At 36.0% G+C, this 72,089-nt stretch overlaps 4 protein-coding genes across 4 annotated transcripts; all 4 read right to left on the reverse strand.

Annotated features, from left to right (window-relative positions):
• Positions 1–6,180: 6,180 nt before the first annotated feature.
• LOC149202047 (uncharacterized) lies at positions 6,181–10,871 on the reverse strand. The gene is made up of 2 exons (XM_089401455.1): positions 10,326–10,871; positions 6,181–9,975 (listed from the first exon to the last, which is right to left on the reverse strand). The coding sequence occupies exons 1-2, from the start codon at positions 10,869–10,871 to the stop codon at positions 6,181–6,183; spliced, it is 4,341 nt and encodes a 1,446-aa protein (XP_089257581.1).
• A 3,781-nt stretch (positions 10,872–14,652) lies between these two features.
• Positions 14,653–49,023, reverse strand: LOC149202048 (GDSL esterase/lipase At5g03980-like). Its single transcript, XM_089401456.1, has 5 exons — positions 48,924–49,023; positions 15,789–16,010; positions 15,553–15,701; positions 15,022–15,295; positions 14,653–14,930 (listed from the first exon to the last, which is right to left on the reverse strand). Exons 1-5 carry the CDS (start codon positions 49,021–49,023, stop codon positions 14,653–14,655), a joined length of 1,023 nt encoding a protein of 340 aa, XP_089257582.1.
• Positions 49,024–49,035: 12 nt separating this feature from the next.
• On the reverse strand, positions 49,036–50,900 carry LOC149202049 (acetylajmalan esterase 1-like). Its single transcript, XM_089401457.1, has 5 exons — positions 50,648–50,900; positions 50,174–50,395; positions 49,938–50,086; positions 49,405–49,678; positions 49,036–49,313 (listed from the first exon to the last, which is right to left on the reverse strand). Exons 1-5 carry the CDS (start codon positions 50,898–50,900, stop codon positions 49,036–49,038), a joined length of 1,176 nt encoding a protein of 391 aa, XP_089257583.1.
• A 16,381-nt stretch (positions 50,901–67,281) lies between these two features.
• Positions 67,282–69,170, reverse strand: LOC149202050 (acetylajmalan esterase 1-like). The gene is made up of 5 exons (XM_089401458.1): positions 68,894–69,170; positions 68,420–68,641; positions 68,184–68,332; positions 67,651–67,924; positions 67,282–67,559 (listed from the first exon to the last, which is right to left on the reverse strand). The coding sequence occupies exons 1-5, from the start codon at positions 69,168–69,170 to the stop codon at positions 67,282–67,284; spliced, it is 1,200 nt and encodes a 399-aa protein (XP_089257584.1).
• Between the last annotated feature and the right edge of the window lie 2,919 nt (positions 69,171–72,089).

The raw sequence follows: 72,089 nt of genomic DNA on the forward strand, positions 1-72,089 counted from the left end.
CGCCCTTCCTGTATTAAGATCGCCCCAATACCTGTCCCCGAAGCATCACATTCAATGACAAAAGATTTGGTGAAGTCAGGTAGTGCTAAGACTGGAGTGGAACACATGGCATTTTTGAGAGCTGTAAATGCCTGTTGGGCTTCCTCATTCCAGAAGAAGGAATTTTTCTTTAGGAGTTGAGTGAGGGGCTTCGCTATGCGGCCATAGTTGCGGACAAATTTACGATAATAGCCTGTGAGACCCAAAAATCCTCTCAAGCTCTTCAAGGTATTAGGTTGAGGCCATTCTTTCATTGCCTGGATCTTTTTAGGGTCCACCTTGACACCTTCATGCCCCACAATGTGGCCCAAATACTCAACTTCTTCCATGCCAAACGAACACTTGGACATATTGACAAATAATTTATGTTTGCGGAGCAGTTGCAAGAGTAGATCTACATGCTGAAGATGTGCAGCCCAAGTGCCACTATAGATGAGGATGTCATCGAAGAAGACCAGGACAAATTTCCTGAGATATGGTTTGAGAATGTGATTCATAAGGCTCTGAAAAGTAGAAGGGGCATTACAAAGACCAAATGGCATGACCAGGAACTCATAATGGCCTTCATGAGTTCAGAAAGTAGTCTTGGGAATGTCAACTTCCTTCATGCGAATTTGGTGGTAGCCTGAGCGAAGATCCAACTTGGTGAAGAATTAAGCCCCATTGAGTTCGTCCAGCAAATCGTCAACCACCGGGATGGGAAATTTATCTTTGACTGTCAACTTATTGAGGGCCCTGAAGTCGGGACATGTCCGCCACTCTCCGTCTTTCTTGAGCACCATGACCACTGGGGATGAATAAGGACTAATGCTGGGACGAATGACACCTTGATTATTTTTTCTATTTCATTCTTTTGGGTGAATGGATATTTGTAGGGCCGCACATTTGGGGGTTGGGCCCCTGGAACCAATGTGATGCTATGATCATGTTCCCCTCACGAGGGTGGAAGCTCGTTAGGCTTGTCAAAGACCTGCCGATGTTTATTTAAAATCTGTTGCATCTCAGGATGAATTTGCAGTGACTGGGTTTCAACGACCTGGATGGCATTAAATTGAGCTACCACTCCATGATTGTCCTTTTTTAACAATTTTTCCATCCGATGCGAGCTGATGATCGAGGGGGCTCCCGCCTGGAGTCCACGGAGGGTATGTGTGCAGTTGTTCTGCTTAAAACTCATATATAACTCATGGAAATCCATTGTGATTGGCCCAAGAGTGTGGAGCCATTCAGCGCCGAGGACAATGTCGCATCCCCCCATGTGGATGGAAAACATATGGGTTTTCAACTGATAATCCCCCATTTGAAGTTTGACATTTTCACAGCGGCCTTCACATTTCATTGTACCCCCATCCGCAATTTGGACTTGGAAGTTAGAAACTGCGCGTACAAAACAATGCACTACTTCTGCGACTTTTTGATGGATGAAATTATGGGTACTTCCACTATCAATCAAGACTACTACTGGGCGATGTTTAAGAAAAACCCTGATTTTGAGAGTTTGAGGGGAAGAAATTCCTGCCAACGCATGCAGTGAAATAACTGGTTCGTCAGATACAATCTCCTTTTAGTTGTCTTCTTCTATCGCCTCAGGTTCCTCAAGTGGTGGATCTTCCTCTGTTGAGCTGTAGTCAGTGGCATCTATTTGAAAAAACTTGGGCTCCTTGCATTTATGACCGGGGGGATATTTTTCATCACAGTAGTAACATAGTCCTTGCTTCCTTCTTTCGGCCATTTCCGCAGGTGACACCTTTTGGATCTTAAGTGTCTGAGTCGTGTTGTGAGCCTGTGGGGGACGACATTTAGTGGGGAAATTTGGGCAGCTGTATTGGGCTGCTAATGCACGTTCCACCTTACGAGCTACCTGGCAAGCCTCCGTCCACGTGGGAGGGTGGTGGAGTAGAACTTGAGCTTTGATGGCTTCTTTAAGACCACTGATAAAACATTCCGTGTAGAACTCATCTGTGAGACCCGTAGTGCGGAAGGCTAAGGCTTCAAAAGCGGTAATATATTCATCCACTGTACCAGTCTGTCGGAGCTTAGTGAGACGACCCAAAAAAGAGTCTTCCTGTTCAAAGCGATCTCGAAGAGCTTTGGTAAATTGGGTCCAATTCCTAAAAGATCCATTGCAACGCTGATGCCATTCCCCCCATTGCCACCGTTCATTGTCCAAGTACATGCTCCCCAACATAAGCTGATTCAATTTGAAATACTGCTCCATTTGTGCTAGCCATGCGGACGTGTGAGAACCATCAAATTTATGCATATCCAACTTGGGAGGTCGCTGACTGGGTGGTGGATGGGTGTGCCAGACGTGAGGAGAGTGGCTAGACTCACCCTCATTGTATTCATGGCCATTATACGCCTCCTCGTGGGCTTGCTCCTTGCCCTTCGGGAGTAATTGCTGTATCTGGATACTTATTCGCGAATCTCAGTTTGGATGGAGTGCACAGATTCTTCAAGTTTGTCCATCCTTTCATTGGCCATCGCTTGAGCTCTAGTTTCTACCATACACCAACCTGATGAAAAATTGGGACTGCCTAAAAATTTTTACTAATAAATTGAATGGTACCACCTTGCTGAGCTCGTCATCCTGATTCTGATGGGCTAGATCACCAATAAGCGCCCCGGAAGATCTCAGACTTTTTTTTTTTTTTGAAAACTCCTAACGGAGTTTTACTCCTTCTTGATCAATACTGCAGTCGCCAAATCCTCAAAATGTCAATGCTGCCAAAAGTCCTGCAAAAAGTATACCCCGGTATAGGAACCCTTCACAACAACTCCGATCTGGTGGATCTGAGAGATCTGAATGGCGGACAACTGCTACTGCGGATCTGATGGATCTGCGGGACTGATGTCTGCTATTGCTGCACTTCTTTGCACACACGGATCTGGAATAGATGATGTGTGATCCCCCGATAGAAAAGGGAACTATGGTCTTGAGGAGTGTCAGGTGCTACAAATCGCAATATACATAAGGGTCTGATAGTAGTACTTGGCCCAATGTTTCAGGGTTCTAACTAAAGAGGATCGACCGTACCCTTAGCCGTACAACCCGACTACCCTATCGTACGGGCGAGTAATCTCTCCGAGTGCTGTTCTCGGTGTACTGTAGCCACAAGACCGCTGATGGTTTATCTATGGCGAGGTTTCAAGGGAGCCTAGGGGGCTTCCGATATACCCAGAGGGTACGTGGAAGACAGTCTGTGCGCGGTTCTGTCTAATGCGCTACTACTCGAAGGGGTACCCACAGGGGTTACAAGGGAGTCCAACAGACGTGACCACCTCTTGTATTTCCTGCGTGCATGCCTCCCCAAATCCACAGGTTTATGCGCTCAATGACAAATCCCGTGGTTTAAAGACGTCGGAACATGTCTCTAGCCAAATTTTTTTTTTGCTAAGAATTGGAGATCCCACCGGCCCTGGAAAGTGCTCTGATACCACTTGTTATGCTCTTAACCTGCAAAATAATACCCAAATACAGAATATGCGAAGAAAAGATACCCAGAACACAGAATAGCAATGATTTTATTATTCAGAGAGCAATGTTCACATGCCTCTTCGAGGGGGCAACCTCCAATAGAGCAGAGCTCGATTACAAAATAAGACACGATGCTCCTCGCAGGGAGTCTCTATCCTTTATATATGACTCATACATGCAATACCATGAATCAATACCGTGGGTTTTATTAATACCATCTATCTAATACTACGGCTACGGCCCATTTGCAACTAACTGTGGTCCCGTCATTAATTTCGGGTTAACCACTTACAAATAATAATATGGGCTTTATTGACTCTTTGACTATGACATGATCCCATGACATAAATAAGGGGGTTAGGGTGGGACCCTAACATTTGGAAGGAGAATTCCTATGCTTTATGGTTAATTCCTAAAATAACCTCTTGATTGCCTCAAAAGAGAACTTAACAATGACATCAAAAAAATAAAGCATACCACTAATGCTTTCCGTCTTTATTTTGATTGACTATAAGCTATAACTAGATTCATTTTCCCTTTGGTTTTACTCATGTGGTATAGTATCCCATGAGCATGATGCTCTTAATCTATTTGAAATGACATATGCAATAAAGAAGTTAGTAGGTCCTCTTGTTGAGAATTTTCTAGTAGACATTAGGGGTCCAACTGATATGAGTTTATATAGAGAAGTGGTCAAAACTTATGACTTGATAATGGGCATGGATTGGTTGGAAACCCATAGGCTTCTTTTGAGTGTCACATAGTGAAGGATGGTAACGTTAATGGTTTAGAATAATCAATTGATATTTGTAGAACTAAATGAAAGGTTTCCGTGTGTTTATCCTATAAATGAAAGTGAACAAGTGTTTGCAGAAACATTGTAGGATTTATTCGATTGAACTAAACAATAACCCTTCCTTGGAACATCATAGTATGTTGTGTGGTTTGAAATGTTGATTTCCCCTTTCGTTACTTCAAATCCATTTGATGAAAAACATTGACTTAATGAATGAATGAACACTCCTAAGCATAATGAATTAAGCATACAATTAAAGGATATGCTTTATTTGAGGATGGTCATGCATGGTGTGTCTCCATAGAGAAAACTAGTGATCTTTGACAAAACGAAGGCTGATATCTTTTGATTTTGCAATGATTATTAATATATGAACAAAAGATTATACTCTCAAGGATATGCATACATGCTCGATTCCTTGGATTGATGACCTTTTCAATAAAATAAAATAAAAGGATATGGTAGTTTCTAAGATTGCTTGTGGTATTCATATCAACAACACAGGTTTAAAGTGGAAGACCACCCCAAAACTGTCTTCAAAACATGATATTAACACTATGAATTTTTGGGGGGCACCATGTACGTGGACTAATGCTCCCAGAACTTTAAAAAATATAATGAATGATATGTTTCAAATATGATTGATGGTAGGTTCAATTAATAATTTAAAATGTAGTTTTGTAAAATGTGGTGGTGCCGATAATAATAATTGTAGACTGAATTGAGTTATGTTTAATAAAATCTCTAAACATCATAATATCACTCCACTACTGCTCCTTAAGGTTCACAAGGCTTGAGGAGAACATCATTATGGATATCTATGATGTGATATGATCATAGTACTCTCAGAGCCATTCTCTCATTTTTCTTTTCATGGAGTGAGAAGCACTTAGGTTTGACTTGCTCAGATTGATCCTAACATTCCACTAATTTTATCTACAGATCATCATCCTAGTGTGGAAAAGTATGCAGAGGTGAAGAATGTCAATATTTTATTTTCATTTTTTTAGAGGAAATCCTTTGCATTGAAAACTTCTAGGAATTTATGATTCGAATTTTGGTGTTATTTTACACAACATATTATATGTTTGGATGTGTAACAAATGTCTAAGTGATTTATTATTTTTGTAACTATGCTTGCATTGTAAGCTGATAGAAAAATCCAATGGTAATATTATGTAAGCTATTGTAGAATGGAAATGGGAAGGTCCGTAGAAATCATGAATATGAGGTGTTTGTGATTATACCAAATTGAGTGAAAAGAAAGGAGCTATACTCCTTCCTTTTTATATCTTGTTTCAAATAATTAGAGGAGTTAGTTAGAGTGCGAAGGAATCCTATAGCTAATGTGGAGCATATTTAAAATTAACTATAGTGATAATGTTGGGTGACCTCAGGCGCAATATGAAAGGGATTTCCAAGAATATTCAATGTTGTTATGATTATAAGTATTGGCAATAACAACGTTGGACGAGTTTTTTTTTTCCAAGGAAAAAAAAATCGAACTTTTTTATAAGGAATAAAAAAGTTACAAAGCATATGAGTAAACATTCTGCAAAATCTGCATGAGAAGGAGCATAAACTCCTCTGTGTAAACAACAACATACCTACAGAGTTCTATAAACTCCTGAACCCGGCCTGTACAGCCACACCATGGACACTGTAATCAAGAAAGTCTCAAGGAACCTGGGTCTCCTTTCAAAAGGAAAACAACCCATAGCAAGGACAATATACACAGATCACTACACGCTCTATCAAAACAGAGCAAAACAGAAAAAACAGAGATAGACACAGTTTTCATATGCCACCAGTATCATATAAAGCCGCTGATAAAACTAGTGCATATATATATAAAGGAAAAAACACATTAAGTGTATGGGGGAAGATCCGACACACGGATCTGGTCCTGGTACTGTTCTGTTATTCTCCATGCGCCCACAGCTTGCTGCAAACCATCTTTAGAAAACCTGTCTGCCTCTTCATTTCTGTCCCTGTAAATGTGATCAATGGAAAATACATTAAACTGCAGCTTTAAATTTTGTATTTCTTCTAATAATGGCATCAACATATAATGCTGGCATCTATATTTCCCGATGACCCAGTTTACAACATTCAGCGAGTCTCCAAAAATCTGAACTGCAAGGATATTTTTGTGAATGAGCCAGCAAAGGAGTAATTTTAAGGCTGAGAGTTCTGCAAAGTTATTGGATCCTATCCCAAGACCCACAGAGGCTTTAAGCGAGTGAGAAGGGCTAATGTGAATAATAATCCCTGCTCCTGTGATGTTATTTTGGGCTGCCCCATCAAAGAAAGCCCACGGAATCCCATCTCTAATATGAAACTCCCTCCGATGTTCTGATTTTAAAGGACCTTCCGGCTCAGGAATGCTGTCGAGAATGGCAGAGCTTTGGATTGCAATGGCTGCCGCTGGGGTGGATTTTTCTCTAAAGATACTTCGATTTCTGGCTAACCAAATGCCCCAACAAATAATGGGGGGAAGGTTTCTCAGATTCTTCTCATGAAAATGGTTCCACCAATATTCCCAGGCATTGGACATAACTTCCCCCTCCCACCTTACTTTGACATTCAAGAGATTTTCCGCTTCATACCAGACTTGCCTTGTAAAAGGACATGAGAGAAACAGATGCAGAATGGATTCTGAATCAGCAAAACATAACGGGCATCTGCCAGGACCCTGCTTAAAACGAGATTGGAGAATCTCCCATGAAGGGATCTTATTTTTTAAAGCACACCAGAAGAAAATCCTAGCCTTTTTGGGACACTTCAGCTTGAATAGAGGCTTTGCCCACCAAACAGGAGGGTCCCATCCTTTTTTCTTCATCAGAAAATTATACCCAGCCTTAGGAGAATATAAACCTGTCTCAGAATGGGCCCAAACCAGGGAGTCCGGTCTGTCCTTTAATCTGACATTTGATCTTCTAAGCTCCTGAAGAAAAAGCTGCCATTCATTCCTCCATATGGGATCTAAGCCTAAATCTTCTTCAGTTTTCCAAGACTGCCCCCATATAGATGACTGCTCCATATTTGCTATCTGATTTAGGCTTTTGATTCCTCTATCATCCAGATGAGTAAGCAAATCAGGGGATAGAGCAAACCCTTCGCTACACCCTACCCACGGATCCCTGCCAATCCTCAAACTTTCACCATTCCCAACCCGCCAAGCCAAACCTTGTTCAATTACTTTAAAGGCCTCTGTAGTGGCTTTCCAAATAACAGAGCAATTCCTTCCTTTTTTGTTTGGGCTCCTAATCCAGTCTTCAAGAGGAACAGGGTCAATATATTTCCTCTTTACAACTCTAGTCCAGAGATTCTCCGAATTTATAATTCGCCATCCTGATTTTGCTGCCAAAGATTTACTGAAATCAAAGGGACTTTTTAATCCCCATCCACCCCAGTCTTTTGGTCTAGCAATTTTATCCCAGGCCACCCACGGGAGAACAGTGTCCTCCTTTGACCCTGACCACAGGAACCTGCTACATATCTGTTTGATTTTATGGAGAATCCCTTTGGGGATCCAAGTCAAAGCAGCCCAAAAAACCGGAATAGCCTGAAGAACAGAATTTACCAGAGTAAGTCTACCTGCCCGCGATAACCACTTGAAACTCCAATGGGAAATTCTTTGTTCGATCTTTGCCACCAACCAATTCCAGTCCTGTTTTTTGTAGGAGGATGGCTTTAGCCAAAAACCAAGATATTTGAACGGCTGCTCCATATTACAGGTTCCGAAGGGCAAATAAGAAGCAATCAGGATCTCCTCTTGTCTACTGAAACCTTCGAATATTAATTGGGACTTCCTATCGTTTATTTGAAGCCCTGTAGCTTTCAGGAACAGATCAAGAATGATTTTAATCTCTTTAATTTCATTTATGGTCCCACTTGAGAATAATAGAATATCATCGACAAAAAGAAGATGAGTAATGAACAAATTAACAGCAACTTCCAAACCTTTGATCAAACCTGATCTCTTGGCATTTGAAAGCAACCTACTTAATCCTTCTGCTGCCAGGAGAAAAAGCAGAGGAGAAAGAGGACATCCCTGCCTCAGTCCTCTTTGGCTTTTAAAAAATTTGGAGGCAGCCCCATTTATCAGAACAGCAAAACTTACATTTGAGATGCATCCCATGATCCAATTTATAAACTCCACCTTAAAGCCTAGATGAGTCAAGAGCAACCTTAGGTATGTCCAACTGATCCTATCATATGCTTTTGAGAGGTCGATTTTAAGCACAGCCCCCTTTTTGTTTGCTTGCCTGATGCTGTGAATAGTCTCCTGAGCTACCCCGATAGCTTCATGGATTTGGCGACCGTCCAAAAAACCAAATTGCTCCTTTGAGATACATAAGGATAAAATAGGTTTCAAACGGACCGCAATGATTTTTGCAATAATCTTGTAAATAGTATTGCACAGCGAAATAGGCCTGAAGTCTTCAAAGGTTTCCGGGTCCTCTTTTTTTGGGATGAGAGCAATGAAAGTTGAGTTAAAAGGACCATAAATTTCTCCTTTCTTCCTTGATTCCTCCACTACTTCAGTCAGTTCTGCCCCAATTGAATCAAAAAAATGGGAGAAAAGCTCGATGGTCCAACCATCTGGCCCCGGACTTTTATCTTTAGCCATAGATTTAATAATACTTTCTACTTCCTCCTTAGTCACTTCTCTGAAGAGGTCTTCAGCATCCTCCTCCTCCACAAAGCGGGGGAAAGCTTGGGTTGTTCTGATGATTTCGGCTAAAGAGATCCCCCCAGATTCAGAGAAGAGGGATTGAAAATGGCTCTTACCCATGTTTGATAACTCCTCAAAAGATGAGGCCTCTCTACCTTCAGAGTCCTTCAACTTCCATATGGTATTTGCATTTCTCCGGCCCTTTGCATAGTTATGAAATTTTTTTGTATTTTCATCCCCCGCTTTCAGCCAGATAGCCCTACTTTTCAATCTCCACTCCTCTTCTCTATCCAATAAAATCTTTGCTCTACTCTTTTCTAGAGCCAGAATTCTTTCTTTTGACTCCTGGGTTGCATAAGCATCAGCCTCTGGATCTTCTAACACCCGAAGGGCCTCATCAATATTGACCAGATCTTCATTTTGTTTTTTCCTTCTAGCTGAGGCCCATTCGATGGTTGCTCTCTTAAGTCTTTTTAGGTTTTCCATGAAACAGGCTCCTTTATTCTCCACATGACCGATGCCCGAATGTCTCCAAGTATCTCTGAAAAGTTGATTGAAAGAGTCCTCCTGTAGCCAAGAGGCATTAAATTTGAAAGGAGCAGCCGGCTTAGGAGGGGGATTGGAGAATTCCAGCAAAATAGGAAAATGGTCCGAATTCCCCCCTTCACCCACCCATTGCCTGAACAAAGGTATATTGGATGCCAACCTTTCACTGATGAGGAACCGATCCAATCTTTTTGCAATTCTATCCTCCCCCGTTCTTCTGTTCCTCCAAGTAGGTTTAGCTTTTATGATATTGACATCAATCAACTTATGAGAACGGAGGGTATTTTGGAAATAATCAGTCAAAGGATCTTCCCTCGCAAGAGGCCCCCAAGCTTCAGCGACACCCAGGGAGAAATTAAGATCTCCCCCAATTATCAGGTTTTTATCCTTTATCAGTCCCTTTGAGAGGAGATTGTTCCAGAAAGAAACCCTTCCCTGACATGGACCATAGACATTGACAAACAGAAAGGGAAAGGCAAAATCAGGGGATATGACCTCCAAACCCAGAACATTTGGCAGACCCCAGAAATTTAACAACTTCAGTCTCCCTTCCTTAAAACCAATAGCAAGCCCTCCCGAATGACCTGAGGCATCAAGAGCTATGAAAGTCCAACCCGGAAAGGAGGAGCGGAGGGCAGCTTCAATATCAGTACTTTTGCCCAAAGTTTCTTGAAGGAAAACAATATCCGGGTTGTGGCGAGAAATAAGGTCTTTTAAAGCCAGTTTTTTGGGTTTACTGGCTAAACCCCTGCAGTTCCATGAAAAACAAATCATTTTTTAACTGCCTCAGGGGTTTTAGCTGCTCTAAGCGCCCCAGGTATCGACATTTGTTTGCCATCAGCCACATCAAAAATTGCTTTTGCTTGGGCTTTTGAGAACAAAGATTTTCGACCTCTACCTTTTTTGGATAAACTCTTTGAAACCTCAGCCCCTAGCCCACCTACAGGCTCCATAACCTCATTCGGGCAGACAGACTTCTTACTGAGAGATCTAAGGTTATAATGACAGACAGAAGAGGAAGGACCCGGTCCCTGACTTTTCGGTGAAGAAACCTCACAGTTCAGATTTAAGGAGGGGATAGCAGCTGAAAGGTTTTCAATGTTTTGCATAACATCATTGCAATTATTTAACAGCGGGCTACACCCGACGATTGTATCAGAAGAGAAGGGAGAAATGATTGGGGATGACAGCTTACCGGATGGGTCACCTTCCAGATCGGATGCCGGATCAGCAAGAGGCGCTTCCAAATTCGGCTGGTCAGCTGCAACACGGACCGGGTCCCCGTCCTCTCGCGGTTCTCCCTCCTTTGACTGATGAAAGGGATCTTCCATAGAAGTTTCATTTGGTGAAGACCCCGCCACTGGTTTCTCAACATTCCTCAGAGACCCCTCCCATTCCTCTTCTTTGCTTTGAGTCCTCCTTCTTCTCTTCCCCAATGCTTCCTTTGGGGACTACGTCATCCTGAAGGTTCACATTTGTGCACATATTGGGTGCTTTCGGGAAATTCTTCTGAGGTTGATGTGGATGTGGGCATCCGCTTGCACATCTCTCCTGAGCTTATGATTCATCCTCTGCCACTTGTGTTCCAGCTCCACAATTTTCTCCTAGAGCCTAATCATCCCAAGACTTTATATTGCACTCTCCTTTGTCACATATGGGTCGATCTCTTGAGGTGATGTGTCTGCCACTTCTGCCGAACCACCAAACATGATACCAATTTTAGAGACTGCCAACGCTGATCCTAGATTTGGCCTAAATGTTTGACCCTTGGGTCTGCAACCTTTGACTGGTGATAAATTTTGATCTAGATGGCCTTTCTCGGACTTCAATGCACCGTTGGAAAGCTCTTTCTAAGAACTGTCAAACTACGCTATTTTTAAATTCATATGATCTTGTCTTCTGAGGTATAAATTCCTTCATATCCCAGAACTGTAAAACCATCATAGCTATAGGATTAATAACTCCTATGATAGACCTTCTATTATGATGGTCCTCTAATAAAGGCTGCAAATACCATGGGTCTCCCATTGAGCTTGGTACACCATGCACATGAATGCTAGCCTAGTTGAAATCAATGTTAGCCTAGTTTCCATTAATGTCAACACACTTGATGCTACCGACCAACCTAGCAATACTAACTGTCCAACAAAGAGCACATCTAACCATTGATTTGTCCACAATTTTGTATTTATTCTCTCTTTTTAGACCCATATACACCCCTTCAGAATAAAGGGGGGAATTTTGGACACCTAATCCATCAGGGTTGGTTTGGAGGAATTCCAACAATAATTGAAGTCCAAGCGACCTCTTGGAAGATGAAAACCAAGGCTAAGAACAATATGTATTAATATGTAAATCTTGTGAATATAATTCAATCACACGAGTTATCTAAATTCTAACCATCTAATTTGGTGTGTGTTTAATAAGGTTGAGTGGAAGTAGAATAAGACAAACTACTAAATGAATAAGAAGAGTTATAACCTAAAGGTAGTATAGGGGGAGGAGGGAACTTGACTCATTGAGCAGGTGCAAATAATCATTTGAGAGGAAATTAAGGGTGAGGGCATGTGATTCTAGGAGGCTAAAGGGATAAGGAAGTGAATCAAATTAACAAACAAAAAGAAGAAACTATGTGCATAGTTGGTGCAAAGTGGTTTTCATGCGATGAAGTGCTAATTCAATTCAAGCAAGCTTGCCCTATGAAAGAAAAATACTCTAGCCTACTAGATCCACTACTCCTTAAATAAGCCATAGACTATGTTTTGAAGTGGCATTTAAAAAATCCTAGGTGTTGGTAATCATATTTGGTAAGATTGAGTGAAGGTATTAGAGAAAGTTACCCTTATGGTTGTCAGGTGGTGAAATCTCATAGTCCCACAAACTTATGTTCTAGGTGCAATTGCTTCCCGCAATGACTACCTATCAGGTACCGTGTAAGTCGAGTAATAATAAAAAGTATTTATAAATCTAATGAATAAGCGTAATGAATAACGTGTTTCAAATATAGTTGATGACAATTTCAAATAATAATTTAAGATTAGTTTCGATTTAAGTTTTTATTTCCAAGAAATAAACTACTATATTAATCGTTTTATTGATTTATGTTAATCAACTTATTTAGGTGGAATGGTTGTTATTCTTCTCACTCAAATTTAATTTCAATAAGCTATGTATTCAATTTTTAATGGTAGCTTGAAACTCTATTATTAATTCTTCAATCTAAAAAAAAGTATTAAGAAATTTTCTCAAAACAATATAACTTAGATTAAAAATATAAAAAATAATGTGAAATCTATGAAAACTGAGAGTGCCAAAGTTCAAATCCCCTCGGTTGTGACCATGTTTATGGAGAGGAGGATAGGCTACAAACCCCTAGAGGTTTACTGGTACCTACTTGTAAAATGATCCTTGTAAGCCAATTCCTCTAGTTTTTCCATCTAGAAAGCACGATCCTTGTAAGCCAATTGTATTAGGGATTTCCCTAAGTTAAATTCAAGTGGAACAAAGAGAGGGAAAGGCCATGGATGACCACTGTGATATCAATAATTGAATTTACAATCATGAGGTATACTATACCCAATGTCTAGCATACCAATATTATCCAAATCATTTTGATAACATATTGTAACATATCCAGTTGTCTAATTAAGCTACAATCTAGATCATCGCATTAGATTTATAGGTAAATATAATTTTTCATTTGGAAATAATATTTTTCAATACAAAATAGTTAGAGTACCCATATACACTTTAATACATTTAACTAAATAAATATTCGTTATAATACAGGTTATAATAATAGTTACTACATGGGAAATTAAAATGAAATATATAACTGGCCTTTTACCATACGAATGAATTATAATGAATATAATGAATTAATCATCCAATTAAAGGATATGCTTTATTTGAGAATGACCATGCTTGGTGTATCTCCATAGAAAAAACTAGTAATTGTTGACAAAATGAAAGATGATGTCATTTGACTTTGCAATGATGATTAATATATGAACAAGGATAGCATACTCTTGAGGATATGTCTACATGTCCGATTCCTTGGATTGATGACTTTCTTTTGGATTAATTTAAAAGAGGATTTAGCAGCTTTTAAGGTTGATTGTGGTTAAAGTATCAATAACATAAGTTTAAAGTGGAAAACAATCCCAAAATTATGTTCAAAATGAGATATCTACACCATGAGATTTTTGAGTACCAAGAAGGCTCACTAATACCCCTCAACTTTCATAAATCTAATGAATAAAATGTTTCAAACCATAACTTTCATAGATGTAATGAATAAAATGTTTCAAATATATTTGATGGCAATTTCAAATAATAATTTAAAATATAATTCTTAAAATGTGTTGGTGCATTAAAAAAAATGTTTTCCAACAAAAATGAAATATAATATTTGCTAATAATATGATAACTAAACCACATTTATTTTGATTCTATTTCATATAAGTTTTTATTTCTAAGATATAAACCACTGTATTCAAAATTTTTTATTGATTTATACTTGATTAACTAGAAGGAATAATTATTATAATTAGATCTACGGATATCCAAATCCAATAAATACTATATTTAATTCTTAATGTAATATAACATTGTAATGATTTGAAATAATTATTTTTTTATTCTCAAAATTAACAAAGAACCAACTTATTTTATCCCAAAAAATAACAAAATATAAATAAAAAAATGTAACTCAAATTAAAAAACATAAAAAATAAATAATAATTTAAACAACAATATAATTTAAATAAAAAATATAACTCAAATTTAAAAGCGTTATAATAATTTTTTATTTCAGAATACCAATATACAATTAAAAATAATATTATTATAAAAAATCCGCCATTGAAATACAAATGAAAGAAATAGGGACTCAAATTAAATATTATTATTATAAAAAATCCCCCATTGAAATACAAATGAAAGAAATAGGGACTCAAATTCAAAAGTCCTATTGAGATTTGACATTCAATTCAGAATACATATTAATAGCGAATACAAAATATTAACTGGTGGCTGCATCACAAAGGCCATTACCAGAGATTTGACATATTTCACTCCAGAATACATATAAACCGCCATTACAAAACATTCTCATAAGGTGGTTCCCTGTTGGCTGGCTGCATCACAAAGGCCATTATCAGAGATTTTCATCATGTCACTGAAAGGTGGCTGAGTATATTGGGCTTTGTTGATGATGAATTGTGAAATAATTTTGTATGCGGCTTCAGTGAAATGTATTCCATCCCAACTGATGGCTCTTTCTGGATTTGAGCATGCTAACACTCCTGGTGTCCCACACGTATGCATGATATCAAAATTAAAAAGTTCTCCAGTTCCACAGCAAGACTGAAATGTATTAGCGGTAAAACCTGCATCATTTCAACATTGTCATTACACTACACTAATCCAATCCAAAATGTATATGAGTTTATTAACCGAATCCAAAATTTCCGTACGTACCGTATGCTGCATGGTTCTTGATTATTTCCATAAACATATTATAGTAGTCCGCATACACCAATATGGCGTGTGGATATTGAATCCTTAGCTGCTCTAGTGTCTCCTGCAACGCTGTGTTATGATCCTGGGAGAGTTGGTTATATGATGCTAGGCATCCATTTTCATCATAATCGGAGTTCCTCGGATAAGGGTCTAGAGTAAGTATGGCGGGCAAACATCCCAGAGGTGGCATTCCTTGGACAAATATGTACTGGGCTCCTTCTTCTATCAATGCCTGCACTCAATTCCAATTCCATTTTAATATAAAAAATTTTCCAAAAAAAGAAAAACTCATTCACCGCAACGCATGTCATCGTCTAAATAAAAGAAAACCGACTCATTCACCGCAACGCATGTCATCGTCTAAATAAAAGAAAACCGACAACGCATGTCATCGTCTAAATAAAAGAAAACCGTAATTATGTTATGAGAGGGTTATTGATATGGAGAAAGAAATAAGACATCAAGTGGGGTTTAATTAAAATCAATTACCTGTATAGCTTTCTGAATCTTGGCTATGATAAGAGGAGTAAAGCCCCTTATCTCATCCGATGGCGAGGACGTAAAGGTGGAGTCTAGATAGTCGTTGAGACCGAATCCACCCATCACATATAACGCTCTTGAGAAATGAACTTGGCAATCTGTTGACCAAATATATATTTTAGAACCGTCTGGAAGCATAACCCTAAGTAAAATTTTACATAATTGAAATGATACTATGATTATACCCAAATTAGCTCTGCAGGTGAAATTTTTCAACTGGTGGAACCATCTGATTTGCGTATCTAGAGATAATGGTGTCTGCGGGAAGATGAGTCTGTCATTTAAGAAGGAATTGTCCAATGCAGTGGCACCCGCAACGGCAAAGTTAACTCCGTTTTTTCTCTCCGCCAGCTCCATGTCGATCAGTCCAATAGAAGGCCTGAGGAAATTAAATCCTAGCGAACTGGCTGAAAAATACACAACAAGAGGACAGGAAATTAAATCCTAGTGCACTGGCTGAAAAATACACAACAAGAGGAGAGGAAATTAAATCCCAGTGCACTGGCTGAAAAATACACAACAAGAAGAGGAGAGGAAATTAAATCCTAGTGCACTGGCTGAAAAATACACAATATACAAGTGATCATGAGTACTATGCAATATTTTACACCCAAGAGGCATGTATATGGAATTGGATGATGGGTGCTAATTATTACCCAAAAAGTCAATGACGAGACATCCATCTGAAGCACGACCGGCGGGGAGGCCAAAGAAGGTTTTTCCATATGGAAGAGAGCGAAAATGTCCGCGTTTCCAGTATCAGCGAATGAATCTCCGAAACTGTAAATTGCTGCAAAACAAGATCGCCCTGAGGCTGTGTCGTCTGTGTCTGCTGCTGCTGCTCCCACATGAAGGAGCATCACCAACGCCAACAACAATCTCATCATCAGGCTATTCCTCATCATCATCTCTTCTCTTCTTAATCACTTAATATCTGTTCTTCCACACTCTTAAGCACGTATCATCTTCAAAGTGCGTTCAATGTGGTCCTTATAAAGATAAATAAATTTTGCAGTGGTGATTTTGTAATTTTGCACTGCTATATTTAGATCATGCACATGCATAACGACGACGATCATGGAACGTAATTAGAATTTTTAATTTACGTGTAATTAGAATTTTTAATTTATGTGTAATTTTTAATTTTGTAATTTATGTGTACTCTTGCACTGCTATATTTAGATCAGGTACATGCATAACGACGATCATGGACCGTAATTAGAATTTTTTTACTACAATATTTTCCAATTAATCCTTCTCAAACTGCGCTCAACGTTGTGTTGTTACTACAATATTTTCCAATTAATCCTCAAACTGCAGTCGACGCTGTGTTGTTTTCACTTCTCTAAAGATTCATTCATTCACTTGCAGTTGCCAGTGTTGTTTTTACTTCTAAATTTACCATGCTTCCGCCGCCTATTTATTTCTTTAGATCCGACGTGCATGGATCCAGTGATACTCTTACTTCTAATTTTACGCGGTTACTTCCAACGTGCATGCATCTAATGGGCTATTTATTTTCCCACTCTTACTCACTCTTCTAATTTTACACTGCCTCTATGGGCTATTTATTTTTCCTTTTTTACTCACTCTTCTGATTTTACATTGCCATTTTTCCATTTTTACTCACTTTTCTAATTTTACACTGCCTCTATGGGTTATTTATTTTTCCATTTTTACTCACTTTTCTAATTTTACACTGCCTCTGTGGGTTATTTTTAGAGATAACGTGCACAGATCTAGATTAGTTTTCCACAGCCTTTTACTAAATATCTATATTTATTTTCCACAGCTTTTTACTTCTAACTTTGCTAAACCCTGCTTTTTCTTTTTCTTTTAATTCTAACCTTGATAAACAGAGAGCTATTTTTAGAGTTTAAAATAAAACATATAGTATTTACGAGTGTTTATATTTACCTTCCAGATACATAATTATAATATTACTCGTGACTAGTAGTTAACTTTTTTGTTGTCTTAAGTTAAATATTTCTTGGCTTGAAACCATATTGCTAATTATGCCTTATTAACAATATACGTTTAGCAATCTTATAAAATATTTGGAATTAATAGATTTTGGAAAATATCGTAGAATGAGTGATGATATTGAACTTATATCTATAGATCATATTCTATGCATTCTGGGAATGTCGAAGGAAATTTTCATTGAATGACTTCATTGATGTAAGCTTTTTAACAACTATCAAAGGATGACTTAGAGTATATAAATCGATGCGATGCAAATAAAGACGAAGAAATGTTGACAATGAAATCACCTATTTTAACAACTCTCTTTCTTAAATATTTTTATATGGTGCATTACATTTAATGATTTTACAATTTTATGTTGTATAAATGGAAGTGAGCAAGTTTGATCTGTGCGTTAAGTTTCACCTCCCAATCATAGATATTTAATTAGGATATCCTCTTAAACTATTTCGAAATCTTTTATTATGTAATTTATTATTTTAAATCTAAAGTTATCAGCATAGTGCTCAAAACAATGTTGACAATGAAATCACCTATTTTAACAACTCTCTTTCTTAAATATTTTTATAAGGTGCATTACATTTAATGATTTTACAATTTTATGTTGTATAAATGGAAGTGAGCAAGTTTGATCCGTGCGTTATGTTTCACCTCCCAATCATAGATATTTAATTAGGATATCCTCCTAAACTATTTCGAAATCTTTTATTATGTAGTTTATTATTTTAAATCTAAAGTTATCAGCATAGTGCTCAAAAATTGTGGAAATAATTAATTAGACATAAAGTAAACATAATACCTCTTTCAACTCCCCTACCATCATCTTTGGCAATTTCTCCCAGTAATAAGCAGTTGATTCTAAAGCTCATTGATTCAAGTTATCCCTATAACGTGGGCAAGGATTTCCTCTATTACTCTAATTTTGAGTCCCCACGCTATAGTTGTAAATAGGAAAAACTTATAGGTGAAACCCTATAGATTATCCACCCTCCATCTTGAAAAATTTGACACACTTCAGGGTTGCCCCAAAGTTGTTTGAAGGTGACAGGTTCATGTTGGATAGTTGAACTTCCCATTGTGCAAAAGATTGATGTATCATATTAAATAGTGGTAGCAATATGCTATGAACACCAATAGCAGTATCAAACAATAATAGTAATAATGGAAACATTGACAACATTCATGTAATGAGGAAGATGAGGGTTAGTAATTTCCAAATAAGGTATCAATGCCAAAAATAAAATTTAGTGACTTCTAGAGTGTTGTGTCATAATGGACCTTAGTGTGCTAAAGATTATGGAAGATATAGTTTATTATGAGGGTGAAGTGATTAGAAGATTAGCAATGTAATAGTCAGGAGAATTACCCCATGTTCCCCCTCCCCCTCCTCCCAACTAATGGAACATGTTGTCCTTGCAATGAAAAATAAATTAGGAAGGTACTAAAGTAATTTCAATCATGAAAAAGTACTAAAGTAATTGTGAAAAAGGTTTCTAGTCTTTTCCATTCCCAAGGAGATCAACTTGACCCACTTGTGTATCTAGGCACCTAGGGCTTGAGAAGTTAGGAAACTTATACAATAATTGAACCCTAGCGACCAACCAAATTTATCCTGTCTTCTGTGTGCGACCGAGCTTCTAGCCTCGAAAGACCAATTTTTGTCTTCAAAAGTTTTTCTTTCTATCCTTGATCTGTCTGAGCTCTCTATTTAATAGCTAGAACTGGTACAAATTCATTTTATTTTGCTTGATTTCTTTAGATTTTATGTCCTTCATTGGGAGAGGGTTTTTGACTTGTACTAGGCATTGATCTTCTTGTTTTTTCTGATCTATTGGATCTATTTATTTATTTTTCTGTTAGCTGCCGATCTTTGTTAGATCTTAGCCATTTCTTATGCATTGGTTGGGATCTTCCATTTCTTGTGTCCTCCCATAAGTTCAGTCTCTTCTGGGGGGTGCTAGCTGGGATGGATCGATCTCTACGGAAAAGGAGGTGGATTTACTTTAGGGGTACTCTCTTCCTTTTCCTCTTCAAGTTCTTAAGGTGGAGATGAAGTTTGGTTATGTTCAAGTTCCCTTTTGGACCTAAGGTTGATTTCTTAGATCTCCATAGCATAGGAACGGTAAGATGTCTCTCCAATGTAGACTTGTTGTGCTTGCTCATTATTCGGGTTCAGATTAGGTTGAGCATGCATCTGAGGTTGCTTGGTTGGAGCGGGATGAGTGATTTGTGGTTGAGGTGGAGGTGGAGCAGTAAAGTAGGAGGTTGGTTAAGTTGAGGCCTCCACCCATGTGATGGGTTATTCCATTTAGGAGGTTGGGAAACATATGGCTGAAATGGTTAATTGACATGTTGGGGAGGATATTGAGGGGCATCAAGCCAAGGAGGAGGTGTGGAACGTGATGGATGAGGGGAATAGTACTATGGTGGAAAGGGTGCATTCTGGTAGGGATGGTATTAAGAGTAAGATGCACCTTGCATGCCCTGCTAGTATGGACGAGGTCCTTGAGGCCTCCTTTGATTTATAAAGCAGAGTTGCTCAGCCCCACCTTCCGCCCCTTCGTATACAACTTTTAAACAAATAAAGGAAGGGTATTTATCTGTGGCATGGCTTTCCTCACAGATTGAGCAGACCTGTACAACATGTAATGGGCATTCATTTCTGGGTTTCCTTTTAGTTCATTTATGGCATAAAATAACTAGGGCTCTCTCTGCTTCCTCTGGTTTCCTCTTCATTTGCATGGTATCCATTTGCAAAGAAAAGGCATGCAAAATTTCACTTTTAAAGTCTTCCAACATGTTCCTAATCTCATTCTTGATGGATGTTGTGGAAGGGGAGGAATTGATCAAGCCTTGACTAGCCCTACCCTTCTTTCTACCGGCCCTAGAGTGAATTTTGAACAATGCTTTGATGTCGTCATAGGATAAATGATAGATATCTCCCCGAGACAACATGTTGATGTTTTCCAGCATGTCCTCCCTAATCCCTCAAAGAAGAACTAGCTTGAGTGATTCAGGATCAAGGGTGCATCTGGCCCTCCTATAACTGAGTTGAAATCTCTCCTCATAGTCTTTCAAGGATTCATCATGTCCAAGAGTCATTCTAAAGATTTATTCCTTGGTTTATTTGGACCTATAGTAGTCCTTGCACTTGTCATTAAAAGCTTGTTGAATTTGAGCCTAGGTAGTGACGTTATCCCCAGGCAGACCCATAAACCAGCCCAAGGCTGCATCCTTAAGGGTAGATGGGAATAACTTCAACTTCTGATCATTAGAGGCATAGTCATAGGTCCTACAGGTAACGAAAAATTTAAACATAAAGGTATCAAGATCCTTAGAGGCTAACCCATGAAAGTGTGGAAGGGAATTAGGGCCGATATTCTCCATTCTAGCCTCTTCACTAGTCTCTATGATAGGGAAAAAAATCATTGTTCCTATTTCCAGCCATGGTTTGGGTAGATGAAGTGGGTACTTCTCCTTCCCGAATAGGTTCTTCAAATATCTCAGGTTTCTCACCTAGAGGGTCTTCTAACACCCCTAGAGTCAGAGAGGGAAGCTCGCAGTCACCGGAGAAGAGTGAGGGTTGACTACTTGAGGGGGTGGGGGTGTTCGGTAAGAATTTTCCTTGGGTATCTCTATTCCTACGAGGTATGAAAGGAATTTTTCTCTTTTGTTTTTATGTTGCTTTTTCAAAACTGTATGTAAAACAGAAAACAATGTTGAAGCATATATAACATCTACCTAGACACCTCCCCGACAACTCCCAAGAGTTCTACAACTCCCAAGGGCTCCTCAACTCTATTTATCAACCGAAGGTTCGTACACTCTTCGAGGTGAGAATGCTATATACACAGTAGATGGGATTCTACTCATGCCACCCTCAACTAAGAAATTTGATCAATAGTTCTCCAAGACCATTCTTCCTACTGAATTAGAAGGAAAACTAACTAATGAAGGTGCAACTTAGAAGCTACCTTTAATGATCAAAAGGAAAATTATTTTTGAACTTCAACTTGTAAATGTTATTGAATCAATTCATGAAAATATAAGAGCTACACTACTTGTAGAAAGGGAACTACATTATCTTGCAATCAACCATCTAGCTACCAAATATACTTGCAGACAAGAAGCTAACCTACCAAATCATAACTCAAGATTCCATGTATCATCTATCTAGCTCACACTTGCATATATACTAGTGTTTTATTTGTGCCAAATCCGTGATAAAGAAACTCATGCTATCCTATTTTGCAGTAAAGGAAAATGATGGTTGGAGTGGCTTAGGTGCTTCCCATGATCATTGAGTCACAGTTGGGGCCCAACCTACTTCTAAACTAAGTCCAAATTGCATAAAAGGTCAAAATAAGTGGAGAAAGAGGATGCTACATGTATGCTATAGAAGGCTGCGACAGGTACCCTATATTGCTACTTGAAGGCCTGTAATTCTATAGGAAGGTTGCCGAGAAGATTTGGGAGGTAGTAATGCTGGGTTCCAGGAATGGAAAGGTGGATGGAGGTTGAGGTAAATGGATTAAATTTGACCAACACCCCTATCCAAGTTCAAATCCTTTCGAAGGCCTGTTTTGCACTAGGAGAGCTTCTCACGGTGATCTAAGAGGCTGATCTCAAGAACATAACTTTGAAGATAGAATTTGAGCTTCATAAAAGATGCCGAGGAAGTCCAAGATGGATGTGGTGAAAGGCCCCTTTCCTGAAGATCCAAATATCCCTGCAACATCACATGCCTATACCCTTTTACCATTGAAAAATGAAACAACTAATAGTGGAAAGGATGAGTTGAATTTAAATGTCATCTAATCTGAGCCAAAAACTCTAATCCAGTCAATGAATCAACTCCTAAGCTATATTAAGCTCATGAAAAACAATATGACTAATGTAGACCTTCTTCCAAGAAATCATAAACATAGTATTTTTGGACTGTGATTGTAGATCCTTCCATTCATGCTCCCATGGGAGAGATGAGATAGAGGTCACAATCACAAGATTTTTAAGGGTTATTTTCTAACGAAATGCAGAAAACTAATAAAAACTTTGAAGTAAAAAGAAATACCAATACACAAGAGGGTCCTAAGCCATTGGGTTTGGGCCCAAACCCAAGAGCCTCAACCCTCTAGAGATAACTTAGTGATTAACCAATAACAAGGTTATCATTATCATTGCATCAATGTCAAATGACCTCGAGATGATGAGAGAGTGTGTGGTGATCTTGGGCTCATTGAAGGAGTTGAGGAGGTGGAAAACCTGCTAGAATCTCTCCCCGTTGTCTACTCCCAGCCCATACATGTAAATTACCCAAAAAATCCTCAGTTTCCTCCAATTAAATCATATTAGGTTACATGACATAGAAAAACATCTTTTACCCTTCTCACTAAGCATAAGATAACAAAAATTATAAATAAATGTGAGAAAGACATAGTTCCAAAGATGGAGGATGACATTATGACCCTTATGATGCACCTATTTATGAGCCTCATCAATTTTCATGGTACAATTTATTATGGTTTGACATATGCCTCAAAAGGTGATATACAATTGTAGGGATATACAGATGCAGATTGGGCAGGGAGCGTTGAAGACAAAAATAGTACTTCCGAAGGTTTCTTTAGCTTGGGCTACTCTACGAGTCGTGGATGAGTAGGAAGTAGAAATATATTTCACTTAACACTACTGAGGCAGAGTATATTGCATCCATTCTAGCAAGTTGTGAAGAAGTGTGGCTTTGGAAGTTACTCACAAGACTATTTGATAAGGTGCTAGAACAGACTGAGATATATTGTGACAATCAAAGCTATGTGAAGCTGATAGATAATCTCAGTCTGTACTTGATCACCTATTCATGGTAATACAATAATGATGATGATTTTTTATAGCCTTTTGTTAGAGAATTTTGTCAACAAAATAACATCTGCCTAGTTATTATGAATACCTCCCTAGTTAAGAGGGAGTGCTGAATCTTGTAGCTATGGTTGGCCTTTATAATTTATATTTTATCCCTTGAAGTATATAATGTAGTTCTATGATCTGTTCTTCATGTCATTTTTTCCTTTGAAAGAATTAATATAAGACACGTTGTTCATGTCGATATCAAGAAAGAAATTTTCAAAATTTGAATTCTGAATTTTTGGCTCCAAATTTTTCAATTCGGTCCTCCTTAAGGTCAAGTCAGCCCTAGTGAAGAGACACCCATTGATAGAGAAAAAACATTATATATAAAGAACTTAACCTCCTCCACAAGGCACGATTCGATTTCTCACACAAGAAGAAATATTTTGGGCATCCAAGCGAATAAGAACAACAATGAAGAAGGACAATAAGGACAAATTCACATCAAGAATATTTATCGATTTATATACGTTGACCATGTGATTTTCTAGGAAGTTTTTGGGTGACAGGTCGAACTTCTAGGATGTAGGTCCAAAATTCTGGGCATAACATTTTGGGTAGCAGGGTCGAGTTTCTGGGCATATTCTAGGAGGATGAAATTCAGCCTAGGAGGATCCGAGAGGGCTGAAGTTGAAGGGAAACATATTGACTGGATAAAAGGGTTGTTTGACTAGGTTTCACCATAGCATTGTTGGCCAGTTTGACCTCATAGTTGACTAGCAATATTAGGAATATCTCTTTTTGAATTGAATAATTTATCTAAGGAAAATTTTGATGGGTTTTCCTAGGGTAAACATTTTGTTCTCTTTGTGCATTGTGACATCTATTGTCCTTGTGAATTGATGGTTGAATTTCCAAAGTATAACTTCTTAATGATAAAATTGAACTCTTAAAAGAAGATCTACATTATTACAAGTAATTATCTGTATTTAATAAATTAGTGCTTGTATCTATTGCACTTAAAAAATAGACATGATCATGTCTCTATGGTCTTGGAAAAGTACTTCCAAAATTCCTTATGAGCTACACATATTGCTGCTTGTAATAGTTTTCAAGACCATGTTTTGCAAACAATTTATTCATTTATATCTTAGCATGTTTTTCATGTCATGATATATGGGAAATGGTAAACTTAAATATCATACTCAACATAAACTCAATGAAATTTTACTTGACATCTAATGGTCTTGGTAAACATGTTACATGGTAAATTTTCCATTTATTATTAAGGATTTGCATAAGGATATACAAATGCATGATTTGTATTCTAGCTTTGGTGCAAGAATGAAAATTTATTCATATCTGTCTATATATGTTTGAATACAAATATACCATGAATGAAGAATTTTTTTGTATAAACAATGGACAAGATTAAGGGCTAAAGACCAAATTTAAAAAGTGGTTTAATAAGTTTATCAAATCCATGGTTGAAGAGAGGGAAGTGACCAAGGATCAAATTTAAGGAACTTAATTTATTTCGAGTTTGTGCCTCTTTTTCACAGACATAAGGTTCTCACAATTAGGTTGTTATTCAAATTATGTGCTTAATAAAAGGAGTTAGTTAGTTAGGGGGTGATTCTATGTAATGGTCTTGTAAAACAAGTTACATGATATCTTTTCCACTTAATAACATGTAAATGGATGATTCACATTATAGCTTTAATTCATGAGTGAAAACTTCATAGCTTTTGTTATTTGTTTGCATAGATTACTATGACAATGACATGATAAATTTTTGTGATTGTCTTGAAGGATATACTTTGTTGAAATTGTGACATATAGTTAATGCAGAACTCTATTCTATATCCTCAAATCAAAATTGTGCTAATAAACCAAAAAACAACACCAAGTAGAAAATGTTTGTGCCAGTCAACATCATGGTAATGAGTCTAATGAAGTGGTAAAACATGACATGTGGCATCTCATCCATTGATCTAGATTTAAACAGGAACACCACAAATTACAGATATAACCATAAATACAAAGATGCAAAATCACCCTCAAACTTGGGGATATTTTAGAGAAGTTTGGTTGGCATGTATGCCATGCAAAATCATGCAAGAGAGGATCAATTATTGGTTGGCTCAAATCAGGGAGGTTCAAACTAGCCATAAACAAAAGAAAAGGCCGAGTTGTGTACACTGTGGTGGTCATTCCTATATTGTTTCCATTGGTGGAACCCACATTATTTATGCCATTAACACCAGAATTATTCCATTGTTAGCACCCACATTAGGGTTGGTACCTTCCATACTAGTAATAGGTTGGGGTTTTTTGGACACCTAATCTGATAGGGTTGGTTTGCATGAATTCAAACAGTCATAGAAGTCTAAGTGACCTCTTGGAAGATGAAAACCAAGGGTTAGAAAACCATGTATTAATATGTAAACCTTGGGAATAGAATGCAATCACATGAGTTATCTAAATTATCCATATCTACTTTGTGTGTGTTTAACATGGTATTAGAGCAAGTTCCTTCCTAACTTGCTGAATTGTCTGAAAGCCACAAGTTTTGTTGCCTCAATATGGGCACCCTCACCAATATTTCATCTTTTATCTCGATGTCAGTTCTTCCCGTTTGAACTAAACTTGAGCATTCTACCTATTATGTTTTCCTTATTGTAGACCTAATGCACCTGATTACTCCTCTGGCTAGTTTTGTCACAGATTTGACAAAATATTCACTTGCATGCTTGTAAGTTATCTTTCTTGAATGATTAGTACGCAATGGCATTGGATGCCTCCTCGAAATACATGCACATTTCTCTTGCATGTCATTTTAAACACAAGAAATGCACACTACTCTTCTCACGCATTGAGCTTATTCCTGAACTTGGTTCCCTTTCCTCTGCCTGTTGTGTTACCTCTCAGTATTTATAAATCTAAATGTAGTTTAAAAAGATAATGGTTTCACCTAGTGTGGAAAAGTATGCAGAGGTGAAGAAAGTCAATATTTTATTTTCATTTTTTTTGGAGGAAATCCTTTGCATTGAAAACTTCTAGGAATTTATGATTCGAATTTTGGTGTTATTTTACACAACATATTATATGTTTGGATGTGTAACAAATGTCTAAGTGATTGATTATTTTTGTAACTACGCTTGCATTGTAAGCTGATAGAAAAATCCAATGGTAATATTATGTAAGCTATTGTAGAATGGACATGGGAAGGTCAGTAGAAACCATGAATATGAGGTGTTTGTGATTATACAAAATTGAGTGAAAAGAAAGGAGCTATACTCCTTCCTTTTTATTTCTTGTTTCAAATAATTAGAGGAGTTAGTTAGAGTGCAAAGGAATCCTGTAGCTAATGTGAAGCATATTTAAAATGAACTATAGTGATAATGTTGGGCGACCTCAGGCGCAAGATGAAAGGGATTTCCAAGAATATTCAATGTTGTATGATTATAAGTATTGGAAATAACAACGTTGGACGAGTTAAGGAAGTATTACTGCATGGTCTTCCATGTTCTTTCCGTCAATTTCATATAATTTGTCAGTTTACAGTACATCATTTTATTGGTTGTAGAAATCATACTCGTATTCAAAAGGGGAGAGATATAGTTCCCTCTTCACATTTTACTTTCCCTTTTCATAGTTATCTCAAGATTTTTGGAAGGAGAATTCCTATGCTTTATGGTTAATTCCTGAAATAACCTCTTGATTGCCTCAAAAGAGAACTTAACAATGACATCAGAAAAATAAAGCATATGACTAATGCTTTCCGTCTTTATTTTGATTGACTATAAGGCTATAACTAGATTCATTTTCCCTTTGGTTTTACTCATGTGGTATAGTATCCCATGAGCATGATGCTCTTAATCTATTTGAAATGACATATGCAATAAAGAAGTTAGTAGGTCGTCTTGTCGAGAATTTTCTAGTAGACATTAGGGGTCCAACTGATATGAGTTTATATAGAAAAGTGGTCAAAACTTATGACTTGATAATGGGCATGGATTGGTTGGAAACCCATAGGCTTCTTTTGAGTGTCACATAGTGAAGGATGGTAACGTTAATGGTTTAGAATAATCAATTGATATTTGTAGAAATAAATGAAAGGTTTCCGTGTGTTTATCCTATAAATGAAAGTGAACAAGTGTTTGCAGAAACGTTGTAGGATTTATTCGATTGAACTAAACAATAACCCTTCCTTGGAACATCATAGTATGTTGTGTGGTTTGAAATATTGATTTCACCTTTCGTTAGTTGAATTCCATTTGATGAAAACATTGACTTAATGAATGAATGAACACTCCTAAGCATAATGAATTAAGCATACAATTAAAGGATATGCTTTATTTGAGGATGGTCATGCATGGTGTGTCTCCATAGAGAAAACTAGTGATCTTTGACAAAATGAAGGCTGATATCTTTTGATTTTGCAATGATTATTAATATATGAACAAGGAGATTATACTCTCAAGGATATGCATACATGCTTGATTCCTTCGATTGATGACCTTTTCAATAAAATAAAATAAAAGGAGATGGTAGTTTCTAAGATTGCTTGTGGTATTCATATCAACAACACAGGTTTAAAGTGGAAGGCCACCCCAAAACTCTCTTCAAAACATGATATTAACACCATGAATTTTTGGGGGTACCATGTACGTGGACTAATGCTCCCACAACTTTAAAAAATATAATGAATGATATGTTTCAAATATGATTGATGGCAGTTTCAATTAATAATTTAAAATGTAGTTTTGTAAAATGTGGTGGTGCTGATAATAATAATTGTAGACTGAATTGAGTTATGTTTGATAAAATCTCTAAACATCAGAATATCACTCCACTGCTGCTCCTTAAGGTTCACAAGGCTTGAGGAGAACATCAACATGGATATCTATGATGTGATATGATCATCGTACTCTCAGAGCCATTCTCTCATTTTTCTTTTCATGGAGTGAGAAGCACTTAGGTTTGACTTGATCAGATTGATCCTAACATTCCACTAATTTTATCTACAGATCATCATCCTTGAAGTTTCAGCCTCCTGGCCTAGGCACTATTCCTTAGTGCTAATTTTTCCATTGGCACCAATTGTGAAATTTGGTTTCCAACCCATTCATTTACTGCATAATCCAATTGTGGAGTATAACAAATTTTGGTTTAGCTTCCAAATATGGAGAGACCCTGCTGCTAACCTGTTCGTGTCGTTTAAACATATACTTGTGGTGCTTTCTACATAGCCCAAATGACCTTTTAAAACATATGTTCGTAGCAATTTTCTGCATTGAACTCAACCTGAATCCCTTGGTTGGTTAACACTCAAGACCATCACAAAATTGGTCCTAGGTGCCCATTTATACAATAACCCCTAGGGATAAATCACCATGCATTATTCTTCTGTGCCTGTGGTCATATAATGCCCAAAAAAGGAAGTCTAGGTGTTTTAGCTTAGCCCTCAAACTTCCTTCTGGGATTATGTGTCCATTGGGGGTACCTCTTTTAATAATGTGCCAATCCGAAGCCTTCCAGGAATACGTGTCATGGTGGGTCCTTCATTGTGAATAAGGGCCTCTCAAATAGAAACTACGATTACCTGACAGTGCCAATTGACATTCCTCTATGTCCCACTTTTCTGTAATCCTATCCGTTTACTTGTGTCCCACTAGGCCACTTGTAAGTGCCGAAAACACATGCCATGTGTCCCATGTGCTGACATCATGATGATGTCATCAAAAGCCAATTAAAAATTCGACAGTATGGAGAGAGAAAGGGTCTCGGGCCATGTCCCTTTACTGCTCATTATGCAACATTTCCTGAACCTACATCATTTTGGGCTCTTCCAAGTTTTAATGCACTTGGCTCTCCTAGAGAAGGACCTTTGATATTTTTTGTCCCATGGGTCTCCCATTGTAGTGCTTTCGCCAATCATTGCCTCCGTCCGCAATGCTTCCTTTGGGGATTACGTCATCCTGAAGGTTCACATTTGTGCACATATTGGGTGCTTTCAGGAAATTCTTCTGAGGTTGATGTGGATGTGGGCATCCCCTTGCACATCTCTCTCGAGCTTATGATTCATCCTCTGCCACTTGTGTTCCAGCTCCACAATTTTCTCCTAGAGCCTAATCATCCCAAGACATTATATTGCACTCTCCTTTGTCACATATGGGTCGATCACTTGAGGTGATGTGTCTGCCACTTCTGCCGAACCACCAAACATGATACCAATTTTAGAGACTGCCAACGATGATCCTAGATTTGGCCTAAATGTTTGCCCCTTGGGTCTGTAACCTTTGACTGGTGATAAATTTTGATCTAGATGGCCTTTCTTGGACTTCAACGCACCGTTGGAAAGCTCTTTCTAAGTAGTGCCCAACTACGGTATTTTTAAATTCATAAGATCTTGTCTTCTGAGGTATAAATTCCTTCATATCCCAGAACTGTAAAACCATCATAGCTATATGATTAATAATTCCTATGATAGACCTTCTATTATGATGGTCCTCTAATAAAGGCTGCAAAGACCATGGGTCTCCCACTGAGCTTGGTACACCATGCACATGAATGCTAGCCTAGTTGAAATCAATGTTAGCCTAGTTTCCATTAATGTCAACACACTTGATGCTACCGACCAACCTAGCAATACTAACTGTCCAGCAAAGAGCACATCTAACCATTGATTTGTCCACAATTTTTTATTTCATCTCTCTTTTTGGACCCATATACACCCCTTCAGAATAAAGGGGGGAATTTTTGACACCTAATCCATCAGGGTTGGTTTGGAGGAATTCCAACAATAATTGAAGTCCAAGCGACCTCTTGGAAGATGAAAACCAAGGTTAAGAACAATATGCATTAATATGTAAATCTTGTGAATATAATTCAATCACATGAGTTATCTAAATTAGTTATCTAAATTCTAACCATCTAATTTGGTGTGTGTTTAATAAGGTTGAGTGGAAGTAGAATAAGACAAACTACTAAATTAATAAGAAGAGTTATAACCTAAAGGTAGTATAGGGGAGGAGGAACTTGACTCATCGAGTAGGTGCAAATAATCATTTGATAGGAAATTAAGGGTGAGGGCCTGTGATTCTAGGAGGCTAAAGGGATAAGGAAGTGAATCAAATTAACAAACAAAAAGAAGAAACTATGTGCATAGTTGGTGCAAAGTGGTTTTCATGCGATGAAGTGCTAATTCAATTCAAGAAAGCTTGCCCTATAAAAGAAAAATACTCTAGCCTAGTAGATCCACTACTCCTTAAATAAGCCATAGACTATGTTTTAAAGTGGCATTTAAAAAATCCTAGGTGTTGGTAATCATATTGGTAAGATTGGGTGAAGGTATTAGAGAAAGTTACCCTTATGGTTGTCAGGTGGTGAAATCTCATAGTCCCACAAACTTATGTTCTAGGTGCAATTGCTTCCCACAATGACTACCTATCAGGTACCGTGTAAGTCGAGTAATAATCAAAAGTATTTATAAATCTAATGAATAAGCGTAATGAATAACGTGTTTCAAATATAGTTGATGACATTTTCAAATAATAATTTAAGATTAGTTTCGATTTAAGTTTTTATTTCCAAGAAATAAACTACTATATTAATCTTTTTATTGATTTATGTTAATTAACTTATTTAGGTGGAATGGTTGTTATTCTTCTCACTCAAATTTAATTTCAATAAGCTACGTATTCGATTTTTAATGGTAGCTTGAAACTCTATTATTAATTCTTCAATCTAAAAAAAAGTATTAAGAAATTTTCTCAAAACAATATAACTTAGATTAAAAATATAAAAAATAATGTGAAATCTATGAAAACTGAGAGTTCGAAAGTTCAAATCCCCTCGGTTGTGACCATGTTTATTGAGAGGAGGATAGGCGACAAACCCCTAGAGGTTTACTGGTAGCTACTTGTAAAATGATCCTTGTAAGCCAATTCCTCAAGTTTTTCCATCTAGAAAGCACGATCCCTGTAAGCCAATTGTATTAGGGATTTCCCTAAGTTAAATTCAAGTGGAACAAAGAGAGGGAAAGGCCATGGATGACCACTGTGATATCAATAATTGAATTTACAATCATGAGGTATACTATACCCAATCTCTAGCATACCAATATTATCCAAATCATTTTGATAACATATTGTAACATATCCAGTTGTCTAATTAAGCTACAATCTAGATCATCGCATTTTCTGAAGCACGACCGGCGGGGAGGCCAAAGAAGGTTTTTCCATATGGAAGAGAGCGAAAATGTCCGCGTTTCCAGTATCAGCGAATGAATCTCCGAAACTGTAAATTGCTGCAAAACAAGATCGCCCTGAGGCTGTGTCGTCTGTGTCTGCTGCTGCTGCTCCCACATGAAGGAGCATCACCAACGCCAACAACAATCTCATCATCAGGCTATTCCTCATCATCATCTCTTCTCTTCTTAATCACTTAATATCTGTTCTTCCACACTCTTAAGCACGTATCATCTTCAAAGTGCGTTCAATGTGGTCCTTATAAAGATAAATAAATTTTGCAGTGGTGCTTTTGTAATTTTGCACTGCTATATTTAGATCATGCACATGCATAACGACGACGATCATGGAACGTAATTAGAATTTTTAATTTACGTGTAATTAGAATTTTTAATTTATGTGTAATTTTTAATTTTGTAATTTATGTGTACTCTTGCACTGCTATATTTAGATCAGGTACATGCATAACGACGATCATGGACCGTAATTAGAATTTTTTTACTACAATATTTTCCAATTAATCCTTCTCAAACTGCGCTCAACGTTGTGTTGTTACTACAATATTTTCCAATTAATCCTTCTCAAACTGCAGTCGACGCTGTGTTGTTTTCACTTCTCTAAAGATTCATTCATTCACTTGCAGTTGCCAGTGTTGTTTTTACTTCTAAATTTACCATGCTTCCGCTGCCTATTTATTTCTTTAGATCCGACGTGCATGGATCCAGTGATACTCTTACTTCTAATTTTACACGGTTACTTCCAACGTGCATGCATCTAATGGGCTATTTATTTTCCCACTTTTACTCACTCTTCTAATTTTACACTGCCTCTATGGGCTATTTATTTTTCTTTTTTTACTCACTCTTCTGATTTTACATTGCCATTTTTCCATTTTTACTCACTTTTCTAATTTTACACTGCCTCTATGGGTTATTTATTTTTCCATTTTTACTCACTTTTCTAATTTTACACTGCCTCTGTGGGTTATTTTTAGAGATAATGTGCACAGATCTAGATTAGTTTTCCACAGCGTTTTACTAAATATCTATATTTATTTTCCACAGCTTTTTACTTCTAACTTTGCTAAACCCTGCTTTTTCTTTTTCTTTTAATTCTAACCTTGATAAACAGAGAGCTATTTTTAGAGTTTAAAATAAAACATATAGTATTTACGAGTGTTTATATTTACTTTCCAGATACATAATTATAATATTACTCGTGACTAGTAGTTAACTTTTTTGTTGTCTTAAGTTAAATATTTCTTGGCTTGAAACCATATTGCTAATTATGCCTTATTAACAATATACGTTTAGCAATCTTATAAAATATTTGGAATTAATAGATTTTGGAAAATATCGTAGAATGAGTGATGATATTGAACTTATATCTACAGATCACATTCTATGCATTTTGGGAATGTCGAAGGAAATTTTCATTGAATGACTTCATTGATGTAAGCTTTTTAACAACTATCAAAGGATGACTTAGAGTATATAAATCGATGCGATGCAAATAAAGACGAAGAATGTTGACAATGAAATCACCTATTTTAACAACTCTCTTTCTTAAATATTTTTATATGGTGCATTACATTTAATGATTTTACAATTTTATGTTGTATGAATGGAAGTGAGCAAGTTTGATCTGTGTGTTAAGTTTCACCTCCCAATCATAGATATTTAATTAGGATATCCTCTTAAACTATTTCGAAATCTTTTATTATGTAATTTATTATTTTAAATCTAAAGTTATGCATAGTGCTCAAAACAATGTTGACAATGAAATCACCTATTTTAACAACTCTCTTTCTTGAATATTTTTATATGGTGCATTACATTTAATGATTTTACAATTTTATGTTGTATAAATGGTAGTGAGCAAGTTTCATCTGTGCGTTAAGTTTCACCACCCAATCATAGATATTTAATTAGGATATCCTCCTAAATTATTTCGAAATCTTTTATTATGTAGTTTATTATTTTAAATCTAAAGTTATCAGCATAGTGCTCAAAACTTGTGGAAATAATTAATTAGACATAAAGTAAACATAATACCTCTTTCAACTCCCCTACCATCATCTTTGGCAATTTCTCCCAGTAATAAGCAGTTGATTCTAAAGCTCATTGATTCAAGTTATCCGTATAACGTGGGCAAGGATTTCCTCTATTACTCTAATTTTGAGTCCCCACGCTATAGTTGTAAATAGGAAAAACTTATAGGTGAAACCCTATAGATTATCCACCCTCCATCTTGAAAATTTGACACACTTCAGGGTTGCCCCAAAGTTGTTTGAAGGTGACAGGTTCATGTTGGATAGTTGAACTTCCCATTGTGCAAAAGATTGATGTATCATATTAAATAGTGGTAGCAATATGCTATGAACACCAATAGCGTATCAAACAATAATAGTAATAATGGAAACATTGACAACATTCATGTAATGAGGAAGATGAGGGTTAGTAATTTCCAAATAAGGTATCAATGCCAAAAATAAAATTTAGTGACTTCTAGAGTGTTGTGTCATAATGGACCTTAGTGTGCTAGAGATTATGGAAGATATAGTTGATTATGAGGGTGAAGTGATTAGAAGATTAGCAATGTAATAGTTAGGAGAATTACCCCATGTTCCCCCTCCCCCTCCTCCCAACTAATGGAACATGTTGTCCTTGCAATGAATAATAAATTAGGAAGGTACTAAAGTAATTTCAATCATAAAAAAGTACTAAAGTAATTGTGAAAAAGGTTTCTAGTCTTTTCCATTCCCAAGGAGATCAACTTGACCCACTTGTGTATCTAGGCACCTAGGGCTTGATAAGTTAGGAAACTTATACAATAATTGAACCCTAGCGACCAACCAAACTTATCCTGTCTTCTGTGTGCGACGGAGCTTCTAGCCTCGAAAGACCAATTGTTGTCTTCAAAAGTTTTTCTTTCTATCCTCGATCTGTTTGAGTTCTCTATTTAATAGCTAGAACTGGTACAAATTCATTTTATTTTGCTTGATTTCTTTAGATTTTCTGTCCTTCATTGGGAGAGGGTTTTTGACTTGTACTGGGCATTGATCTTCTTGTTTTTTCTGATCTATTGGATCTATTTATTTATTTTTCTGTTAACTGCCGATCTTTGTTAGATCTTAGCCATTTCTTATGCATTGGTTGGGATCTTCCATTTCTTGTGTCCTCCCATAAGTTCAGTCTCTTCTGGGGGGTGCTAGCTGGGATGGATCGATCTCTACGGAAAAGGAGGTGGATTTACTTTAGGGGTACTCTCTTCCTTTTCCTCTTCAAGTTCTTAAGGTGGAGATGGAGGTTGGTTATCTTCAAGTTCCCTTTTGGACCTAAGGTTGATTTCTTAGATCTCCATAGCATAGGAACTGTAAGATGTCTCTCCAATATAGACTTGTTGTGCTTGCTCATTATTCGGGTTCAGATTAGGTTGAGAATGCATCTGAGGTTGCTTGGTTGGAGCGGGATGAGTGATTTGTGGTTGAGGTGGAGGTGGAGCAGTAAAGTAGGAGGTTGGTTAAGTTGAGGCCTCCACCCATGTGATGGGTTATTCCATTTAGGAGGTTGGGAAACATATGGCTGAAATGGTTAATTGACATGTTGGGGAGGATATTGAGGGGCATCAAGCCAAGGAGGAGGTGTGGAACGTGATGGATGAGGGGAATAGTACTATGGTGGAAAGGGTGCATTCTGGTAGGGATGGTATTAAGAGTAAGATGCACCTCGCATGCCCTGCTGGTATGGACGAGGTCCTTGAGGCCTCCTTTGATTTATAAAAGCAGAGTTGCTCAGCCCCACCTTCCGCCCCTTCGTATACAACTTTTAAACAAATAAAAGAAGGGTATTTATCTGTGGCATGGTTCTCCTCACAGATTGAGCAGACCTGTACAACATGTAATGGACATTCATTTCTGGGTTTCCTTTTAGTTCATTTAGGGAATAAAATAACTAGGGCTCTCTCTGCTTCCTCTGGTTTCCTCTTCATTTGCATGGTATCCATTTGCAAAGAAATGGCACAGAAATTTCACTTTTAAAGTCTTCCAACATGTTCCTAATCTCATTCTTGATGGATGTTGTGGAAGGGGAGGAATTGATCAAGCCTTGACTAGCCATACCCTTCTTTCTATTGGCCCTAGAGGGAATTTTGAACAATGCTTTGATGCCGTCATAGGATAAATGATAGATATCTGCCCGAGACAACATGTTGATGTTTTCCAGCATGTCCTCCCTAATCCCTCAAAGAAGAACTAGCTTGAGTGATTCCGGATCAAGGGTGCATCTGGCCCTCCTATAACTCAGTTGAAATCTCTCCTCATAGTCTTCCAAGGATTCATCATGTCCAAGAGTCATTATAAATATTTATTCCTTGGTTTATTTGGACCTACAGTAGTCCCTGCACTTTTCATTAAAAGCTTGTTGAATTTGAGCCTAGGTAGTGGCGTTATCCCCAGGCAGACCCATAAACCAGCCCAAGGCTGCATCCTTAAGGGTAGATGGGAATAACTTCAACTTCTGGTCATTAGAGGCATAGTCATAGGTCCTACAGGTAACGACAAATTTAAACATAAAGGTATCAAGATCCTTAGAGGCTAATCCATGAAAGTGTGGAATGGAATTAGGGCCGATATTCTCCATTCTAGCCTCTCCACTGGTCTCTATGATAGGGAAAAAAATCATTGTTCCTATTTCCAGCCATGGTTTGGGTAGGTGAAGTGGGTACTTCTCCTTCCCGAATAGGTTCTTCAAATATCTCAGGTTTCTCACCTAGAGGGTCTTCTAACACCCGTAGAGTCAGAGAGCAAAGCTCACAGTCACCGGAGAAGAGTGAAGGTTGACTACTTGAGGGGGTGGGGGTGTTCGGTAAGAATTTTCCTTGGGTATCTCTATTCCTAAGAGGTATGAAAGGAATTTTTCTCTTTTGTTTTTATGTTGCTTTTTCAAAACTGTATGTAAAACATAAAACAATGTTGAAGCATATATAACATCTACCTAGACACCTCCCCGACAATGACGCAAGAAAGTGGTGAGACCTGGTATTGCACCAAGAGTTCTGCAACTCCCAAGGGCTCCTCAACTCTATTTATCAACCGAAGGTTCGTACACACTTCGAGGTGAGAATGCTATATACACAGTAGATGGGATTCTACTCATGCCACCCTCAACTAGGAAATTTGATCAATAGTTCTCCAAGACCATTCTTCCTACTGAATTAGAAGGAAAACTAACTAATGAAGGTGCAACTTAGAAGCTACCTTTAATGATCAAAAGGAAAATTCTTTTTGAACTTCAACTTGTAAATGTTATTGAATCAATTCATGAAAATATAAGAGCTACACTACTTGTAGATAAGGAACTAAATTATCTTGCAATCAACCATCTAGCTACCAAATATACTTGCAGACAAGAAGCTAACCCACCAAATGATAACTCAAGATTCCATGTATCATCTATCTAGCTCACACTTGCGTATATACCAATGTTTTATTTGTGCCAAATCTGTAATAAAGAAACTCATGCTATCTTATTTTACAGTAAAGGAAAATGATGGTTGGAGTGGCTTAGGTGCTTCCCTTGATCATTGAGTCACAGTTGGGCCAACCTACTTCTAAACTAAGTCCAAATTGCATAAAAGGTCAAAATAAGTTGAGAAAGAGGACGCTACATGTATGCTATAGAAGGCTGCGACAGGTACCCTATATTGCTACTTGAAGGCTTGTAATTCTATAGGAAGGTTGCCGAGAAGATTTAGGAGGTAGGAATGATGGGTTCCAGGGATGGAAAGGTGGATGGAGGTTGAGGTAAATGGATTAAATTTGACCAACACCCCTATCCAAGTTCAAATCCTTTCGAAGGCCTATTTTGCACTAGGAGAGCTTCTCACGGTGATCTAAGAGGCTGATCTCAAGAACATAACTTTGAAGATAGAATTTGAGCTTCATAAAAGATGCCGAGGAAGTCCAAGATGGATGTGGTGAAAGGCCCCTTTCTTGAAGATACAAATATCCCTGCAACATCACATGAATATGCCCTTTAATCATTGAAAAATGAAACAACTAATAGTGGAAAGGATGAGTTGAATTTAAATGTGATCTAATCTGTGCCAAAAACTCTGATCCAGTCAATGAATCAACTCCTAAGCTATATTAAGCCCATGAAAAACAATATGAATAACATAGACCTTCTTCCAAGAAATCATAAACATAGTATTTTTGGACTGTGATTGTAGATCCTTCCATTCGTGCTCCCATGGGAGAGATGAGATAGAGGTCACAATCACAAGATTTTTAAGGGTTATTTTCTAATGAAATGCAGAAAACTAATAAACACTCTGAACTAAAAAGAAATACCAATACACAAGAGGGGCCTAAGCCACTGGGTTTGGACCCAAACCCAAGAGCCTCAACCCTCTAGAGATAACTTAGTGATTAACCAATAACAAGCTTATCATTATCATTGCATCAATGTCAAATGACCTCGAGATGATGAGAGAGTGTGTGGTGATCTTGGGCTCATTGAAGGAGTTGAGGAGGTGGAAAACCTCCTAGAATCTCTCCCCGTTGTCTACTCCCAGCCATACATGTAAATTACCCAAAAAATCCTCTGTTTCCTCCAATTAAACCATATTAGGTTACATGACATAGAAAAACATCTTTTACCCTTCTCACTAAGCATAAGATAACCAAAATTATAAATAAATGTGAGAAAGACATAGTTCCAAAGATGGAGGATGACATTATGACCCTTATGATGCACCTATTTATGAGCCTCATCAATTTTCATGGTACAATTTATTATGGTTTGACATATGTCTCAAATGGTGATATACAATTGTAGGGATATACAGATGCAGATTGGGCAGGGAGCGTTGAAGACAAAAATAGTACTTCCGAAGGTTTCTTTAGCTTGGGCTACTCTACAATTCGTGGATGAGTAGGAAGTAGAAGTATATTGCACTTTAACACTACTGAGGCAGAGTATATTGCATCCATTCTAGCAAGTTGTGAAGTATGTGGCTTTGGAAGTTACTCACAAGACTATTTGATCAGGTGCTAGAACCGACTGAGATATATTGTGACAATCAAAGCTATGTGAAGCTAATAGATAATCCAATTTTCCATGACAATTTGAAGTACATTGAGATCAAGTACCACTTCATTCATGACATAGTGCAGAAGGGAGAAATGAATCTCTAATATGTCTCTACTAATGAGCATATCACTGATATACTTACAAAGCCTTTGTCCAGATAGTATTTTGTATACTTGAGGGACAATCTTGGACTTATTGAGAATGTTTGTCTCAGTGAGAGGGAGTGGTCATGAGATAACATCATGGATCGACATTCTTTCTATGTCAAGTATATTGACCCTAATTGGGGAGAATGGTCCAACAGAGGATAATCGTTCTTCTTTTGTAAAGTGCGTTGACACAAATTAGGAAGAATCTTCCTGGAGCATCAGGATGAGTTAAAATAAGTCCCTAAATTACTCTGATAAAATGTGGCCTTTGGAGATTTACCATCTATCATAGAAAAATTTGACACACTTCAGGGTTGCCCCAAAGTTGTTTGAAGGTGACAGGTTCATGTTGGATAGTTGAACTTCCCATTGTGCAAAAGATTGATGTATCATATTAAATAGTGGTAGCAATATGCTATGAACACCAATAGCAGTATCAAACAATAATAGTAATAATGGAAACATTGACAACATTCATGTAATGAGGAAGATGAGGGTTAGTAATTTCCAAATAAGGTATCAATGCCAAAAAAAAATTTAGTGACTTCTAGAGTGTTGTGTCATAATGGACCTTAGTGTGCTAGAGATTATGGAAGATATAGTTGATTATGAGGGTGAAGTGATTAGAAGATTAGCAATGTAATAGTCAGGAGAATTACCCCATGTTCCCCCTCCGACTCCTCCCAACTAATGGAACATGTTGTCCTTGCAATGAAAAATAAATTAGGAAGGTACTAAAGTAGTTTCAATCATGAAAAAGTACTAAAGTAATTGTGAAAAAGGTTTCTAGTCTTTTCCATCCCCAAGGAGATCAACTTGACCCACTTGTGTATCTAGGCACCTAGGGCTTGAGAAGTTAGGAAACTTATACAATAATTGAACCCTAGCGACCAACCAAATTTATCCTGTCTTCTGTGTGCGACCGAGCTTCTAGCCTCGAAAGACCAATTTTTGTCTTCAAAAGTTTTTCTTTCTATCCTCGATCTGTCTGAGCTCTCTATTTAATAGCTAGAACTGGTACAAATTCATTTTATTTTGCTTGATTTCTTTAGATTTTCTGTCCTTCATTGGGAGAGGGTTTTTGACTTGTACTAGGCATTGATCTTCTTGTTTTTTCTGATCTATTGGATCTATTTATTTATTTTTCTGTTAGCTGCCGATCTTTGTTAGATCTTAGCCATTTCTTATGCATTGGTTGGGATCTTCCATTTCTTGTGTCCTCCCATAAGTTCAGTCTCTTCTGGGGGGTGCTAGCTGGGATGGATCGATCTCTACGGAAAAGGAGGTGGATTTACTTTAGGGGTACTCTCTTCCTTTTCCTCTTCAAGTTCTTAAGGTGGAGATGGAGGTTGGTTATCTTCAAGTTCCCTTTTGGACCTAAGGTTGATTGCTTAGATCTCCATAGCATAGGAACAGTAAGATGTCTCTCCAATGTAGACTCGTTGTGCTTGCTCATTATTCGGGTTCAGATTAGGTTGAGCATGCATCTGAGGTTGCTTGGTTGGAGCGGGATGAGTGATTTGTGGTTGAGGTGGAGGTGAAGCAGTAAAGTAGGAGGTTGGTTAAGTTGAGGCCTCCACCCATGTGATGGGTTATTCCATTTAGGAGGTTGGGAAACATATGGCTGAAATGGTTAATTGACATGTTTGGGAGGATATTGAGGGGCATCAAGCCAAGGAGGAGGTGTGGAACGTGATGGATGAGGGGAATAGTACTATGGAGGAAAGGGTGCATTCTGGTAGGGATGGTATTAAGAGTAAGATGCACCTTGCATGCCCTGCTGGTATGGACGAGGTCCTTGAGGCCTCCTTTGATTTATAAAGCAGAGTTGCTCAGCCCCACCTTCCGCCCCTTCGTATACAACTTTTAAACAAATAAAATAAGGGTATTTATCTGTGGCATGGTTCTCCTCACAGATTGAGTAGACCTGTACAACATGTAATGGGCATTCATTTCTGGGTTTCCTTTTAGTTCATTTAGGGCATAAAATAACTAGGGCTCTCTCTGCTTCCTTTGGTTTCCTCTTCATTTGCATGGTATCCATTTGCAAAGAAAAGGCACATAAATTTCACTTTTAAAGTCTTCCAACATGGTCCTAATCTCATTCTTGATGGATGTTGTGGAAGGGGAGGAATTGATCAAGCCTTGACTAGCCCTACCCTTCTTTCTATTGGCCCTAGAGGGAATTTTGAACAATGCTTTGATGCCGTCATAGGATAAATGATAGATATCTGCCCGAGACAACATGTTGATGTTTTCCAGCATGTCCTCCCTAATCCCTCAAAGAAGAACTAGCTTGAGTGATTCAGGATCAAGGGTGCATCTGGCCCTCCTATAACTGAGTTGAAATCTCTCCTCATAGTCTTCCAAGGATTCATCATGTCCAAGAGTCATTCTAAATATTCATTCCTTGGTTTATTTGGACCTATAGTAGTCCCTACACTTGTCATTAAAAGCTTGTTGAATTTGAGCCTAGGTAGTGGCGTTATCCCCAGGCAGACCCATAAACCAGCCCAAGGCTGCATCCTTAAGGGTAGATGGGAATAAATTCAACTTCTGGTCATTAGAGGCATAGTATAGGTCCTACAGGTAACGACAAATTTAAACATAAAGGTATCAAGATCCTTAGAGGCTAATCCATGAAAGTGTGGAATGGAATTAGGGCCGATATTCTCCATTCTAGCCTCTCCACTAGTCTCTATGATAGGGAAAAAAATCATTGTTCCTATTTCCAGCCATGGTTTGGGTAGGTGAAGTGGGTACTTCTCCTTCCCGAATAGGTTCTTCAAATATCTCAGGTTTCTCACCTAGAGGGTCTTCTAACACCCCTAGAGTCAGAGAGGGAAGCTCGCAGTCACCGGAGAAGAGTGAAGGTTGACTACTTGAGGGGGTGGGGGTGTTCGGTAAGAATTTTCCTTGGGTATCTCTATTCCTACGAGGTATGAAAGGAATTTTTCTCTTTTGTTTTTATGTTGCTTTTTCAAAACTGTATGTAAAACATAAAACAATGTTGAAGCATATATAACATCTACCTAGACACCTCCCCGACAATGACGCAAGAAAGTGGTGAGACCTGGTATTGCACCAAGAGTTCTGCAACTCCCAAGGGCTCCTCAACTCTATTTATCAACCGAAGGTTCGTACACACTTCGAGGTGAGAATGCTATATACACAGTAGATGGGATTCTACTCATGCCACCCTCAATTAGGAAATTTGATCAATAGTTCTCCAAGACCATTCTTCCTACTGAATTAGAAGGAAAAATAACTAATGAAGGTGCAACTTAGAACCTACCTTTAATGATCAAAAGGAAAATTCTTTTTGAACTTCAACTTGTAAATGTTATTGAATCAATTCATGAAAATATAAGAGCTACACTACTTGTAGATAAGGAACTACATTATCTTGCAATCAACCATCTAGCTACCAAATACACTTGCAGACAAGAAGCTAACCCACCAAATTATAACTCAAGATTCCATTTATCATCTATATAGCTCACACTTGCATATATACCAATGTTTTATTTGTGCCAAATCTGTAATAAAGAAAGTCATGCTATCTTATTTTGCAGTAAAGGAAAATGATGGTTGGAGTGGCTTAGGTGCTTCCCTTGATCATTGAGTCACAGTTGGGGGCCAACCTACTTCTAAACTAAGTCCAAATTGCATAAAAGGTCAAAATAAGTGGAGAAAGAGGACGCTACATGACTGTTATAGAAGGCTGCGACAGGTACCCTATATTGCTACTTGAAGGCCTGTAATTCTATAGGAAGGTTGCCGAGAAGATTTAGGAGGTAGGAATGATGGGTTCCAGGGATGGAAAGGTGGATGGAGGTTGAGGTAAATGGATTAAACTTGACCAACACCCCTATCCAAGTTCAAATCCTTTCGAAGGCCTGTTTTGAACTAGGAGAGCTTCTCACGGTGATCTAAGAGGCTGATCTCAAGAACATAACTTTGAAGATAGAATTTGAGCTTCATAAAAGATGCCGAGGAAGTCCAAGATGGATGTGGTGAAAGGCCCCTTTCTTGAAGATACAAATATCCCTGCAACATCACATGCATATACCCTTTCATCATTGAAAAATGAAACAACTAATAGTGGAAAGGATGAGTTGAATTTAAATGTGATCTAATCTGTGTCAAAAACTCCGATCCAGTCAATGAATCAACTCCTAAGCTATATTAAGCCCAAAAAAAAACAATATGAATAACATAGACCTTCTTCCAAGAAATCATAAACATAGTATTTTTGGACTGTGATTGTAGATCCTTCCATTCGTGCTCCCATGGGAGAGATGAGATAGAGGTCACAATCACAAGATTTTTAAGGGTTATTTTCTAATGAAATGCAGAAAACTAATAAACACTTTGAACTAAAAAGAAATACCAATACACAAGAGGGGCCTAAGCCATTGGGTTTGGGCCCAAACCCAAGAGCCTCAACCCTCTAGAGATAACTTAGTGATTAACCAGTAACAAGCTTATCATTATCATTGCATCAATGTCAAATGACCTCGAGATGATGAGAGAGTGTGTGGTGATCTTGGGCTCATTGAAGGAGTTAAGGAGGTGGAAAACCTCCTAGAATCTCTCCCCGTTGTCTACTCCCAGCCCATACATGTAAATTACCCAAAAAATCCTCTGTTTCCTCCAATTAAACCATATTAGGTTACATGACATAGAAAAACATCTTTTACCCTTCTCACTAGGCATAATATAACAAAAATTATAAATAAATGTGAGAAAGACATAGTTCCAAAGATGGAGGATGACATTATGACCCTTATGATGCACCTATTTTTGAGCCTCATCAATTTTCATGGTACAATTTATTATGGTTTGACATATGTCTCAAACGGTGATATACAATTGTACGGATATACAGATGCAGATTGGGCAGGGAGCGTTGAAGACAAAAATAGTACTTCCGAAGGTTTCTTTAGCTCGGGATACTCTATGATTCGTGGATGAGTAGGAAGTAGAAATGTATTGCACTTAACACTGCTGAGGCAGATTATATTGCATCCATTCTAGCGAGTTGTGAAGTAGTGTGGCTTTGGGAGTTACTCACAAGACTATTTGATCAGGTGCTAGAACCGACTGTGATATATTGTGACAATCAAAGCTGTGTTAAGTTGATAGATAATCCAATTTTCCATGACAATTTGAAGTACATCGAGATCAAGTGCCAATTCATTCATGACATAGTGCAGAAGGGAGAAGTGAATCTCTAATATGTCTCTACTAATGAGCATATCATTGATATACTTAGAAAGCCTTTGTCCAGATAGTATTTTGTATACTTCAGGGACAATCTTGGACTTATTGAGAATGTTTGTCTCAGTGAGAGGGAGTGCTCATGAGATAACATCATGGATCGACATTCTTCCTATGTCAAGTATATTGACCCTAATTGGCGAGAATGGTCCAATAGAGGATAATTGTTCTTCTTTTGTAATGTATGTTGACACAAATTAAGAAGAATATTCCTGGAGCATGAGGATCAGTTAAAATAAGTCCCTAAATTACTTAGATAAAATGTGGCCTTTGGAGATTTACCATGCATGAAAGACATTGAACCGAATAATGGTGAACCAAGATTAGTCTGTATACCATATGCGAAAAAGACTGGAATTATGGTTACTAGTTGATGCTAAATGATGTACCATGTGTTAAGAGTATCAACCAAGATTTTGGTGAGGATATACCATAGGTCAGAGGTATTGACTAGAATTATTAATTGGTTGAGGTTGTTGATTTACCACATGTCAAAGATGTTTGACCAGATTATGGTAATTAGTGGATGCTATTGGTTTACCATGTGTCAAAATTGCTCACCTATTCATGGTAATAGAATAATGATGATGATTTTCTATAGCTTTCTGTTAGAGAATTTTGTCAACAAAATAACATCTGCGTAGTTATTACGAATACCTCCCTAGTTAAGAGGGAGTGCTGAATCTTGTAGCCATGGTTGGCCTTTATAATTTATATTTTATCCCTTGAAGTATATAATGTAGTTCTATGATATGTTCTTCATGTCATTTTTTCCCTTGAAAGAATTAATATAAGACACATTGTTCATGTCGATATCAAGAAAGAAATTTTGAAAATTTGAATTCTGATTTTTTGGCTCCAAATTTTTCAATTCGGTCCTCCTTAATGTCAAGTCTGCTCTAGTGAAGAGACACCCATTCATAGAGACAAAACATTATATATAGAGAACTTAACCTCCTCCACAAGTCACGATTCGATTTCTCACACAGGTAGAAATATTTTGGGCATCCAATCGAAGAAGAACGACAATGAAGAAGGAAAATAAGGACAAATTCACATCAAGAACATTTATCGATTTATATACGTTGAACATGTGACTTTCTAGGAAGTTTTTGGGTAACAGGCCGGACTTCTAGGATGTAGGTCCAAAATTCTGGGCATAACATTTTGGGTAGCAGGGTCGAGTTTCTGGGCATATTCTAGGAGGATGAAATTCAGCCTAGGAAGATCCGAGAGGGCTGAAGTTGAAGGGAAATATTTTGACTTGATAAAAGGGTTGTTTGACTAGCTTTGACCATAACATTGTTGGTCAGTTTGACCTCATAGTTGACTAGCAATATTAGGAATATCTCTTGTTGAATTGAATAATTTATCTAAGTAAATTTTGCTCGGTTTTCCCAGGGTAAATATGTTCTCTTTGTGCATTCTGATATCTATTGTCCTTGTGAGTTGATGGTTGAATTTCCGAAGTATAACTTCTTAATGATAAAATTGAATTGTTAAAAGGAGATCTACATTATTAGAAGTAATTATCCGTATTTAATAAATTAGTGCTTGTATCTATTGCACTTGAAAAATAGACATGATCATGTCTCTATGGTCTTGGAAAAGTACTTCCAAAATTCCTTATGAGCTACACATATTGCTGCTTGTAATAGTTTCCAAGACCATGTTTTGCAAACAATTTATTCATTTATATCCTAGCATGTTTTTCATGTCATGATATATGGGAAATGGTAAACTTAAATATCATACTCAACATAAACTCAATGAAATTTTACTTGGCATCTAATGGTCTTGGTAAACATGTTACTTGGTAAATTTTCCATTTATTATTAAGGATCTGCATAAGGATATACAAATGCATGATTTGTATTCTAGCTTTGGTGCAAGAATGCAAATTTAGTCATATCCGTCTATATATGTTTGAATACAAATATACTGTGAATGAAGATTTTTTATTATTATAAACAATGGACAAGATTAAGGGCTAAAGACCAAATTTGAAAAGGGGTTTAACAGGTTTATAAAATCCATGGCTAAAGAGATGGAAATGACCAAGGATCAAATTTAAGGAGCTTAATTTATTTCGAGTTTGTGCCTATTTTTCATAGATATAAGGTTCTCACAATTAGGTTGTTATTCAAATTACATGCTTAATAAAAGGTGTTAGTTAGTTAGGGGGCGATTCTATGCAATGGTCTTGCTAAACAAGTTATATGATATCATTTCCACTTAATAACATGTAAATGGATGATTCACATTATAGCTGAGTGCAAACTTCATAACTTTTGTTATGTGTTTGCAATCATGATTAGATAACTGCGACAATGACATGATAAATTGTTGTGATTTTCTTGAAGGATATACTTTGTTGAAACTGTGCATATAGTTAATGCAAGACTCTATTCTATATCCTCAAATCAAAATTATGCTAATAAACCAAAAAGAAATAGCAAGTAGAAAATGTTTGTGCCAGTCAACATCATGGTAATGAGTCTAATGAAGTGGTAAAACATGACATGTGGCATCTCATCCACTGATTTGGATTTAAACAGGAACACCACAAATTACAGATATAACCATAAATACAAAGATGCAAAATCACCCTCAAAATTGGGGATATTTTAGAGAAGTTTGGTTGGCATGTATGCCATGCAAAATCATGCAAGAGAGGATCAATTATTGGTTGGCTCAAATCAAGGAGGTTCAAACTAGCCATAAACAAAAGAAAAGTCCGAGTTGTGTACATTGTGGTGGTCATTACTATATTGTTTCCATTGGTGGGACCCACGTTATTTATGCCATTAACACCAAAATTACTTCCATTGTTAGCACCCACAATAGGGTTGATACCTTCCATACTGGAAATAGGTTGGGGTTTTTTGGATGCCTAATCTGATAGGATTGGTGTGCATGAATTCAGACATTCATAGAAGTCTAAGCGACCTCTTGGAAGATGAAAACTAAGGGTTAAAAAACCATGTATTAATATGTAAACCTTGGGAATAGAATGCAATCAGATGAGTTATTCTTCTCACTCAAATTTAATTTCAATAAGCTACGTATTCGATTTTTAATTAATGGTAGCTTGAAACTCTATTATTAATTCTTCAATCTAAAAAAAAGTATTAAGAAATTTTCTCAAAACAATATAACTTAGATTAAAAATATAAAAAATAATGTGAAATCTATGAAAACTGAGAGTTCCAAAGTTCAAATCCCCTCGATTGTGACCATGTTTATGGAGAGGAGGATAGGCTACAAACCCCTAGAGGTTTACTAGTAGCTACTTGTAAAATGATCCTTGTAAGCCAATTCCTCTAGTTTTCCCATCTAGAAAGCACGATCCTTGTAAGCCAATTGTATTAGGGATTTCCCTAAGTTAAATTCAAGTGGAACAAAGAGAGGGAAAGGCCATTGATGACCACTATGATATCAATAATTGAATTTACAATCATGAGGTATACTATACCCAATCTCTAGCATACCAATATTATCCAAATCATTTTGATAACATATTGTAACATATCCAGCTGTCTAATTAAGCTACAATATAGATCATCGCATTAGATTTATAGGTAAATATATTTTTTCATTTGGAAATACTATTTTTCATTACAAAATAGTTAGAGTACCCATATACACTTTAATACATTTAACTAAATAAATATTCCTTATAATACAGGGTATAATAATAGTTACTACATGGGAAATTAAAATGAAATATATAGCTGGCCTTTTACCATACGAATCAATTATAATGAATATAATGAATTAATCATCCAATTAAAGGATATGCTTTATTTGAGAATGACCATGCTTGGTGTATCTCCATAGAGAAAACTAGTAATTGTTGACAAAATGAAAGATGATGTCATTTGACTTTGCAATGATGATTAATATATGAACAAGGATAGCATACTCTTGAGGATATGTCTACATGTTCGATTCCTTGGATTGATGACTTTCTTTTGGATTAATTTAAAAGAGTATTTAGCAGCTTTTAAGGTTGATTGTGGTTAAAGTATCAATGGCAAAATGAAATATAATATTTGCTAATAATATGATAACTAAACCACATTTATTTTGATTCTATTTCATATAAGTTTTTATTTCTAAGATATAAACCACTGTATTCAAAATTTTATTGATTTATACTTGATTAACTAGAAGGAATAATTATTATAATTAGATCTACGGATATCCAAATCCAATAAATACTATATTCAATTCTTAATGTAATATAACATTGTAATGATTTGAAATAATTATTTTTTTATTCTTAAAATTAACAAAGAACCAACTTTTTTATCCCAAAAAATAACAAAATGTAAATAAAAAAATGTAACTCAAATTAAAAAACATAAAAAATAAATAATAATTTAAACAATAATATAATTTAAATAAAAAATATAACTCAAATTTAAAAGCGTTATAATAATTTTTTATTTCAGAATACCAATATACAATTAAAAATATTATTATTATAAAAAATCCGCCATTGAAATACAAATGAAAGAAATAGGGACTCAAATTAAATATTATTATTATAAAAAATCCCCCATTGAAATACAAATGAAAGAAATAGGGACTCAAATTCAAAAGTCCTATTGAGATTTGACATTCAATGCAGAATACATATTAATAGCGAATACAAAATATTAACTGGTGGCTGCATCACAAAGGCGACATTCAATGCAGAATACATATTAATAGCGAATACAAAATATTAACTGGTGGCTGCATCACAAAGGCCATTACCAGAGATTTGACATATTTCACTCCAGAATACATATAAACCGCCATTACAAAACATTCTCATAAGGTGGTTCCCTGGTGGCTGGCTGCATCACAAAGGCCATTATCAGAGATTTTCATCATGTCACTGAAAGGTGGCTGAGTATATTGGGCTTTGTTGATGATGAATTGTGAAATAATTTTGTATGCGGCTTCAGTGAAATGTATTCCATCCCAACTGATGGCTCTTTCTGGATTTGAGCATGCTAACACTCCTGGTGTCCCACACGTATGCATGATATCAAAATTAAAAAGTTCTCCAGTTCCACAGCAAGACTGAAATGTATTAGCGGTAAAACCTGCATCATTTCAACATTGTCATTACACTACACTAATCCAATCCAAAATGTATATGAGTTTATTAACCGAATCCAAAATTTCCGTACGTACCGTATGCTGCATGGTTCTTGATTATTTCCATAAACATATTATAGTAGTCCGCATACACCAATATGGCGTGTGGATATTGAATCCTTAGCTGCTCTAGTGTCTCCTGCAACGCTGTGTTATGATCCTGGGAGAGTTGGTTATATGATGCTAGGCATCCATTTTCATCATAATCGGAGTTCCTCGGATAAGGGTCTAGAGTAAGTATGGCGGGCAAACATCCCAGAGGTGGCATTCCTTGGACAAATATGTACTGGGCTCCTTCTTCTATCAATGCCTGCACTCAATTCCAATTCCATTTTAATATAAAAAATTTTCCAAAAAAAGAAAAACTCATTCACCGCAACGCATGTCATCGTCTAAATAAAAGAAAACCGACTCATTCACCGCAATGCATGTCATCGTCTAAATAAAAGAAAACCGACAACGCATGTCATCGTCTAAATAAAAGAAAACCGTAATTATGTTATGAGAGGGTTATTGATATGGAGAAAGAAATAAGACATATCAAGTGGGGTTTAATTAAAATCAATTACCTGTATAGCTTTCTGAATCTTGGCTATGATAAGAGGAGTAAAGCCCCTTATCTCATCCGATGGCGAGGACGTAAAGGTGGAGTCTAGATAGTCGTTGAGACCGAATCCACCCATCACATATAACGCTCTTGAGAAATGAACTTGGCAATCTGTTGACCAAATATATATTTTAGAACCGTCTGGAAGCATAACCCTAAGTAAAATTTTACATAATTGAAATGATACTATGATTATACCCAAATTAGCTCTGCAGGTGAAATTTTTCAACTGGTGGAACCATCTGATTTGCGTATCTAGAGATAATGGTGTCTGCGGGAAGATGAGTCTGTCATTTAAGAAGGAATTGTCCAATGCAGTGGCACCCGCAACGGCAAAGTTAACTCCGTTTTTTCTCTCCGCCAGCTCCATGTCGATCAGTCCAATAGAAGGCCGGAGGAAATTAAATCCTAGCGAACTGGCTGAAAAATACACAACAAGAGGACAGGAAATTAAATCCTAGTGCACTGGCTGAAAAATACACAACAAGAAGAGGAGAGGAAATTAAATCCCAGTGCACTGGCTGAAAAATACACAAGAAGAAGAGGAGAGGAAATTAAATCCTAGTGCACTGGCTGAAAAATACACAATATACAAGTGATCATGAGTACTATGCAATATTTTACACCCAAGAGGCATGTATATGGAATTGGATGATGGGTGGTAATTATTACCCAAAAAGTCAATGACGAGACGTCCATCTGAAGCACGACCGGCGGGGAGGCCAAAGAAGGTTTTTCCATATGGAAGAGAGCGAAAATGAAGGTTGTAAGGAGGTGAAGCCATGTCCGCGTTTCCAGTATCAGCGAATGAATCTCCGAAACTGTAAATTGCTGCAAAACAAGATCGCCCTGAGGCTGTGTCGTCTGTGTCTGCTGCTGCTGCTCCCACATGAAGGAGCATCACCAACGCCAACAACAATCTCATCATCAGGCTATTCCTCATCATCATCTCTTCTCTTCTTAATCACTTAATATCTGTTCTTCCACACTCTTAAGCACGTATCATCTTCAAAGTGCGTTCAATGTGGTCCTTATAAAGATAAATAAATTTTGCAGTGGTGCTTTTGTAATTTTGCACTGCTATATTTAGATCATGCACATGCATAACGACGACGATCATGGAACGTAATTAGAATTTTTAATTTACGTGTAATTAGAATTTTTAATTTATGTGTAATTTTTAATTTTGTAATTTATGTGTAATCTTGCACTGCTATATTTAGATCAGGTACATGCATAACGACGATCATGGACCGTAATTAGAATTTTTTTACTACAATATTTTCCAATTAATCCTTCTCAAACTGCACTCGACGTTGTGTTGTTACTACAATATTTTCCAATTAATCCTCAAACTGCAGTCGACGCTGTGTTGTTTTCACTTCTCTAAAGATTCATTCATTCACTTGCAGTTGCCAGTGTTGTTTTTACTTCTAAATTTACCATGCTTCCGCTGCCTATTTATTTCTTTAGATCCGACGTGCATGGATCCAGTGATACTCTTACTTCTAATTTTACACGGTTACTTCCAACGTGCATGCATCTAATGGGCTATTTATTTTCCCACTTTTACTCACTCTTCTTCTAATTTTACACTGCCTCTATGGGCTATTTATTTTTCCTTTTTTACTCACTCTTCTGATTTTACATTGCCATTTTTCCATTTTTACTCACTTTTCTAATTTTACACTGCCTCTATGGGTTATTTATTTTTCCATTTTTACTCACTTTTCTAATTTTACATTGCCTCTGTGGGTTATTTTTAGAGATAATGTGCATAGATCTAGATTAGTTTTCCACAGCCTTTTACTAAATATCTATATTTATTTTCCACAACTTTTTACTTCTAACTTTGCTAAACCCTGCTTTTTCTTTTTCTTTTAATTCTAACCTTGATAAACAAAGAGCTATTATTACTCGTGACTAGTAGTTAACTTTTTTGTTGTCTTAAGTTAAATATTTCTTGGCTTGAAACCATATTGCTAATTATGCCTTATTAGTCGTTGCCTGGGACTAATAGCGATGGATCCATCGTTGACCATACATTAACCAGTCTTTTGACCAAAAAAATTTATCCACTATCAAAGTTTAACCAAAGTTTATCTCTGCAAATATTGGTGTAAGAAATTTATAACCAAAGTTGTGAATTGGAGGTCTTATTGCACGCTTCACGTGCCCCGATGCAAATGAACTATGAACTTTAAAATCTTTCCCTATCTTAATTATTTGATCTATTTGATATTTTCAATTTACATAAATGTTTACTTTAAAATCTTTCGTATCTCAATTATTTGATCTGGCTGTATGACTAAGGACACCGTAAAAAATGCATTTGCATAAAATAATTTTTATATTATTATATTAATTGAAAATAAATATTATTGGGCGTTAGATAAAATTTACAAGTGTATGAGCTACGAATGTAAGGTGAAATAACGAAGAGGTGAAATAACGAAGTTATATTAATAATAATAAAATTTGAATAAGAGGCTATGTTAACCACAACTGGCTATTGGCATGTTAGCCATTTGTCATCTATGAAGCTTCCCACAACTGCTAAAACAACAATTTGTGGCTCCTCCCTTCGCTTTTGGGGTTGGGTCTTCCCACAACAATTCTTCGCTTTTGGATGGGGATGAACAGAGTTGGGTCTAGTACTCGATCTTCAAGTGCAGTTTTTTCTTTGTGATGCAGATAACCCCAATTAATTAGTCATAGTAGCTTTCAGAAGACAATTTCTGTAATTTCCGCTGGTTTTGAACATCAAATAACCTTGTTCTTCGGTGTGGTTTTTACGCTCTTTCCAGTGCAGATGCAGATAGAGTAACAGTTTTAGCAGCACTACCAGCAATTGCATTTACTCGAGGAGAAGTGAGGATGTAGATAGAGTAACAGTTTTAGCAGCACTACCAATAGTTTCATTTTCTCGAGGGGAAGCACCTAGAAGTAAAGTAGTAGAGGTCAAAGCATTCCATAACCCATTTACCAAGTTGAACCAGTATCCAAGGTTGAATAGAACAAACTCATAATAGAACACTCTCCAGAAAGGGCGGAATAGAGTTGGTTTGTCTGTTCTTGAACTTCCAATATTTTCTTTTGAATTTTCATGAATATTGATGCATTATAAATTAATACTGAAGTCTGTTTATGTTTGATTTAAAATTTACTTATGTTTTCTCTTGAATTTTTAGTGTTTAATTTTCAAATTTCTGTCTAAGTTTAGTCTAAAATTTATTCATATTTGCTTTACTGTCTAAAATTGATTGATATTTGCTTTACTGTCTATGTTTGGTCTAAAATTCATTCACGTTTTCTTTTGAGTTTTGGAATTTTCAAGAATATGGGAGGATTCTTTGCTTTACTGTCTATGTTTGGTCTAAAATTTATTCACGTTTTCTTTTGAATTTTGGAATTTTCAAGAATATGGGAGGATTCTTTGCTTTACTGTCTATGTTTGGTCTAAAATATATTCACGTTTTCTTTTGAATTTTGGAATTTTCAAGAATATGGGAGGATTCAAATTTCCAAGAATATTGGAGTATTAAATTATGTCTATGTTTCTCTAAAATTAACTCATGTTTGGCTTCAGAATTTTATTAAATAATTTGTTGAAATACAAACATTTTTCATTCAATTCAAATTTACTTATGTTTGGCTCAGAATTTTATTAAATAATTTGTTGAAATACAAACATTTTTCATTTAATTCTTTGCTTAATTATAATATTCTTCTTATAATTCCAGGATTAGGCTTAAAACAATTGATATACATGTAAACTCAAAAGCCACAACTTCAAAATCTTTAATAAAAAATATTATACAAAACTCGACTCAAGCATATTCACAAGGCTGCATGCACTGTGATTTAAATGAAAAGAATTTTAACTTCAATATCCTTAATAAAACATGTTAGCCGAAACTCAACTAAATCAATCATATTTACAAAGTTGAATTCACTCTGATTTAAATGAAAATAAATTTAATTTGGCCCCCTAAAACAACAATTGTAACTCAAAAATTAACACTCTTGAAAAACCAGTTTCAATTTACAATCGCAACTCAAAAAATAACACTCTTGAAAAACCTGTTTCAGTTTACGCCTAACCTCTCCTTCAGGTCTAAAACTTCCTTCATATGATCCAGGTACTTCAGGTGTCTTCTGCACATTTGTTTCTTCCTTTTTATACATTTCCTTTTTTCTAACCTTTTATGTACATTTTTTTTCCATTTCCTTTTTTTCAAACTTCTATTTATACCTGCCATTTCCTTTTGTCCAACCTGTAACAAATGCCTTTTTTTTCCATTTCCTTTTTTCGCACTTCTATTTATACCTGCTCGATTACTATATCTAAAGGGGCATCAACAGAGCAGTTGGTTGATTAGGCAGTTGCTATGGCTGATGATGCAGTAGCTATGGCACAAAAATGATTTGGTTATTTATGTTTTTCTTTCATGATGTTCGAGCCAACAGTGGTTTGCATCCCTGTCCACCTGTTTCAATGGTGCTTTGCATGGATGCCCATGTGTCAATCCATACTTTTTCCGTTAAATAACAAGATATCCGTGGTGTGATATGTTGGGGGGTTATAATCCAAGATAGTGGCTCCATTTAATAGACCATTCCAATAAGTTCAAGAATTCAAAAATCAATGCTGACTTGGAACATTTTTATAAAATTCATTTATATACATTGATTTTATATTAAAATAACCCTCTCATAATATTCAAAGTATCTTAGTAAATACTGAAAACAAGTGACGTGATTATATCAATTCATCCTCATGCCGTGAACGCATTGTTCATGAATGGTAGAAATATACTAATAAGTAGAGGACCAATGTCCTTGGGATTCCCCATTGGTTAATGTAATCGCACAGTGCATTGGGATTACTTATAAAAATATATATTTTTCAATATAAAATATTATTTTTATGATTTCGTGAATTTTTAAATATTTTTATTATTGTTATTTTTGTTTTTGTTTTATTAGGGAAATTGGAGAGTATTGGATTCTAATTACAGTTCGTTAATTATTATAGTTTTTGTCTTTTAAATTATATATATAATTATATAAATATTTTGAAATTTTATTTACATTAAAAATTAAAGTAATTTAAATCAAATATTATATATATATATATATATATATATATATATATATATATATATATATATATATATATATATATATATAACTTAACTATAACTCCACTTATTTAGTAAAAATGAAATGCATAATTATACATTTTTTTGTGTTACATATAATATAGTCAAATATATTGAAATTCATTGAAAGATTAAGTATATATAATTTTTTTAGTGTAAAATCTTTTATATTTTATGATGTTATTGGTTTTATTGAAGTTTGAACATAATAAATTGTAATATGTTGTTTCCTAAAAAATGGATGATGTAAAGAATTAATATTTAATATCAAAAACTTGTACAAATAATGTAAAAAATTTAAGAATTTCTAACTTAAAAATATTGTAAAAGATTTAAGAATTCCCAAGTTAAAAATATCCAGATCAATTACATAATTGCAAAATCAATAAAAACACTACTCTTTTCTTCAAAACACTGCACTGCATTATGAATAATGAAAAATGTCTTATAGTTTAGGTGGTGAACATCTTTGCTAGTGTTTAAATCTGAATTAAGTCTTAAAAATATTTATATTTTTATGTGTAGTAGCATGCATCTATTTTAACTATTATATTATTTAATGTTAATAAAGATAAAATAAAATTATATATCCATTTTAACCATTATATTATTTAATCATTATATTATTTAATCTTAATAAAGATAAAAGAAAATTAAACAAAATATTTTGTTCACATAAATATATATAAACTTTTATTAAAAAAAAAACAAAAACAAAAACAAAACCATTATTTTTCATTGTGCCTAAAAAGTAGGAAACTTTTCCCTAGCATTCCAATAAAACCATGGAAGAGATCTCCCAATGCACTAAGCTTGATATATAAAGCTTTTATTATATAATTTTATATGCTTTTATTATATAATTTTATTTTATTTTAAATATATATTTATACGTTTGGGAAAAATATTAAAAATACACATATGTGTGACTAAGACATATGCACTGAAACCATGGAAGAGATCTCCCAATGCACTAAGCTTGATATATAAAGCTTTTATTATATAAATTTATATGCTTTTATTTTATTTTAAATATATATTTATAGGTTTGGGAAAAATATTAAAAATACACATATGTGTGACTAAGACATATGCACTGAAGAATAAGACATCAAATTTTTCTCACCATAATATTCAAAATATGTCAATAAATATTGAAATCTGTTTCAACTAATCAGTAGGTCTAACTAAAACAAAATCCATAGGTTTCGAATAAAACCCAATTGCATATTAAATTCCGCACATCACCATCGATTTGACAGCTCTAGGTGAACTATTTCAGTTTCATTTCAAATCGGACAGTATACAATCCATTTGTGTTGTCCTTGCAGACCCGGCAGGGACTACCGCCACGGCAGTGGCTCCTTGTTAACAATATACGTTTAGAAATATTATAAAATATTTGGAATTAATAGATTTTGGAAAATATCGTAGAATGAGTGATGATATTGAACTTATATCTATAGATCACATTCTATGCATTCTGGGAATGTCGAAGGAAATTTTCATTGAATGACTTCATTGATGTAAGCTTTTTAACAACTATCAAAGGATGACTTAGAGTATATAAATCGATGCGATGCAAATAAAGACGAAGAAATGTTGACAATGAAATCACCTATTTTAACAACTCTCTTTCTTAAATATTTTTATATGGTGCATTACATTTAATGATTTTACAATTTTATGTTGTATAAATGGAAGTGAGAAAGTTTGATCTGTGCGTTAAGTTTCACCTCCCAATCATAGATATTTAATTAGGATATCCTCTTAAACTATTTCGAAATCTTTTATTATGTAATTTATTATTTTAAATCTAAAGTTATCAGCATAGTGCTCAAAACAATGTTGACAATGAAATCACCTATTTTAACAACTCTCTTTCTTAAATATTTTTATATGGTGCATTACATTTAATGATTTTACAATTTTATGTTGTATAAATGGAAGTGAGCAAGTTTGATCTGTGCGTTAAGTTTCACCTCCCAATCATAGATATTTAATTAGGATATCCTCCTAAACTATTTCGAAATCTTTTATTATGTAGTTTATTATTTTAAATCTAAAGTTATCAGCATAGAGCTCAAAACTTGTGGAAATAATTAATTAGACATAAAGTAAACATAATACCTCTTTCAACTCCCCTACCATCATCTTTGGCAATTTCTCCCAGTAATAAGCAGTTGATTCTAAAGCTCATTGATTCAAGTTATCCCTATAACGTGGGCAAGGATTTCCTCTATTACTCTAATTTTGAGTCCCCACGCTATAGTTGTAAATAGGAAAAACTTATAGGTGAAACCCTATAGATTATCCACCCTCCATCTTGAAAAATTTGACACACTTCAGGGTTGCCCCAAAGTTGTTTGAAGGTGACAGGTTCATGTTGGATAGTTGAACTTCCCATTGTGCAAAAGATTGATGTATCATATTAAATAGTGGTAGCAATATGCTATGAACACCAATAGCAGTATCAAACAATAATAGTAATAATGGAAACATTGACAACATTCATGTAATGAGGAAGATGAGGGTTAGTAATTTCCAAATAAGGTATCAATGCCAAAAATAAAATTTAGTGACCTCTAGAGTGTTGTGTCATAATGGACCTTAGTGTGCTAGAGATTATGGAAGATATAGTTGATTATGAGGGTGAAGTGATTAGAAGATTAGCAATGTAATAGTCAGGAGAATTACCCCATGTTCCCCCTCCCACTCCTCCCAACTAATGGAACATGTTGTCCTTGCAATGAAAAATAAATTAGGAAGGTACTAAAGTAGTTTCAATCATGAAAAAGTACTAAAGTAATTGTGAAAAAGGTTTCTAGTCTTTTCCATCCCCAAGGAGATCAACTTGACCCACTTGTGTATCTAGGCACCTAGGGCTTGAGAAGTTAGGAAACTTATACAATAATTGAACCCTAGCGACCAACCAAATTTATCCTGTCTTCTGTGTGCGACCGAGCTTCTAGCCTCGAAAGACCAATTTTTGTCTTCAAAAGTTTTTCTTTCTATCCTCGATCTGTCTGAGCTCTCTATTTAATAGCTAGAACTGGTACAAATTCATTTTATTTTGCTTGATTTCTTTAGATTTTCTGTCCTTCATTGGGAGAGGGTTTTTGACTTGTACTAGGCATTGATCTTCTTGTTTTTTCTGATCTATTGGATCTATTTATTTATTTTTCTGTTAGCTGCCGATCTTTGCTAGATCTTAGCCATTTCTTATGCATTGGTTGGGATCTTCCATTTCTTGTGTCCTCCCATAAGTTCAGTCTCTTCTGGGGGGTGCTAGCTGGGATGGATCGATCTCTACGGAAAAGGAGGTGGATTTACTTTAGGGATACTCTCTTCCTTTTCCTCTTCAAGTTCTTAAGGTGGAGATGGAGGTTGGTTATCTTCAAGTTCCCTTTTGGACCTAAGGTTGATTTCTTAGATCTCCATAGCATAGGAACAGTAAGATGTCTCTCCAATGTAGACTTGTTGTGCTTGCTCATTATTCGGGTTCAGATTAGGTTGAGCATGCATCTGAGGTTGCTTGGTTGGAGCGGGATGAGTGATTTGTGGTTGAGGTGGAGGTGAAGCAGTAAAGTAGGAGGTTGGTTAAGTTGAGGCCTCCACCCATGTGATGGGTTATTCCATTTAGGAGGTTGGGAAACATATGGCTGAAATGGTTAATTGACATGTTGGGGAGGATATTGAGGGGCATCAAGCCAAGGAGGAGGTGTGGAACGTGATGGATGAGGGGAATAGTACTATGGTGGAAAGGGTGCATTCTGGTAGGGATGGTATTAAGAGTAAGATGCACCTTGCATGCCCTGCTGGTATGGACGAGGTCCTTGAGGCCTCCTTTGATTTATAAAGCAGAGTTGCTCAGCCCCACCTTCCGCCCCTTCGTATACAACTTTTAAACAAATAAAATAAGGGTATTTATCTGTGGCATGGTTCTCCTCACAGATTGAGGAGACCTGTACAACATGTAATGGGCATTCATTTCTGGGTTTCCTTTTAGTTCATTTAGGGCATAAAATAACTAGGGCTCTCTCTGCTTCCTTTGGTTTCCTCTTCATTTGCATGGTATCCATTTGCAAAGAAAAGGCACATAAATTTCACTTTTAAAGTCTTCCAACATGTTCCTAATCTCATTCTTGATGGATGTTGTGGAAGGGGAGGAATTGATCAAGCCTTGACTAGCCCTACCCTTCTTTCTATTGGCCCTAGAGGGAATTTTGAACAATGCTTTGATGCCGTCATAGGATAAATGATAGATATCTGCCCGAGACAACATGTTGATGTTTTCCAGCATGTCCTCCCTAATCCCTCAAAGAAGAACTAGCTTGAGTGATTCAGGATCAAGGGTGCATCTGGCCCTCCTATAACTGAGTTGAAATCTCTCCTCATAGTCTTCCAAGGATTCATCATGTCCAAGAGTCATTCTAAATATTTATTCCTTGGTTTATTTGGACCTACAGTAGTCCCTACACTTGTCATTAAAAGCTTGTTGAATTTGAGCCTAGGTAGTGGCGTTATCCCCAGGCAGACCCATAAACCAGCCCAAGGCTGCATCCTTAAGGGTAGATGGGAATAAATTCAACTTCTGGTCATTAGAGGCATAGTCATAGGTCCTACAGGTAACGACAAATTTAAACATAAAGGTATCAAGATCCTTAGAGGCTAATCCATGAAAGTGTGGAATGGAATTAGGGCCGATATTCTCCATTCTAGCCTCTCCACTAGTCTCTATGATAGGGAAAAAAATCATTGTTCCTATTTCCAGCCATGGTTTGGGTAGGTGAAGTGGGTACTTCTCCTTCCCGAATAGGTTCTTCAAATATCTCAGGTTTCTCACCTAGAGGGTCTTCTAACACCCCTAGAGTCAGAGAGGGAAGCTCGCAGTCACCGGAGAAGAGTGAAGGTTGACTACTTGAGGGGGTGGGGTGTTCGGTAAGAATTTTCCTTGGGTATCTCTATTCCTACGAGGTATGAAAGGAATTTTTCTCTTTTGTTTTTATGTTGCTTTTTCAAAACTGTATGTAAAACATAAAACAATGTTGAAGCATATATAACATCTACCTAGACACCTCCCCGACAATGACGCAAGAAAGTGGTGAGACCTGGTATTGCACCAAGAGTTCTGCAACTCCCAAGGGCTCCTCAACTCTATTTATCAACCGAAGGTTCGTACACACTTCGAGGTGAGAATGCTATATACACAGTAGATGGGATTCTACTCATGCCACCCTCAATTAGGAAATTTGATCAATAGTTCTCCAAGACCATTCTTCCTACTGAATTAGAAGGAAAAATAACTAATGAAGGTGCAACTTAGAACCTACCTTTAATGATCAAAAGGAAAATTCTTTTTGAACTTCAACTTGTAAATGTTATTGAATCAATTCATGAAAATATAAGAGCTACACTACTTGTAGATAAGGAACTACATTATCTTGCAATCAACCATCTAGCTACCAAATACACTTGCAGACAAGAAGCTAACCCACCAAATTATAACTCAAGATTCCATTTATCATCTATATAGCTCACACTTGCATATATACCAATGTTTTATTTGTGCCAAATCTGTAATAAAGAAAGTCCTGCTATCTTATTTTGCAGTAAAGGAAAATGATGGTTGGAGTGGCTTAGGTGCTTCCCTTGATCATTGAGTCACAGTTGGGGGCCAACCTACTTCTAAACTAAGTCCAAATTGCATAAAAGGTCAAAATAAGTGGAGAAAGAGGACGCTACATGTATGTTATAGAAGGCTGCGACAGGTACCCTATATTGCTACTTGAAGGCCTGTAATTCTATAGGAAGGTTGCCGAGAAGATTTAGGAGGTAGGAATGATGGGTTCCAGGGATGGAAAGGTGGATGGAGGTTGAGGTAAATGGATTAAACTTGACCAACACCCCTATCCAAGTTCAAATCCTTTCGAAGGCCTGTTTTGAACTAGGAGAGCTTCTCACGGTGATCTAAGAGGCTGATCTCAAGAACATAACTTTGAAGATAGAATTTGAGCTTCATAAAAGATGCCGAGGAAGTCCAAGATGGATGTGGTGAAAGGCCCCTTTCTTGAAGATACAAATATCCCTGCAACATCACATGCATATACCCTTTCATCATTGAAAAATGAAACAACTAATAGTGGAAAGGATGAGTTGAATTTAAATGTGATCTAATCTGTGTCAAAAACTCCGATCCAGTCAATGAATCAACTCCTAAGCTATATTAAGCCCATGAAAAACAATATGAATAACATAGACCTTCTTCCAAGAAATCATAAACATAGTATTTTTGGACTGTGATTGTAGATCCTTCCATTCGTGCTCCCATGGGAGAGATGAGATAGAGGTCACAATCACAAGATTTTTAAGGGTTATTTTCTAATGAAATGCAGAAAACTAATAAACACTTTGAACTAAAAAGAAATACCAATACACAAGAGGGCCTAAGCCATTGGGTTTGGGCCCAAACCCAAGAGCCTCAACCCTCTAGAGATAACTTAGTGATTAACCAGTAACAAGCTTATCATTATCATTGCATCAATGTCAAATGACCTCGAGATGATGAGAGAGTGTGTGGTGATCTTGGGCTCATTGAAGGAGTTAAGGAGGTGGAAAACCTCCTAGAATCTCTCCCCGTTGTCTACTCCCAGCCCATACATGTAAATTACCCAAAAAATCCTCTGTTTCCTCCAATTAAACCATATTAGGTTACATGACATAGAAAAACATCTTTTACCCTTCTCACTAGGCATAATATAACAAAAATTATAAATAAATGTGAGAAAGACATAGTTCCAAAGATGGAGGATGACATTATGACCCTTATGATGCACCTATTTTTGAGCCTCATCAATTTTCATGGTACAATTTATTATGGTTTGACATATGTCTCAAACGGTGATATACAATTGTACGGATATACAGATGCAGATTGGGCAGGGAGCGTTGAAGACAAAAATAGTACTTCCGAAGGTTTCTTTAGCTCGGGATACTCTATGATTCGTGGATGAGTAGGAAGTAGAAATGTATTGCACTTAACACTGCTGAGGCAGATTATATTGCATCCATTCTAGCGAGTTGTGAAGTAGTGTGGCTTTGGGAGTTACTCACAAGACTATTTGATCAGGTGCTAGAACCGACTGTGATATATTGTGACAATCAAAGCTGTGTTAAGTTGATAGATAATCCAATTTTCCATGACAATTTGAAGTACATCGAGATCAAGTGCCAATTCATTCATGACATAGTGCAGAAGGGAGAAGTGAATCTCTAATATGTCTCTACTAATGAGCATATCATTGATATACTTAGAAAGCCTTTGTCCAGATAGTATTTTGTATACTTCAGGGACAATCTTGGACTTATTGAGAATGTTTGTCTCAGTGAGAGGGAGTGCTCATGAGATAACATCATGGATCGACATTCTTCCTATGTCAAGTATATTGACCCTAATTGGCGAGAATGGTCCAATAGAGGATAATTGTTCTTCTTTTGTAATGTATGTTGACACAAATTAAGAAGAATATTCCTGGAGCATGAGGATCAGTTAAAATAAGTCCCTAAATTACTTAGATAAAATGTGGCCTTTGGAGATTTACCATGCATGAAAGACATTGAACCGAATAATGGTGAACCAAGATTAGTCTGTATACCATATGCGAAAAAGACTGGAATTATGGTTACTAGTTGATGCTAAATGATGTACCATGTGTTAAGAGTATCAACCAAGATTTTGGTGAGGATATACCATAGGTCAGAGGTATTGACTAGAATTATTAATTGGTTGAGGTTGTTGATTTACCACATGTCAAAGATGTTTGACCAGATTATGGTAATTAGTGGATGCTATTGGTTTACCATGTGTCAAAATTGCTCACCTATTCATGGTAATAGAATAATGATGATGATTTTCTATAGCTTTCTGTTAGAGAATTTTGTCAACAAAATAACATCTGCGTAGTTATTACGAATACCTCCCTAGTTAAGAGGGAGTGCTGAATCTTGTAGCCATGGTTGGCCTTTATAATTTATATTTTATCCCTTGAAGTATATAATGTAGTTCTATGATATGTTCTTCATGTCATTTTTTCCCTTGAAAGAATTAATATAAGACACATTGTTCATGTCGATATCAAGAAAGAAATTTTGAAATTTTGAATTCTGATTTTTTGGCTCCAAATTTTTCAATTCGGTCCTCCTTAATGTCAAGTCTGCTCTAGTGAAGAGACACCCATTCATAGAGACAAAACATTATATATAGAGAACTTAACCTCCTCCACAAGTCACGATTCGATTTCTCACACAGGTAGAAATATTTTGGGCATCCAATCGAAGAAGAACGACAATGAAGAAGGAAAATAAGGACAAATTCACATCAAGAACATTTATCGATTTATATACGTTGAACATGTGACTTTCTAGGAAGTTTTTGGGTAACACGCCGGACTTCTAGGATGTAGGTCCAAAATTCTGGGCATAACATTTTGGGTAGCAGGGTCGAGTTTCTGGGCATATTCTAGGAGGATGAAATTCAGCCTAGGAAGATCCGAGAGGGCTGAAGTTGAAGGGAAATATTTTGACTTGATAAAAGGGTTGTTTGACTAGCTTTGACCATAACATTGTTGGTCAGTTTGACCTCATAGTTGACTAGCAATATTAGGAATATCTCTTGTTGAATTGAATAATTTATCTAAGTAAATTTTGCGCGGTTTTCCCAGGGTAAATATGTTCTCTTTGTGCATTCTGATATCTATTGTCCTTGTGAGTTGATGGTTGAATTTCCGAAGTATAACTTCTTAATGATAAAATTGAATTGTTAAAAGGAGATCTACATTATTAGAAGTAATTATCCGTATTTAATAAATTAGTGCTTGTATCTATTGCACTTGAAAAATAGACATGATCATGTCTCTATGGTCTTGGAAAAGTACTTCCAAAATTCCTTATGAGCTACACATATTGCTGCTTGTAATAGTTTCCAAGACCATGTTTTGCAAACAATTTATTCATTTATATCCTAGCATGTTTTTCATGTCATGATATATGGGAAATGGTAAACTTAAATATCATACTCAACATAAACTCAATGAAATTTTACTTGGCATCTAATGGTCTTGGTAAACATGTTACTTGGTAAATTTTCCATTTATTATTAAGGATCTGCATAAGGATATACAAATGCATGATTTGTATTCTAGCTTTGGTGCAAGAATGCAAATTTAGTCATATCCGTCTATATATGTTTGAATACAAATATACTGTGAATGAAGATTTTTTATTATTATAAACAATGGACAAGATTAAGGGCTAAAGACCAAATTTGAAAAGGGGTTTAACAGGTTTATAAAATCCATGGCTAAAGAGATGGAAATGACCAAGGATCAAATTTAAGGAGCTTAATTTATTTCGAGTTTGTGCCTATTTTTCATAGATATAAGGTTCTCACAATTAGGTTGTTATTCAAATTACATGCTTAATAAAAGGTGTTAGTTAGTTAGGGGGCGATTCTATGCAATGGTCTTGCTAAACAAGTTATATGATATCATTTCCACTTAATAACATGTAAATGGATGATTCACATTATAGCTGAGTGCAAACTTCATAACTTTTGTTATGTGTTTGCAATCATGATTAGATAACTGCGACAATGACATGATAAATTGTTGTGATTTTCTTGAAGGATATACTTTGTTGAAACTGTGCATATAGTTAATGCAAGACTCTATTCTATATCCTCAAATCAAAATTATGCTAATAAACCAAAAAGAAATAGCAAGTAGAAAATGTTTGTGCCAGTCAACATCATGGTAATGAGTCTAATGAAGTGGTAAAACATGACATGTGGCATCTCATCCACTGATTTGGATTTAAACAGGAACACCACAAATTACAGATATAACCATAAATACAAAGATGCAAAATCACCCTCAAAATTGGGGATATTTTAGAGAAGTTTGGTTGGCATGTATGCCATGCAAAATCATGCAAGAGAGGATCAATTATTGGTTGGCTCAAATCAAGGAGGTTCAAACTAGCCATAAACAAAAGAAAAGTCCGAGTTGTGTACATTGTGGTGGTCATTACTATATTGTTTCCATTGGTGGGACCCACGTTATTTATGCCATTAACACCAAAATTACTTCCATTGTTAGCACCCACAATAGGGTTGATACCTTCCATACTGGAAATAGGTTGGGGTTTTTTGGATGCCTAATCTGATAGGATTGGTGTGCATGAATTCAGACATTCATAGAAGTCTAAGCGACCTCTTGGAAGATGAAAACTAAGGGTTAAAAAACCATGTATTAATATGTAAACCTTGGGAATAGAATGCAATCAGATGAGTTATTCTTCTCACTCAAATTTAATTTCAATAAGCTACGTATTCGATTTTTAATTAATGGTAGCTTGAAACTCTATTATTAATTCTTCAATCTAAAAAAAAGTATTAAGAAATTTTCTCAAAACAATATAACTTAGATTAAAAATATAAAAAATAATGTGAAATCTATGAAAACTGAGAGTTCCAAAGTTCAAATCCCCTCGATTGTGACCATGTTTATGGAGAGGAGGATAGGCTACAAACCCCTAGAGGTTTACTAGTAGCTACTTGTAAAATGATCCTTGTAAGCCAATTCCTCTAGTTTTCCCATCTAGAAAGCACGATCCTTGTAAGCCAATTGTATTAGGGATTTCCCTAAGTTAAATTCAAGTGGAACAAAGAGAGGGAAAGGCCATTGATGACCACTATGATATCAATAATTGAATTTACAATCATGAGGTATACTATACCCAATCTCTAGCATACCAATATTATCCAAATCATTTTGATAACATATTGTAACATATCCAGCTGTCTAATTAAGCTACAATATAGATCATCGCATTAGATTTATAGGTAAATATATTTTTTCATTTGGAAATACTATTTTTCATTACAAAATAGTTAGAGTACCCATATACACTTTAATACATTTAACTAAATAAATATTCCTTATAATACAGGGTATAATAATAGTTACTACATGGGAAATTAAAATGAAATATATAGCTGGCCTTTTACCATACGAATCAATTATAATGAATATAATGAATTAATCATCCAATTAAAGGATATGCTTTATTTGAGAATGACCATGCTTGGTGTATCTCCATAGAGAAAACTAGTAATTGTTGACAAAATGAAAGATGATGTCATTTGACTTTGCAATGATGATTAATATATGAACAAGGATAGCATACTCTTGAGGATATGTCTACATGTTCGATTCCTTGGATTGATGACTTTCTTTTGGATTAATTTAAAAGAGTATTTAGCAGCTTTTAAGGTTGATTGTGGTTAAAGTATCAATGGCAAAATGAAATATAATATTTGCTAATAATATGATAACTAAACCACATTTATTTTGATTCTATTTCATATAAGTTTTTATTTCTAAGATATAAACCACTGTATTCAAAATTTTATTGATTTATACTTGATTAACTAGAAGGAATAATTATTATAATTAGATCTACGGATATCCAAATCCAATAAATACTATATTCAATTCTTAATGTAATATAACATTGTAATGATTTGAAATAATTATTTTTTTATTCTTAAAATTAACAAAGAACCAACTTATTTTATCCCAAAAAATAACAAAATGTAAATAAAAAAATGTAACTCAAATTAAAAAACATAAAAAATAAATAATAATTTAAACAATAATATAATTTAAATAAAAAATATAACTCAAATTTAAAAGCGTTATAATAATTTTTTATTTCAGAATACCAATATACAATTAAAAATATTATTATTATAAAAAATCCGCCATTGAAATACAAATGAAAGAAATAGGGACTCAAATTAAATATTATTATTATAAAAAATCCCCCATTGAAATACAAATGAAAGAAATAGGGACTCAAATTCAAAAGTCCTATTGAGATTTGACATTCAATGCAGAATACATATTAATAGCGAATACAAAATATTAACTGGTGGCTGCATCACAAAGGCGACATTCAATGCAGAATACATATTAATAGCGAATACAAAATATTAACTGGTGGCTGCATCACAAAGGCCATTACCAGAGATTTGACATATTTCACTCCAGAATACATATAAACCGCCATTACAAAACATTCTCATAAGGTGGTTCCCTGGTGGCTGGCTGCATCACAAAGGCCATTATCAGAGATTTTCATCATGTCACTGAAAGGTGGCTGAGTATATTGGGCTTTGTTGATGATGAATTGTGAAATAATTTTGTATGCGGCTTCAGTGAAATGTATTCCATCCCAACTGATGGCTCTTTCTGGATTTGAGCATGCTAACACTCCTGGTGTCCCACACGTATGCATGATATCAAAATTAAAAAGTTCTCCAGTTCCACAGCAAGACTGAAATGTATTAGCGGTAAAACCTGCATCATTTCAACATTGTCATTACACTACACTAATCCAATCCAAAATGTATATGAGTTTATTAACCGAATCCAAAATTTCCGTACGTACCGTATGCTGCATGGTTCTTGATTATTTCCATAAACATATTATAGTAGTCCGCATACACCAATATGGCGTGTGGATATTGAATCCTTAGCTGCTCTAGTGTCTCCTGCAACGCTGTGTTATGATCCTGGGAGAGTTGGTTATATGATGCTAGGCATCCATTTTCATCATAATCGGAGTTCCTCGGATAAGGGTCTAGAGTAAGTATGGCGGGCAAACATCCCAGAGGTGGCATTCCTTGGACAAATATGTACTGGGCTCCTTCTTCTATCAATGCCTGCACTCAATTCCAATTCCATTTTAATATAAAAAATTTTCCAAAAAAAGAAAAACTCATTCACCGCAACGCATGTCATCGTCTAAATAAAAGAAAACCGAATCATTCACCGCAATGCATGTCATCGTCTAAATAAAAGAAAACCGACAACGCATGTCATCGTCTAAATAAAAGAAAACCGTAATTATGTTATGAGAGGGTTATTGATATGGAGAAAGAAATAAGACATATCAAGTGGGGTTTAATTAAAATCAATTACCTGTATAGCTTTCTGAATCTTGGCTATGATAAGAGGAGTAAAGCCCCTTATCTCATCCGATGGCGAGGACGTAAAGGTGGAGTCTAGATAGTCGTTGAGACCGAATCCACCCATCACATATAACGCTCTTGAGAAATGAACTTGGCAATCTGTTGACCAAATATATGTTTTAGAACCGTCTGGAAGCATAACCCTAAGTAAAATTTTACATAATTGAAATGATACTATGATTATACCCAAATTAGCTCTGCAGGTGAAATTTTTCAACTGGTGGAACCATCTGATTTGCGTATCTAGAGATAATGGTGTCTGCGGGAAGATGAGTCTGTCATTTAAGAAGGAATTGTCCAATGCAGTGGCACCCGCAACGGCAAAGTTAACTCCGTTTTTTCTCTCCGCCAGCTCCATGTCGATCAGTCCAATAGAAGGCCGGAGGAAATTAAATCCTAGCGAACTGGCTGAAAAATACACAACAAGAGGACAGGAAATTAAATCCTAGTGCACTGGCTGAAAAATACACAACAAGAAGAGGAGAGGAAATTAAATCCCAGTGCACTGGCTGAAAAATACACAAGAAGAAGAGGAGAGGAAATTAAATCCTAGTGCACTGGCTGAAAAATACACAATATACAAGTGATCATGAGTACTATGCAATATTTTACACCCAAGAGGCATGTATATGGAATTGGATGATGGGTGGTAATTATTACCCAAAAAGTCAATGACGAGACGTCCATCTGAAGCACGACCGGCGGGGAGGCCAAAGAAGGTTTTTCCATATGGAAGAGAGCGAAAATGAAGGTTGTAAGGAGGTGAAGCCATGTCCGCGTTTCCAGTATCAGCGAATGAATCTCCGAAACTGTAAATTGCTGCAAAACAAGATCGCCCTGAGGCTGTGTCGTCTGTGTCTGCTGCTGCTGCTCCCACATGAAGGAGCATCACCAACGCCAACAACAATCTCATCATCAGGCTATTCCTCATCATCATCTCTTCTCTTCTTAATCACTTAATATCTGTTCTTCCACACTCTTAAGCACGTATCATCTTCAAAGTGCGTTCAATGTGGTCCTTATAAAGATAAATAAATTTTGCAGTGGTGCTTTTGTAATTTTGCACTGCTATATTTAGATCATGCACATGCATAACGACGACGATCATGGAACGTAATTAGAATTTTTAATTTACGTGTAATTAGAATTTTTAATTTATGTGTAATTTTTAATTTTGTAATTTATGTGTAATCTTGCACTGCTATATTTAGATCAGGTACATGCATAACGACGATCATGGACCGTAATTAGAATTTTTTTACTACAATATTTTCCAATTAATCCTTCTCAAACTGCACTCGACGTTGTGTTGTTACTACAATATTTTCCAATTAATCCTCAAACTGCAGTCGACGCTGTGTTGTTTTCACTTCTCTAAAGATTCATTCATTCACTTGCAGTTGCCAGTGTTGTTTTTACTTCTAAATTTACCATGCTTCCGCTGCCTATTTATTTCTTTAGATCCGACGTGCATGGATCCAGTGATACTCTTACTTCTAATTTTACACGGTTACTTCCAACGTGCATGCATCTAATGGGCTATTTATTTTCCCACTTTTATTCACTCTTCTAATTTTACACTGCCTCTATGGGCTATTTATTTTTCCTTTTTTACTCACTCTTCTGATTTTACATTGCCATTTTTCCATTTTTACTCACTTTTCTAATTTTACACTGCCTCTATGGGTTATTTATTTTTCCATTTTTACTCACTTTTCTAATTTTACACTGCCTCTGTGGGTTATTTTTAGAGATAATGTGCACAGATCTAGATTAGTTTTCCACAGCCTTTTACTAAATATCTATATTTATTTTCCACAGCTTTTTACTTCTAACTTTGCTAAACCCTGCTTTTTCTTTTTCTTTTAATTCTAACCTTGATAAACAGAGAGCTATTTTTAGAGTTTAAAATAAAACATATAGTATTTACGAGTGTTTATATTTACTTTCCAGATACATAATTATAATATTACTCGTGACTAGTAGTTAACTTTTTTGTTGTCTTAAGTTAAATATTTCTTGGCTTGAAACCATATTGCTAATTATGCCTTATTAGTCCTTGCCTGGGACTAATAGCGATGGATCCATCGTTGACCATACATTAACCAGTCTTTTGACCAAAAAAAATTATCCACTATCAAAGTTTATCTCTGCAAATATTGGTGTAAGAAATTTATAACCAAAGTTGTGAATTGGAGGTCTTATTGCACGCTTCACGTGCCCCGATGCAAATGAACTATGAACTTTAAAATCTTTCCCTATCTTAATTATTTGATCTATTTGATATTTTCAATTTACATAAATGTTTACTTTAAAATCTTTCGTATCTCAATTATTTGATCTGGCTATATGACTAAGGACACCGTAAAAAATGCATTTGCATAAAATAATTTTTATATTATTATATTAATTGAAAATAAATATTATTGGGCGTTAGATAAAATTTACAAGTGTATGAGCTACGAATGTAAGGTGAAATAACGAAGTTATATTAATAATAATAAAATTTGAATAAGAGGCTTTGTCATCTATGAAGCTTCCCACAACTGCTAAAACAACAATTTGTGGCTCCTCCCTTCGCTTTTGGGGTTGGGTCTTCCCACAACAATTCTTCGCTTTTGGATGGGGATGAACAGAGTTGGGTCTAGTACTCGATCTTCAAGTGCAGTTTTTTCTTTGTGATGCAGATAACCCCAATTAATTAGTCATAGTAGCTTCCAGAAGACAATTTCTGTAATTTCCGCTGGTTTTGAACATCAAATAACCTTGTTCTTCGGTGTGGTTTTTACGCTCTTTCCAGTGCAGATGCAGATAGAGTAACAGTTTTAGCAGCACTACCAGCAATTGCATTTACTCGAGGAGAAGTGAGGATGTAGATAGAGTAACAGTTTTAGCAGCACTACCAATAGTTTCATTTTCTCGAGGGGAAGCACCGAGAAGTAAAGTAGTAGAGGTCAAAGCATTCCATAACCCATTTACCAAGTTGAACCAGTATCCAAGGTTGAATAGAACAAACTCATAATAGAACACTCTCCAGAAAGGGCGGAATAAGAGTTGGTTTGTCTGTTCTTGAACTTCCAATATTTTCTTTTGAATTTTCATGAATATTGATGCATTATAAATTAATACTGAAGTCTGTTTATGTTTGATTTAAAATTTACTTATGTTTTCTCTTGAATTTTTAGTGTTTAATTTTCAAATTTCTGTCTAAGTTTAGTCTAAAATTTATTCATATTTGCTTTACTGTCTAAAATTGATTGATATTTGCTTTACTGTCTATGTTTGGTCTAAAATTCATTCACGTTTTCTTTTGAGTTTTGGAATTTTCAAGAATATGGGAGGATTCTTTGCTTTACTGTCTATGTTTGGTCTAAAATTTATTCACGTTTTCTTTTGAATTTTGGAATTTTCAAGAATATGGGAGGATTCTTTGCTTTACTGTCTACGTTTGGTCTAAAATATATTCACGTTTTCTTTTGAATTTTGGAATTTTCAAGAATATGGGAGGATTCAAATTTCCAAGAATATTGGAGTATTAAATTATGTCTGTGTTTCTCTAAAATTAACTCATGTTTGGCTTCAGAATTTTATTAAATAATTTGTTGAAATACAAACATTTTTCATTCAATTCAAATTTACTTATGTTTGGCTCCAGAATTTTATTAAATAATTTGTTGAAATACAAACATTTTTCATTTAATTCTTTGCTTAATTATAATATTCTTCTTATAATTCCAGGATTAGGCTTAAAAAAATTGATATACATGTAAACTCAAAAGCCACAACTTCAAAATCTTTAATAAAAAATATTATACAAAACTCGACTCAAGCATATTCACAACGCTGCATGCACTGT

Source organism: Pinus tabuliformis, chromosome 2_1 (genome assembly GCF_031772625.1).
Source record: "Pinus tabuliformis cultivar Carrire ecotype Pingquan chromosome 2_1, CPIR1, whole genome shotgun sequence".
NCBI lineage: Eukaryota > Viridiplantae > Streptophyta > Pinopsida > Pinales > Pinaceae > Pinus > Pinus tabuliformis.

Bases quoted from the DNA above. Each gene is read 5' to 3' on its own strand.
- LOC149202047 (XM_089401455.1), bottom strand. From the start codon at position 10,871: ATGGAAGATCCCTTTCATCAGTCAAAGGAGGGAGAACCGCGAGAGGAC. The intron at 9,976-10,325 runs GCAGTTAAAAAA...GGTCCATGTCAG, and splicing joins GAGCAGCTAAAACCCCTGAG to GGAAGGGTTTCTTTCTGGAA.
- LOC149202048 (XM_089401456.1), bottom strand. From the start codon at position 49,023: ATGGCGGTTTATATGTATTCTGGAGTGAAATATGTCAAATCTCTGGTA. The intron at 15,702-15,788 runs GTATAATCATAG...TTTGGTCAACAG, and splicing joins CACCTGCAGAGCTAATTTGG to ATTGCCAAGTTCATTTCTCA. The intron at 14,931-15,021 runs GTACGTACGGAA...GAAATGATGCAG, and splicing joins CAAGAACCATGCAGCATACG to GTTTTACCGCTAATACATTT.
- LOC149202049 (XM_089401457.1), bottom strand. From the start codon at position 50,900: ATGAGATTGTTGTTGGCGTTGGTGATGCTCCTTCATGTGGGAGCAGCA. The intron at 50,396-50,647 runs GTAATAATTACC...TGTATTTTTCAG, and splicing joins TCTCGTCATTGACTTTTTGG to CCAGTTCGCTAGGATTTAAT. The intron at 49,679-49,937 runs GTAATTGATTTT...AATTGAGTGCAG, and splicing joins AGATTCAGAAAGCTATACAG to GCATTGATAGAAGAAGGAGC.
- LOC149202050 (XM_089401458.1), bottom strand. From the start codon at position 69,170: ATGATGATGAGGAATAGCCTGATGATGAGATTGTTGTTGGCGTTGGTG. The intron at 68,642-68,893 runs GTAATAATTACC...TGTATTTTTCAG, and splicing joins TCTCGTCATTGACTTTTTGG to CCAGTTCGCTAGGATTTAAT. The intron at 68,333-68,419 runs GTATAATCATAG...TTTGGTCAACAG, and splicing joins CACCTGCAGAGCTAATTTGG to ATTGCCAAGTTCATTTCTCA.